The sequence below is a fragment of the Ictalurus furcatus genome, chromosome 10, assembly GCF_023375685.1.
Source record: "Ictalurus furcatus strain D&B chromosome 10, Billie_1.0, whole genome shotgun sequence".
Classification (NCBI taxonomy): Eukaryota; Metazoa; Chordata; class Actinopteri; order Siluriformes; family Ictaluridae; genus Ictalurus; species Ictalurus furcatus.
The window spans coordinates 223,065-284,745 of record NC_071264.1 but is presented as its reverse complement, the minus strand read 5'-3'; the positions used below and the strand labels follow the sequence as shown (position 1 = coordinate 284,745).

General features: G+C 39.5%; 5 protein-coding genes and 1 long non-coding RNA gene across 6 annotated transcripts; 2 read left to right on the top strand and 4 right to left on the bottom strand.

The window, feature by feature from the left end:
- Positions 1 to 24,806: 24,806 nt before the first annotated feature.
- LOC128614074 (histone H2B-like) lies at positions 24,807 to 27,550 on the top strand. The gene has a single exon (XM_053635366.1). The coding sequence runs from the start codon at positions 24,934 to 24,936 to the stop codon at positions 25,306 to 25,308; it is 375 nt and encodes a 124-aa protein (XP_053491341.1). The 5' UTR covers positions 24,807 to 24,933; the 3' UTR covers positions 25,309 to 27,550.
- Positions 27,551 to 31,659: 4,109 nt separating this feature from the next.
- Positions 31,660 to 37,243, top strand: LOC128614090 (uncharacterized). Its single transcript, XR_008386989.1, has 2 exons — positions 31,660 to 32,201; positions 35,903 to 37,243. It is a non-coding gene; the product is annotated as an uncharacterized LOC128614090 (long non-coding RNA).
- LOC128614071 (histone H3) lies at positions 32,164 to 33,374 on the bottom strand. The gene has a single exon (XM_053635364.1). It carries the CDS (start codon positions 32,959 to 32,961, stop codon positions 32,551 to 32,553), a length of 411 nt encoding a protein of 136 aa, XP_053491339.1. The 5' UTR covers positions 32,962 to 33,374; the 3' UTR covers positions 32,164 to 32,550.
- Positions 33,545 to 34,095, bottom strand: LOC128614072 (histone H2A). Its single transcript, XM_053635365.1, has one exon. It carries the CDS (start codon positions 33,944 to 33,946, stop codon positions 33,560 to 33,562), a length of 387 nt encoding a protein of 128 aa, XP_053491340.1. The 5' UTR covers positions 33,947 to 34,095; the 3' UTR covers positions 33,545 to 33,559.
- LOC128614068 (histone H1-like) lies at positions 34,155 to 35,995 on the bottom strand. The gene has a single exon (XM_053635361.1). The coding sequence runs from the start codon at positions 35,113 to 35,115 to the stop codon at positions 34,513 to 34,515; it is 603 nt and encodes a 200-aa protein (XP_053491336.1). The 5' UTR covers positions 35,116 to 35,995; the 3' UTR covers positions 34,155 to 34,512.
- A 137-nt stretch (positions 37,244 to 37,380) lies between the features above and the next one.
- Positions 37,381 to 39,217, bottom strand: LOC128614077 (histone H2B-like). The gene has a single exon (XM_053635369.1). The coding sequence runs from the start codon at positions 38,955 to 38,957 to the stop codon at positions 38,583 to 38,585; it is 375 nt and encodes a 124-aa protein (XP_053491344.1). The 5' UTR covers positions 38,958 to 39,217; the 3' UTR covers positions 37,381 to 38,582.
- Between the last annotated feature and the right edge of the window lie 22,464 nt (positions 39,218 to 61,681).

The following is a 61,681-nucleotide window of genomic DNA, read 5'->3' as shown; positions in this document are numbered from 1 at the left end:
GCCCAATTGGCCGAATTAAAAGCTATCACTACAGAGTGCGAACTGGTTACGGGTAGAATTGCTAATATATATACTGACTCTGATTATGCCCATGGATTGTGTCATCTGTTTGGAGCTGTTTGCATGCAGTGAGGTTTTAGTAAAAGTGCTGGAACGCCACTTTAACATACCGAGCAAATAGTTTAATTGAATTCTGATTGTACCTACTGCACTTCTCACTGTATGAATTTCAGATGCACATGGTTTTAACCAGTGCTCGAGGGGGAAGTTATGGGAAAAGATAAAACAGCAAGAGGACTGGTCTCTGGACTTACAGGCAATTATGGATAATTATTATTATTTTTTTAAACTTGCAGGCAATGGTGAATAATAATCTGAGTGTGAAATTTATGCTCAAAACAATGTCAGAAAGGGAAAATCAGTATCGATAGGGCTCATATCAATGCCAGCCGTTTAAGCACTTGGTGATAGACAGGTTTAGCAGATGGAGGGAGGCAATGCCATCAGCAGACTAAACTGCTGGAACAATGATTCAATTTTTAACCAGAGAGGTAATTCCTAGAGACGGCATACCATCTCAGATTAGCTCTGACAACGGCTCAGCGTTCGTTTAAAAAACAGTGTTACAGTAACTGTGATTAAATTAAAATTTTGATGTGTTTATCACCCTCAGTCACAGGGAATAGTGGAAAAGGTAAGTGGTACCTTTAAGGCTAAGCTTAACGCAATTTGTGCTAACACTAAACTCGTTTCGGTAGATGCTCTACATCTTGCACTAATGACCTATCGCATGCAGACTAACAGAAATATGCATCTAACACCGCATGAAATGCCTACGGGTCGATCCATGTCTGTGTCATACCTGAGAGGTCCTTATGAAGAACTGCCGCTGAAGTAATTACAGATGGGACTAAGAGCATATATGTGATAACTAACTGCTATGTATGAAGCTATCTATTCACAGGACCAGAGCTGGGGACCGAGAGAGGAGACAGAAGTTCCATGTCCTGTGACTCCTGGAGAACAGGTGTACCTAGGGGTGTTCCAGCCCAGAAGGGAAGGGCCATACAAAGTGAGCACCTAGATTAAGACCTAGGAGAAAGGAGGATCAGCTGATCGAAGGGGACGATCCAGTGGTTGACATTGCAGAAGAAAGAACAAGACAAGACATGAGAGAGGGTCTAAATGAAGATAAGGGAGAATGGCAGTCTCAGGCGATGGCAAAGAAGAAGGTCTGTCAGGGGTCGTACCAACAGAGCAGGAGGAAAGAAGGGCTCCTGCTGCTGAGAGCGGTTCTGACGAGCCTGATACACCTGCTGAAGGAGAAAGAGGCCCAAGCAGACGTTCCTTACAGGACGACTTTTCCATAATTGACTTTTCAGCCCTTGACTAGTCTCCAAAACAGTACTGAACTAAAACTGAATGAGACAATCAGTGAGCCAGATTGGAACTCTGATCGGCTGCAACAGGAGGGAACAGATTCCAGCTATATGTGCTTAATCAACTGTGTACTCTACATCACGATGACAACCACAGGCAAGTGCTGAACCAAACGCATACTCACGCTTACAAACAATGTCTTGATTTTTGTGGGTAGGGAAAGAGACAGAATCTTTTACTCCTTTCTAGCCAATGGGAGAGGAGATGTTTGTTTCTGGTCTCCAGAGAGAGTGGTTTCAGGATTTGGTCATTGGTAGAAGGCTGACGTGGTCATACATTGATCACTAGTTGGAAGGGACTGGATTGTGAGATTACTCTCTCTAGCTAGATGGGGCTTAGTAAACCCCAGAGGGGGAGAATATATGGAAAATATCTGAAGTGCAAACAATATGTTTAACTGACATTTGGATATGTTAATGAAGTGAATTCAATATGTAACCAACATTTAGAATTATTACTTGCGCATTATCGTATAATCAATATTGGTTAAAAAACATCATCTATATGTATAATCAACAGTTAGAAGCATAATCTAAATCCATAGAACAATGTTTGATCAAGTTCTATTCTGAGTGGATTTGAGTTGAATGAACTCTGTGTTTCAGTGTACAACAATTGTTCTTCTGTATTAGCTGGCTCCTGTCTCCACAGCAATAAAAATTGGCAGTAGATATTCGCATGCGTGAGTAAATAACTTTGAGGCAGATACAAATTAGGGAGTTAGGAGAGGGCCTCGGGAAAGGAGGCAGATATCAGCGGGGACAACCGATAGAGACAGACAGATGCTCATTGAGGCCTAAGAAGGGAGTCAAGGTCAAGACACACAAGCCTGTGTGAAACCTTTTTTTGTAAAAGAAACCTTGTCCTCATGAAACCTTTTCAAGAAAAACAACTAACTGCGCATGTTCCACAAATTTAACATAACACATAGACATGAATATTTAATTGTGGCAAAAGAAGATTGGTCTATTTTCAACGAGGAAAAGCAAAACCTAACCTACAGAGACTATGCTGTGGAGATAGGTATATAAAGACATGTTTGTGTATGCATAATTCAGACACTCTGCAGACTGTCACACTTTATTGATTTTCAATAAAGTTTATTTACTTTTTGACATCTACTAAACTCTCTGTCTCTGAAGTTTTTGACCTAGGCTAAAAGGCTGATTTTATTCATGACACTCGCAGGCCACGATGGGTTCTAAAATTTGACAGAGGGGCCGGGCCAGGAACAGACGGATGGAGTGTTTGTGTGAACTAATATAAATGACATGTAAAAGCCATTACATGAAAGGATTTGGCCTTTAACAGGTACCAAAGCATGAATATGCAAGGCTCGTTGTACCAATTGTTTCCCAAATGCATTAATTTGAGAACACAGTAGAGAAACTCGCGTCCAGTTTCAGTGGGAACAGTGTTGTTGATCTCCCTTTTTTGCCAGTGCATCAAACTCTGGAGTTAGTTTTGTTGTGGCAATTCTCAGGATAGATCCGAGGTGTTGGTCAGTTAACCTGGATCTGTGAGGGGCTTTGTTGATCTTCATGACGCTGAATGTCTGCTCACATACGTAGGTCGAGCCAAACCATGTCAGCATCTTCTGTGCCGTCCTCCGGAGGTTTGGAAACGTCTCTTCATTAAGTGAAGCATAAAAGTCATTCAGTTTAAGAGAGTTGAACTTCTCCTTTAAGACGGAGTCAGACTGAAGATCGATCAGTTCCAATTGCAGCTCCTGTGGTGCTGTTTCAGGGTCTTGTGATGGCGGACAGGACACCAGCTGAACCGACGGCAGAATTCTCCGTGCAGGTCGCCCAGTGATTTGCTGTATTTCTTCACGTTTCGGGACGCCTCTTTCTGCATGGCTAGTGTGGGGGAATGAGAGAGAGATTTGTTTGAAATTTGACTGGAGAATAAAGTCAGCTTGGATTTGAAGGCTCTAACATTTGTGTACATGTCGTGCACAAACTGATCTTTCCCCTGTAGCTTGACGTTCAGCTAATTCATGTGTGAAAATATGTCCACAGCAAACGCAAAGTCACAAAGCCAGTTGTTGTCGCTTAGCTCAGGAAATTCGTTGGATTTCCCCATTAACTCCAAAAATGCAATAATTTCCTCTTTGAGCTCCCACACTCGTTGAAACACTTTGCCCAAACTTAACCAGCGGACCCGAGAGCGGTAGAGGAGTCCTGGTGATCCGCATCAGTTTCCTCCAGGAACGTAAGAAACTGACGATGCTGAAGTCCCCTTGCTCGTATAAAGTTAACAAGTTTTACGACTGGATTCACGACATGATGAAGCTGCAATATAGACTTACACAGAGATTCCTGATGAATGATGCAGTGAAGGAAAATGACATCCTGCTCAGGGTTTTCCTCCTTCACTTTGTCCTGGATTCTTTTCAACAGTGTTTTTTCCAGTTTCTTGGCATATCAGGCATACAACCGTTGATCGGACTTCAGTGAAAAAATATTTTGTTGTCCACTCCTTATTAAACACTCGGCACTCACTGTCCACTTTTCTTTTCTTTGGTCCACTCATTTTTACAGGAGGGCTCAAAGGGCAAAGCGAAAAAGTGAAGTAGAGAGTAATACACCACACTGAGGTTTAATAATATAATTTGGACAAGTTCGGATTAAAGCCGGATTAAAAAGCCCAACGGGCCGTATATGACCCTCAGGCCGTAGTTTGCCCATGCCTGTCTAAACATACATGCATCGACAGCCCTGTGTCAATAACACGATTTCCTACCACAAAAACGTGAGCGACTGCAAGCAAATAAGCAACCTACTTATACTGCAAGCAAATATGACTCATTTGATCTACAGCTACTGTGCAGCTAGAAAGTTTAACGTTTACAGTTTTCTGTATTTCTCCATACATTTGACCTGAAACCTGATCAGATCTTCATCCAAGTCCTTAAACTAGGTAAAAGAGAACCCGGTTAACAACAGATGAAAAAAAAAAACAGTAGTTTTTACAGTTATTTATTAAGCAAAAATGATCCAGCGTTAAATATCTTTGTAGGAAAAGGTATGTGAAGTCTAGGAGTACGAGTTCATTTAAATGAGGCTGATTGAAATCAGGCGTTTCAATCAAGGGAATGGCAATTAGGCCCGCCCATGTTTCAAGAACATTAACTTGGATCTTCACCATCAAAGTCTGGTCTTCACCACACAGGTTTATGGAAGTGTGCCCTGCCTCGATCAAAGGACATTCCTGAGGACCTCAGAAAAAGAGAGTTGTCAATGCTCACCGGCTTGGAAAGGGTTACAGAGCCATTTCTAAAGAGTTTGGCTTCCACCAATCCACTGTGAGGTAAATGACATACAGATGGAGGAAATTCAGCACCACTGTTACTCTCCCAAGGAGTGGGCTTCCAGCAAAAAAGATCACTCCAAGGGTGTGGTGAATAATATCACAGTAAGTCATAAAGAACCCCAGGGTAACATCTGAGAACCTACAGGCCACTACTTTCCATAAAAGAACACTGCTGCCTGTCTGAAGTTTGCTCAAATCCATGTGGATATGCCAGGAGCCTATTGGAAGAATGCTCTGTGGACAGATGAGTCCAGAACAGAACTTCTTGCTTTAATTGAAAATCATTGTTTGATGCAAACTGAAAATAGCATCCCAACATAAGAACTTCATCCCAACCGTGAAGCATGGGGGTGGCAGCATTATGGTTTGGGGCTGCTTTGGGTCCGAACCAGCTTGCCATTATTGACGGACCTATGAATCCTAGATTGTACCAGGAGAATGTCAGGGTATCTGTCTGTGAACTCAAGCTTAACTGTAAGTGGGCCTTGCAGCAGAGACAACGACCTTAAGCACACAAGTATGTCTACAGAGAAATGGTTAAAGCAGAAGAAATTGAACATTTTGGAATGGCCAAGTCAGACCTTAACCCAATAGAAATGTTGTGGAAGGACCTAAAAAGAGCAGTTCATGCAAAGAAGCCTGCTAGCATCACTGAGTTGAAGCAGGAGGAGTGAGCCAAAATTCCTCAAACCCATTATGCAGGATTGATTGAGTCATCGGAAATGTTTGCTTCACGTTATTGCTGCTCGAAGGTCTCACACCGGTTACTGAAATCAAAAGTTGACATACTTTTTTCAGCAAAGGTGTTTAATGTTGGGTAATTGTGCTCAGTGAATAAATGTGAAAACTATAATGCATTTGTTTAATTGGGTTCTCTTTATCTAGTTTTAGGGCTTGGATGGAAGTTCTGTTCACATTTCAGGTCAAATGAATTTAATTTTATACTTGTTTGTATTCTTTTTTGATTTTGGCTATCAAATCTTTATATTTTTATCTTTCATAAATTTTCTTGATTGTTCTGGTAAAGTCTTTAAATTGCTGCTCCTGAAATCAAAACTGGTGTTTCGAGATGTTTTTGTACCTTTATGGCCTCCAATACCATAGTTTAAAAAAAACAAAAACTTTTAAAGTCACTTCTGGGGAAAAATGATACAATTTTAATGCTTCAACATGCACTAGACTTGTGTTCGTCCAATTAAATGGTCTCTAGAATGTGTAGGAATGTGTGGGTCTTGAGGCGGGTCTTGCTCAACAGTAACAGCTCATTAGCATCAATGTTCTTCAGAGCTGGGCGTATCCCAAACACTGTTAGCTGTTGTGTAACACTTCAACATGCCACCACTCTTATTTCCTGTTTCAAAAAGAAATACGTCGTCATACAGAATCAAATCACAGCTCTCAAAGTTGTTTTGTGGGGACTGTAAAGTAAAAAAATGAGCGCATTGTTCATCTTCCTTTAAAGGTGCAATACTTTTATTTATTTATTTATTTTTCACTTGTACAAATAACCTGGGAGATATGTAGAACATGATAAAAATAACGGATTAAGTTGTGGCCTTAGCAAAAGTGCATCAAGTCACTTAGAAAACCTGTTTAATAAAAACAGACTTCTGGTTTGGAAAGCTTGTTTGTGTTTGGATGTGCCTCCTGTCAATCATTTTAGAGACACTCTATGGGCAACCATAGATCCTGGGCTGGAGCTTTGTGAACATGAGCGGGAAACATTCAAATGTCAAAGTTACTGTTCCATCAGCTCTGCATGACGTGACATCAATTAAATGTGCTAGAGCTCTGCTTCTCTGCACTTCTCCTTACAGTTTAGTCATTATGATGTAGTTCAACGCTACAAAAGGTTTGAGCAAACAGTAATGCCCTTCCTCAAACTGGGTTGCCTTGCAGAATGTTGTCAAGTTGCCTGGTAACTTGTAGATTAGATATCCGTGCAGTTAAAAGGACGTTAAACGGTTTTGTCCCTGTGAGCCTTTACTCTTTCAATTTTGACTCCAGCATGAGCCGGTCTAGTGTTTCTGACAACAGCTGAGTACCAGTAACAAGTAACAATAGTCTTCACAACACTGACACTGCAAATCTGCAGTTTGACCAAGCATGTGGCCTGAACGGCTGCGAGTTCAAATCCTGTTTGGTTCCCGAAGATCCATAATCACTAATATCCCTCCAGCTATGTGCTAAATGTTCATCACCTGTCAGTTACTTTGAAACAAAAAGGTTCTGCTGAATATATGGTTTGTACAGTATGTAAGATGTACCTTTTTATAAGTCTTGATTCTTTTTTTATTTTAAAGTGCACCTATTATGTTTAAAAGTTTCAAAAATCAAAGCGTACGACAAACGGAGTTATTAACCCACAAAAGAAGGAACCGATTCTCAAGAGCTGAAACTCGTTATGGTAGTGGGCGTTTCCTTTTCGACACGCTGACAGCAGTAGACCAATCACAACAGACTGGGACACCTGACCAATCAGAACAGCGTATGCTCTCTGAAAGGAGGAGTTTAGAGTGAATCTTTTAGAATGGATCATTTAACGAGTCGTTTTTGACGCTGGGTGGAAAAAAGGTAATGTTGCAATTTAAATTATGAGCACATTAAACCCTTTTTTTACCTTGGATGCATATAAATCTATTGTACGAGACCTTTAAAACAAAATTAGGCACGTTTCAAAGCCATAATGGGTGCGCTTTAATTTTCTATAAGATCAACTCATACAGTAATGATGACTTGAAGGGAATTGGAGGTTTATATTCACAGGCTCATAAAAAGTATGATGTATTGTTCTTTAATTATTGTAGGGCTGCAACTAACGATTATTTTGATAATTGATTAATCTGACGATAATTTTTTTCTGATTAATCTGATTTTTTTTTAAAAAACTAAACTTTTTTTTCCAATTAGATTTTGTTTATTATTTATATAATTTTTACATTTAAACCTTTCAAACGTTGGTCATTTGTCTACAGTTTGTCCAGTTTTAAGCAGCAAAACTTTAAATAATACCCAAAATATAAATAATCAAAAACAAAGCTAAAAATTTAGTTTTAGTGCATGGGGGATTTCTCCTCCGAACAAATTCACTCCTGGAGAGCTGTTTCTTTCTTAAATAAATAAATAAATAAATAAATAAATAAATAAATAAACAGCAATTGAGTATGCAAGAAGCAATTTATATGTAAATTAATATTTTCATTGTTTATAATGATAATTGCTGATGACAACCATGATTAATATAAGAAATCTAAATAATATATAATTAATACATGTTTTAACCATTTTTGTTAAATTTCTTTTACACAGACATGCTGTACTTCAGATGTGACAATATAAACCAAAAATATCTCAAATATATAATTCATTCTGTTAATGTATATAACATAGTAGAGCCGCAGTAGATGGCATTTGAAAAACAGATCAAAGTTAACTGTAGCAGACACACAGAGAAACGCAGCAAGCTAACAGGCTTGTTTAAAAGGACAGGAACAATTATACATTAACGCATAAGCATTCGATGAAAACCACTACAGTGACTAAAAAATCTTTTACTGCTGCTGTTATCAGCTGCCTTTAGATTTACTGCTTGACTTTGTTCACACCGTGTTTAATTTAACCTGTTTCTGTGGTAGCGCAATTTTAATCCATCAATATGCTGCGCAACCTGATGCTCGAGACAAAATACATCTAGTGTGACTGTCCCGAAGTTAGTAAACAAAGCTTTTTACACAATAGCATGGAATTAAACTAGACTATACCATGTCACATCTTCATATAATGTGGATATACTCAGGTTTTTGCTTACCGTGCTGATGTTCCACCTTCGTCCGTGACACCAACGTGTTTTCGTTTCATGTGCTCGTACATCACTGTGGTAGTCCCGTGTCACACAAACTCCACTTTGAAGAACATGCACGTTACCATCTTCTTTGCTGCATTCAATGTAAAATGCTCCCATGCCTTAGATGACTTGGGACGCACACTTTTTTTTGCCGCCGGGTTATCTGTTTTGCACCTGTGTTTTCATGAAAGCGACGTCATACGTAAACGCCACCCGTGACGTCAGCAGACCAACTAATCGATAATGACATTCATTGCCGACGCTTTTCATAATTGATTATTATCGATTAGTTGTTGCAGCCGTAAATTATTGTAATCGTAATCACTCAGTACATCGTCTATTTGCATGTATAGCATGACAAATAATTAACCTTGAAGCGTTCGTCCATCCATCCATCTTCTATACTTCTTATCCTTTTAAGGGTCACGGGGAACCTGGAGCCTATCCCAGGGAGCATCGGGCACAAGGCAGGGTACACCCTGGACAGGGTGCCAATCCATTACAGGGCACGATCACACACACACTCACACACCCATTCATACACTACGGACACTTTAGACACGCCAATCAGCCTACCATGCATGTGTTTGGACTGGGGGAGGAAACCGGAGTACCCAGAGGAAACCCCCGCAGCACGGGGAGAACATGCAAACTCTGCACACACAGGGCCACGGTGGGAATCGAACCCCTGACCCTGGAGGTGTGAGGCGAACGTGCTAACCACTAAGCCACCGTGCAATCAAAAAAATTTTTTGAAGCGTTCGAAAATTTTTAAAATAAAAACACCCAAAACTGTATACGGTACCATAATGAAGACGAACTGTATGTCGATACGTGAAATTCTGGAGGGACGTCGGACGGCGTGGCGCGGGGAATGTAATGACGTGTGCTGTTAATCGAACTATGTTCTATAGCAGGGGTGCACAATACGCCGATCGCGATCTACCGGTCGATCGCAAAGGTAGTGTGGGTAGATCGCATGACGTTAAAAAAAAAAAGAGGTCAGCCTATCATCCGTCCTCGCTATAAAATGTGTCACTTGATTGACATACAGGGCAGCCAGTCATCGCCGCACACGCACATACAACGGCGCTAAGTGCTGCAAAACTCTAGCAAGCTTGCGAGTTGCCCAGTTAGCCTCCAATTTATTTCTTTTGAACTTGAGAAAGGGTTTAAAAATGAGTAAAGAAGCTGGACCAAGTAAGAAGCCTAAAACTTACCATTTCCATATGGAGTGGGAGGAGGACTTTTTTCCACTATGTCATTTTGGAAGTGCGTTTGCCTCATCTGCCAGTCTACCAGCGCTATACCTAAGAAAGGGAATGTGGAGCGCCATTTTCGGACCCTTCATAAAAACTACCACACCGACTCTCCTCCAAAAAGCGAGCTGAGAAGGAGAAAGGTGAAAGAACTAAAATCCCAGTGGTCCGGACAGCAGTCATTTTTCTCACAGCTAACTACAAAAGCGAAGGCAGCCACCGAAGCGTCATCCCGGGTGAGTCACCTCATCGTTAAGAACAAGAAGTCCTTCCGAGATGGAGAGATGGTGAAAGAGGCGTTTGTTGAAGCAGCTGACTCGCTGTTCCGAGACTTTAAAAACAAATCAGAAATACAGATTGCGAGTGTTTCTCACTGCAGTTGGACGAGTCTACAGACGTGAGTGACACAGCCCAGATGTGCATTTTTATTCGGATGGTGTTTACCGATATGACTGCGAAAGAGGAGCTGTTAACTGTACTGCCCATGAGAGAACATACACGAGGAGAAGACATATTTCAGTCTTGCAAAAACTTTATCGAGAAAACCCAGCTCCCATTGTGCAAATTGGTGTCCATCACCACAGACGGAGCTCCCGCCATGGTTGGTCGCTGGAATGGATTTATTGCCAAGTGCAGGGAGGACGATGATTTTCCGGACTTCCTCAGTTACCACTGCATAATACACCAACAAGCGTTATGCTCAGAAATGCTAAACATGAAGAGATAATGGATGTGGCAACGAAGATCGCCTGTTGTATTCGCGCCAGATCTCTTCAAAGACGGCTATTCCGCGCGCATCTGGAGAAGGCTGACTGCGACCACTCTGACTTGTGATTACACACTGACGTGAGGTGGCTTAGTCGAGGTAAATTCCTGCAACGATTTCGAGAGCTCTGTCCGGAGATAAAGGAGTTTTTCCGTGTAGCTAAACATGCAGAGTGCAACCAACTAAATGACGATCAGTGGCTGCTAGATTTGGCATTTTTAACCGATCTGACCAACATGTTGAATGACCTTAATCTAGAGCTGCAAGGAAAAGAAAATACCGTGATCAATATGATCAGCTCAATTAATGCATCCAAACGAAAAATGCAACATCTCTCCTCAAAGCTGCAGGGCCATAATTTGGCAAACTTGCAGAACCTCGTGTCAGAGCTGGAGACGCAAGGGAAGTCATGTGTGCAGCTTGACAGTGCACGCTACATAGAGCAGATTGACATTTGTCTGTCAGAGTTTGACAAACGCTTTCAAGACTTTGCTTTAATCGAGCCAATCGCTACATTCATGTGCGATCCATTTCGGGAAGATGCTGAAGTTGTTTCACTCGCATCAAAAATTGCAGCACTGTTTCACCTGAACTCTTCTGGAGTGGAGGATGAGATTTTGACACCACAAGCCGACATTGAGCTGAAGTCCAGAGCTCATGGACAGTTCTGGAACTTACTCACAGAGGAAAAGTACCCCAACATGAGGAAATGTGCCACCTCCTTGACTGCATTATTCGGCTCCACTTATTTATGTGAGTCAGCTTTTTCACACGTGAAGATCATTAAGTCCGAATACCGTTCCACCATGACTGATGATCATTTGGAAGTTTGCTTGAGGCTGGCTATCAGCAACTACTGTCTGGACCATGCATCCCTGACTGATTCCATTCAGTGCAAGTCGTCAGAGTAAGGTAGGCTAATGACAAAAATGTACACAGTTGTATTGTGCAATATGGGTTCATGCAGTTATTCAAGGTACACCAGCATACATTGTACACATAAAGAATTGTCAATGTATTTATAAATAAATATATGTCTTGCATTTTTATAGTAGGTAGATCAAATTGACTTTAGATAAGTAGCTCGCCTGCTGAAAAAGTGTGTGCACCCCTGTTCTAGTGTGTGGATTTTAGAAAGGTAATATCATCTCAAATGGAACACTAGCGGTTTTTACTAACCGGAAAGTATAAGCCGCTTCTTAGTCGACGGCGCATGATGTCATACGGACATAATACGACGCCGCTAGCTTTAGCCTAATACCCAGAGTCACCGACACTGACTTTCTTCAGCTTACTGTTTATCAACGTTACCTTTTATTCCCAACATGACCTCAGTCTCCATCAGACAGAGCCGAAATCGTCACGAGACTGAGGAAGAAAGTCCTCTAAGGCAGGGGGGCATTTTATATTAAACACCGCGGAGATCAAACAGTGCTGCATGAGCACAAACATGTTTATATCCAGAATACTCCACTGTGTGTAAGGGGCAGGGGAAACTGGTGCGAGCTGCTTAAAAGGTTTAGATTAAATTAAGTTTATTGTCATTATATGTTGTATCAGCGCGCTTACAGTGTAACTTCTGTCATTTATTATAATGGAAGTGACGTGTTAGTAACGAGGCCGCGTTGCTCCATACAGTAAGATCTGTAATGTTTAATTAAAACATTATGAATAAAAGTAAACACAAGTAAAATAATGTCTAAAGGCAGTGAGGAACAGAAACCACAAGGTGCAGTGAAAGTGAGTTTTTATTATTCATTTAGGACTGTGGTTTAATTCAGTGCTTTTTGTGCATCCATAAAAAATAATTCATAAATACTTATATTATTTGTTTATTATGTTTTATTTATTTTATTAAATATTTAAATGTATGAATGTGTAATTATTTATATATATTATATATTATATAATTATTTATTTACTTTAATTTATATTATATATGTTGTTTATTTTATTAAATATTTAAATGTATTATATATTTTATTTATTTATTTATTTTAGTTTATATTATGTATGTTTTATTTATAATACATATTTATAATGAAATTCTTTTCAGTCTTATATAACTGGACTAACAGTTTAGTTTTAGTCTGAAGTTTAAATTTGTAACTGTCATGATTCCCCCTTGAAGCAGCGTGCTCTAAGCGCGAATGTGCGAGCACCTGCTTTTCCGTTGTTGACCGTAATGACATCTGGACACGTGTGTTTTGTTTATGTTTCTGTTATGTCTCCTCCCTGTTCTGTCATTGGCTGGGATTTCACGTGGGTCTGTATTGCTCTCAGCTGCTAGCGGTTTAGACGCTGATCATGTCCACATATATACCGCGCGCCTCCCAGCACACAACGCGGAAGATTATCATAGAGTTAGTTTAGTTCGTATCGTAGTCATAGTCACGGTCCATGTTTAGAGTTAGTTCGTGCTGGATCATCCGCTTCCAGTTCCTCATCATAGTTCGTTTCTCGTTTTGTTTATCGTCCCTGTTTTCCGTGACCACGACCTAGATTCCAGCCTTGCCCAGTGTATGCCTGTTTGCCAATCGCCTGACCTCTTGCATGTTTGTGGATTACGTTTTGGATCACGTTTTGGATTTGTCTGCCTGTCTCTCTTTCATATAAACAACTGTTCATCCTGCACTTGCATCCGTCCTATCTCCGCTCCGTCACTATACGTGACAGTAACACTCAGTTTGTGGATATTATTTTAAATAAACAACAAAAGGGGTACTGAAAGTTTGGCCCCGCATCCGATTAATCCGAAAAAATAATCGGCCAACTAATCGATTATAAAAAATAATCGTTAGTTGCAGCCCTACTTTATATGTTTATCTGAATTGTATACTAGCCATACAAAGATGACCTTGCTCTGGGGGCCAATGTTTATCTGTTAGTAAGTCCTGTCATAGAAATAAACTCATCACTGGGACCGTTCCCAACAACACTGCGGGTCCGGGGGTAGACCCTTAAGCTGGAAAGATTATTGTGTGGAAGACCTAATGATGAATTACGCCAATCACATCGTTGCAGCAGAAAGAGTGCATGACGCACACACTTTCACCCAAATTTGGTATTTAGCTGATCGTGGTGACGGGACTAAGTGCCTAAGGCGACGTGATTTCTTTAGATCCCACATGAGCCCATGAAGTTCTCTAGTAGACTATTGCTGCAGATTGGACGACAATTAGTAGTTAAAAGCCTGTCTGCCAGGATATTGGCCGCCTCTGTAAACCGTTCTGTATCGCCTTTCGTCAGAAGAATCATTACCAACAGTGCTACCCACACAACGTCACACGTCCCCTCGTCACACAGACACATAATGATTATTCTATCATTGAACACATGCGGTCTGTGATATGCAACCCTCCACATTCTAGCGAGACGGGGTTTGATTGGCTGAACTCAGACAGACAGTTAATATCCATGAGCCCATCCCCCGAGTACTATCAATAGGTGCAATGATTCTTCTTGTCTTGCTCATTTTGCTTTGTATTGTTTCTCTCATTCGGAGCGGTCTCTCACGCTCGTTGAAATCACTAATGACTAGGGATGCACCGAATGTTCGGCAACCGAAATCATTCGGCCGAAAATAGCAAAAAAAAAAAATTTTGGTGTTCGGCCGAATAAGTGAAAATGCCGAATAAATTTGACCAAATAATGACATGTTTGATGACGCGACCAAATAGCCTAGCAACCAGAGTGAGACGCGCGAATGTCACGACCTCGATAAGGGGGCGCGTACATGCACGAACTACGTGCTCTTCAGATGTTTACTTTTTTGTTTCTTTTCCATAGTATTCTGTCACGTCGCGAGACAGAAGGGAGTAGAGTACGGAAGCAGGTAAAGACGTATTTATTTAAGGGCAGGCAGACAAATCCAAATCGTAATCCAAAAAACGTAGTCAAGACAGGCAAAGGGAGTCAAAGTCACGGTCACAGAAAACAGGGTCAAAACAAGAAACATGAACTAGTACTATGGACTGGGAGTGGAAAAACCAGCAGGGACTAAATGAACTAATCTATAGTTTAAACTAACTAAATCTATCAAGGAACATAACATTAACAACATATCCAACTATACTATATCTACTGTAATACTCGGCGAGGTGTACAGGGACGCGAGCGGTATATATCCCCAATATCATCAACCCTAGAGAACCCAATAGAACTTTTTTGTTGTAGGCTACAGAGTGTTCCATTCTTTCAGCAGTCAGTTATAGGACTAACATAGGCTATTTTTATTTTACTCATTTATTTATTTAAAGTTATATTGTGCCTTGTTGGTAGCCTATGCCTGCTGGAATGAAAAAAATGTTCAGTGTTAAATAAATATTTTGAAATTGTAGTTTTTGTAATTGATTTTTTTTCTTTGAAAAGCAAGACAAATAGTAAAAAGCACATTTTGACTATTTAATTTATGCAATGGTGAAAAAAATGGCAAAATAAATGGAAAAAACGTGTTCGGTTTGGCCTTCGGCCAAGTTTTTCATCATATTCGGTTTTGGCTTCGGCCAAGAATTTTCATTTCGGTGCATCCCTACTAATGACCAAACGCTGATGTTGACAAAGACTGATTACGATCCCTATGATGACCAACCTGACTTGTATCTTAAACCTGACTGGGAATCAGATTCTGCCAGTGACACTAACTATGACGACCCATTGACCTCCACTTCACACCTATTGTAAATTTTCCTTTGACCAGGACGATTCTCATTTCACCCTGAAATGAGCTTGCTTGACGACAGGATACTTTATATCAGCAAAAACAGCCTTAGCGCCTTCATTATGTCTGTTTCATGATGAATTCAGTTGAGCCGTGAAAGGATTCTGAAGTTCTGATGTATTCACAGCATTGTAATTTCTCTGTTAATTTTAGTTATCATATTTTATAATGATAAAAGGGGGAATGTGAGGGAAATTATTCATTTCTACTTTGTAATAAGTTTGTTCTTGTTCTGTTTCATTCTCATGTGAGGATAACGACTCAGAAGGCCATGTGATGTCACTGAGATCAGTACAGAATGTTTCTGCTTACAGAGACACAAACATGTTCTTCTGTTCAAGGTTCGTCTAAACATCTTCTAAGATCCTGAAACAAAGCCTGTTTGAACTGCCTCAAACTGCTTCTTATCGGTACACAGAATGATGTCATGCTCTGAGTTTCATATATATAGTAGTGGTTTAGTACAAGCACTTCAGAGCACTCTCATTAAGAGCGCTCTATTCTATTCTGCTTTATTCTATCCTGTATTAACCATCTTTCTGTAATAAACCTTTTTACCTTCAGAGGACGAGTCTGCGAATGTTGTCTAATTTCCACGACAGGTCAGAGGTCACATCAAGTACTCGGCGCAAACCTGTTAAATCTGTTAAGCGTTTATTTTAGAAACAAGCTTTTATACACATAATCAGAAGCTGTGTAACTATGAAACAGTGTGACTTCCTGTTACACAACCATCACAGATGTGTGTGTGTGTGTGTGCGTGTGTGTGTATGTGTGTGTGTGTAAAATCTCAGTGTGTCTCATCGGTGAGGAGGTCGGACTTCTTTCTCCTGGCTCCTCCCTCTGATCCGTCCTCCTCTGGGCTTCTGGGTCCGGGACTCGAACACACACACATTCCGAGTTTTAAATGAAAGTTTTTAAGTTTAAATGAAATCACAACGCATTCGTATTGTCTGCATTTTACACTCACTCAGGAACGTCAGCACAATTCCACATCATTTCACAAAATACACTGACAAATCTAAAGAAATTACTTTTATTTTATTTATTTTTTTAAATACACTCCGACTTCTTCCCCCTTACATCTTGTCCAAAATCGAATGCCTCTCAGTTGACATTTTATGCAATATATGCACTTGTCACAGGTGTAATCAGTGTTTTTACTATAAATAATTCAGTGCAACAATGCTGTGATCAGTTTTTGGGTCAAAAAAAAAACAAAAAGCACCGAATTAAACTATAGTCCTAAGTTAATAATATATATTCTGGTGTGTGTGTGTGTGTGTGTGTGTGTGTGTGTGTGTTGGGTTCTTTTCTGTTTTGTACAAACAGTTGTGTAATGTTTTACTGTGAAGTTTATATTTGTTACACTCAGTCTGTGGACTTTATTTTAAATAAACAAAAGCAAATGGTACTGAAAGTTCGCTCCACCCCATCCGATTAATCAAAAAATTATTGGCCAACTAATCGATTATGAAAATTATCGTTAGTTGCAGCCCTAATAATAATAATAATAATAATAATAATAATAATAATAATAATGCTGTTAAACAGTTCGGAAGCTCCGTGTATTGTCTTTGATACGTGAAAACTAGACAATGCACAGTAATAACACTGATGAGCTTATTATTATTATTATTATTATTATTCTACGAGAAATAAGCTCATAGCAACACTGATGAAATACACATACAGTACAAAAAAACCACACACACAAATAGAGAATGTGTTTAGCATTTTTTACATCTGCACATAATTTAGTCTGCACATAGTTTAGCAGCTGTTTTAGAATTAAAAATGTCATGTATAAGTCTATATAATGAGTCTTTATTGGTCACATATGCAGTAGAGCACAGTGAAATTGTTTTCTTCACATACCCCAACATGTCAGGAAGCTGGGGTCAGAGCACAGGGTCATGATATGGTGACCTGACCTTCTGATCAGTAAACCAGAGCCTTAACCACTAAGCCACCTCTGCCCCAGTGGTGAGAGAAACATGAATTTTCATAGCATCTAATACTTCTTACCCCACTATTTGCTAAGTACTACAAAGATAGACTTCTAAACACCGCCCTTAAAAGCTTAATAACAGAATACTGCAATTTTTGGGAAATTGCCGTTCCCGAGTTTGGCCACACGAGGGCAGTCGTGTTCCATCCAGCACAACACACGACGCCGCCTAAAACAGAAGGTAGGTTGTAGGTATTGTACTACTACTACTGATTCTAGTAATGACGTCAATCGAAGTAATTAAATACGTAATGAAAGGTGTTGTCTATATAGCTGACCTCATTTTCCTACACAGTGAGTTAAAGGCGCACAACTATCAGAATCCCAGTTCATAATTGTGTTTGATTGGCCAAGTAGAATAAAGTGTCCGACTCTTTTTCAGCTTATTGGACATTACACATTGCTGTAACTATCTCATTGGCACTACTTAATTGCTCATAGTTTATTTGACGAATGCAACTGCTGCGACATATTTTGCCAATCTTAAACTCAGCTGTCATTCTGGAGGTGCAGTTTTGGTTGATGCATGACATTTAGGTTCAAACACAGTGCGTATGGGAAAAGAGAAGGCCAGTGATTAGACAGTGTGAAGGCTGACTTTGTATTCCTACTTGTGTGTGATATTTGTTATGTTAGTTTCTCTTGCACAACTGTCGAAGTGCATATGCTTTCCTTGTGAGTGACACTTTTTAAGAATGAGATGAGGGTTTGAGACAATGTAGCTAATTTTGACCTTCGAGAGTCCATTATATCGTGCATTTGCGAGAGCTGATAAAGCAAGGCCTGAGAGTTGTGTTTGCATTCCTTTCTGTGGTGCTTGTAAGTTAATGAAGTACTTGTGTGGTAGAATGTGGACTGGCTTCAAAGTGAACACAGACATTGGTGCTGATCCGCTGAATGCTGGGCCTACTAATAAAGGCTTGTGCTGCTATGTGTGACCTGTAGTTGCAGTGGACGTAGGACTGTAGTATATACGGGCCTCGAGTCCAAGGACGTGCTCAAAAGGAACGTCTTGTGTTTGAAACAGTAATGTCAATGTTGTACAAACACAGACAGCTTTTTCTAACCTCCTTACGCTGATGAGTGTTTTGGCTGTATGCTTTACTATGTATGTTTTACCCAAAGTTCCTGACTATTGTGTTGTACTACTACTACTACTACTACTACTACTGCTACTAATGGAACCAAAACATTAGTACTGATAATACTAATAATGTTTTGTATCTGTGTGTGTTTTTAGATAGAGAGAGAGAGAGAATGGGGAAGAAGAAGACGTTAGCAGGTGAAAAGCAGTGCCTAGTGATTGTTTTCGAAAAAGAGAGCTATTGTGTGACTGTTGGTGTAAGGCCCGCCTCCTCGCCTGTTCTCAACTAGGTCCTGTCGAGTGTGGATAAATAGGTGGGCGCTGCGCGAGAACTTTCATTGAGTGGCTTGACTTCGAGAGCAGCATCATGTCTGGCAGAGGCAAGGGTGGTAATTAATACTCTCTTTTTGCAAGTGGTACCCTCGTTAGTAATTTGAAACTAAAGACTTTAACGACAACAACATCAACAACAAAAACACCTTTAACGAGGTGATAATTATCGCCACCCGGGGTTCGGTATGTCACCCCGTGTGGCCTCCTCGCCGTCGGCGGGGAGGCACTGGGTCAGACTACGTTACAGTGGAGAAGGAGAAGCGCCAGACAGGTCTGAAGTCGGAGTAAACCTTTTAAGTAGTCAATGGATATCGACTACAGATGTATACTCTTTTATTGCAATGCCTAACAGAAAAGAGTATGAAATATGTTGTACCAAAGAACAGGCACTTCAAACATTTTCTCAAATTTTTAATAATAATACAGTAAGTGAATTCTGGAAAAACTGGGAGATGACTACATCAGCTCCCCAAGACATAAAGAGCATTGTAGTAAAGTTTTGGACTGGGAGAATCGCTGACTCGGAAGTAGAACAATACCTCTTAAGGTTTGGTGAGATACTGAACCCTGTTGACAAGCCGCTGGACCAGTTCGGGATATGGTATGGAGTCAGGAGATATAAAATAAAACTTAAGAAAAACCCCGACGGAAGTATATTCCAGATACCAAATTCCATTTCCATGGGACCATACAATGGAACGATTACATATCCCGGCCAAACAAAACGATGTTTTATATGTAACGATTCCGACCATCAGGCAAAGGACTGTGAGAAAACAAAGTGCTGGAAATGCGGAAGCTTTGGCCACAAAGGAAAGAGTTGTAGAAATACACAAGTATGTAATTTATGTAATGAAACCGGGCATATATATTTTCAATGCCCAAATTCTTACAGCTATAAACTAAGAATGCCGAAAAATCAAAAAGACATTGACCAGAATGTAACACAAAGCGCACATAACACAGAAACCAAAACAAACGATAAAGCGGATAACAACTGGGAAGAAAATAAACTACACACAAGTGAGGACGACTCGACATCTGGGAGTGACTCAAGCAGCACCGATACGAGCGACAGCGAAGACGGCGAGGACTCTGAGAGCAGCGCCGAATCTCTGACCCCGGAAGGGAGACGGAAGACACCGGAAGTACCTGCTGGAAGCAGCGGAGCATCTCCGCCCAGTCTTTCGTCTGTGGAGAAACGGCAAGCATCGGAGTTTCCTGCGCTATCAGCTGTAGAAGTCGGCGAGACTCGGATCGGCTCAACCCCTGAAGGAGGTCTACAAGCCCCAGAGGAGCCTACGTGCTCAGAGGGAGAGACCGGAGCGACCCAGATCATTTCTACACCTGCAGGAAGTCTACAGGGCCGAGAGGAGTCATCGCATCCAGCTGGTGAAAGTGGAACAACCCAGACAATCGCCGACAACACAGGTGACACTGCGGACACTCCCACGCTGGCGAAAGGTAAAAACACTTTAGGCTATCCATATAAACGCCAAAGGCGAAAGAGGAATTCTCCTGGAAATGTTGACAATGCAAAAAAGGTTAAGGAATGATGTATATTGCCTACTTTTCTTCCCTTTTTTTTTTTTTTTTTTTGACACAATGTCTTTGATTTTAACTTCAATTCCTATATTACTTAAAAAGAAATGTGATATATGTCTGCAGGAATTGAGGTTAAATGATGTGGATAATGTTGAGAAAATGTGGACTAATGGACATACAATAATATCTATCGGAGAAGATCCTTATCTTAATTTTTATGGTTTTTTCAAATTTAACTGTTGCCACATGTAATGTTAGAGGGATTCAGGCAAAAATTAATCAAGTGAAAAAGTTAAATATATTGAGTCGAGAACATGTTGATATTTTATGTATACAAGAGACCAGATTAAGCAGTTTTGCAGACGTACAGAACGCCCAAAGTTTATGGATCAAAGGTCCTTCAATCTTTTCAATATCCGAAAGTAAAGCTGATGGTATTGCGACCTTATTTTATAACAATAAATTTAAAATAATTAAGAGCCGTGAAATAATTCCTGGTCGATTAATGTTTATAGATGTGTTTTATTGCACAAAAAAATTAGAGTAATAAATGTATACACAGCACAGGATACTGTTGGTAAAATCCGGCTTTTTAAAAAGCTTAAAATGCTCCTGTGTGTCGGTTTCTATACCATTGTATGCGGTGATTTTAATACAATCACAGATGATAATGATAAAATTTCTTCCAAAATATGTAAAATTAGGAGAGAAGGTGGTGTCCTTAGATCTATAATGAATGAACAGCATTTCACCGACATATTTAGGACATTATATCCAGAGAAAGTGGACTTCACAAGGTTTGATAAAACATGTAAAACTAGAATTGACAGGATATATATTAATAATAATTTTGAGGCAAAATTTTATACAACAAAACTCTTGGTTGAGTCGGACCACTTGACAGTTATATGTGGCATCAGATTTAAAAATGAAGAAAGAAGAAACTATTGGAAATTAAACACACAAATTTTGAAAAGTCCTTTATTGATTATAGAATTAAAAGAAGAAATTAATAGGATTAAAACTTTAGATATCCTCACTACCAATTATTGTGATTTGTGGGAAGTTTTTAAGATCCAGATTAAAAAATTTCTTAAATACAAATGTCTATGTTTTAATAAAGAAAAAAATGAGAAGTACAATACAATTATGACACAATATATAAACCTAAAACTAAAAAATACAAGAGATGAAAGTGAGGAAAACAACTTAAAGGATTTGAAAAAAGAGATAGAAACTTTAAATAATGAGTTTTTACTGAACATTCAAGTCCGAGCAGGAATAATTTCCGATGAACTTCTAAATCAAACAAAAGCAATTTCACTATTTAATAAAAGGAAAGAAGCCCAATATATCGAAGCCATTAAAACAGATAATGGAACTATAGCGAAAAATCCTAAAGACGTCAGAGATGCTGTTCGGATCCTTTGTTCAAACATGTATAACTCAATTGAAATAGATGCTAAACTTCTAAAAACCTTTTTGAATGTAAAAAATAGTGTTGACCCGCCTTCCAAGAACTTAGGTGAGGAAATCAGAGAGGCTGAGGTTGTTGATGCCATTAAACAATTAAATTTAAAAAAGTCTCCAGGGAAAGATGGTCTCCCGTCTGATTTTTATCATGCATGCGCCATAGATTTGGCTAAATTATTAACGCAAGCCTTCAATGATGGGATCGCTAGAGGTTACATGCATGACTCGTTCTATGAAGGCGTTTTATCCTTGTTGTATAAAAAGGGTGAAATGTGTGATATCAACAACTGGAGACATCTCACCCTAATGAATGTCGATTATAAGATTTTTGCAAAGATCATTATGAACAGGATGAGTGACTATTTGGACGTAATAATAGCTAAACAACAAACATGTGCAATAAAGGGAAGATTTATGTGGGACAACTTGAACACATTAAGAGAACTAGTTTTTGATAAAAATGGTGACAGTTTTTACATTGTGGCTTTGGACCAAAGAAAAGCATTTGACTATATCTCAAGAGACTATTTGTGGGAGATTTTAAAACTGTATCAATTCCCTGAAAATTTCATAAACATGATTAAATGCCTTTATGTTAAATCGACAGTTGAAGTAAATGTTAACGGTTCTTTGACTGAACCATTTGAAGTTATGCGGGGTGTAAAGCAAGGGTGCCCTCTGAGTGCAGCCCTATATATTTTATCTATAAACCCACTTGTACAAAAAATCCAAGATGATCATAGACTTAAAGGTCTTCAAATAGGAAAGAACAGAGTCGTGATCTCTGCTTATGCTGATGACATAACTGTATTTGTGAAATCTAAACAAGAACTAGACATCATCTTTGAATATTTTAGCGAGTATGAGCAAGTCTCTGGAGCCTCCTTAAATAAAGCTAAAACGGAATGTGTCTGGATTGGAAATGAAAAAAACAAATTTCCCATAGATGTCCCAGAAGTTCAGCAATTAAAGGTTTTAGGTATATATATAGATAATAATGGCTGTGTCGACCATAACTGGTCAAAAAAAGAAGAAATAATACAAGATGAAATTGATAAATGGAAATCATGTAATCTAAGTTATAAAACTAGAATAAATATTATAAAAACTTTTCTATTATCAAAAATACTGTTTTTATCATGCATCTTACCTCCGACAGAAGTTTGGATAAAAAGACTTCATAAAATATGCTGTAATTTCATATGGGATACGACTCGTGAGGTTACAAAACGTGAGCTCCTTTTTAAGAGAAGGGAACTGGGAGGCCTTGGGGCTGTCGATATATCCGTAAAAACTAAAATAGCAGTGTGTAAAATCATCGCGAGTGGTATTGCCAGGCAAACCGAATGGATAGGGAACATCTCCAACTGGAAATCTAAAAAAGGTCCATCGAGGAAAGGAATTCCGTATTATAAGCTGATGTTTTCCGACTTCACTAACAAATTTAAAGATCTAAACATCGATTGGGTGGAAGACTCGAGCAAAGAAATATATCTTTTAATTGTTGTTGGAGTTTATAGTAACCCTGTGGCTTTCAGAAATTTGGAGGAAGACCAAAACAAAGAATGTCTCCAAAATTTACAGAATAAAATCCTATCTGAACACCTGAGAGATACAACTTGGTTAGTCGCTGTAAGAAGGCTCCCTGTAAGAGCGGTTGTGAAATGGAGCTGTTTTGTAAAAACCAGTAAATGCCCAATGCCTAACTGTAACAGGAAATGTTCGAGCGTTTCCTCTTCATTAGAGTGTTATCGCGCTAAAGAAACATGGGCTAAATTAAAAATCATTGGTCTCAATATAGAAATAAATATGAACTCAATTTTCTATGGCATTTTTAAAGAAAATTGTAGCAAGACCAAGCATGACTTCATTTGGTTCATAATATGTTTGACTAAATCTAAACTCTGGAAAACAAGGTGTAGAATGACTATAAATCAAACGTTTATATCCAGTGATGTTGTATTCAAGGACATTCAAAAAGAGCTAAGAAGACTAAAAAGCAGCACATCTTGGTTTAAACACTCTTCAGTGTGGGACAATATTTGCGTGTAATTGTACTTTGACTATGTAAGTTTTTTTTTTTTCTCCCTTTCTTTCTGAATATGACTTGTGTAAGATTGTAAATTTTGCATAAATTCAATAAAACTCATTAAAAAAAAAAAAAAAGGAAGGGTGGTAAGGGACTCGGCAAAGGAGGCGCTAAGCGTCACCGCAAGGTACTTCGCGATAACATCCAGGGGATCACCAAGCCGGCTATTCGCCGTCTGGCTCGCCGTGGTGGTGTAAAGCGTATTTCTGGTCTGATCTATGAAGAGACTCGCGGTGTGCTGAAGGTGTTTCTGGAGAACGTGATCCGCGACGCCGTCACCTACACCGAGCATGCCAAGAGAAAGACCGTGACCGCTATGGATGTGGTGTACGCTCTGAAACGCCAGGGACGCACCCTGTACGGCTTCGGCGGTTAAACGCTCTAATACCGAACGACGCGAATACAACGGCTCTTTTAAGAGCCACCCACATGTCTAGAAAAAGAGCTGTTCCGTGTGTCGGGGCGGGGGGAGAGAGGAAAAAAAAAAGTCAAAAAGTTTTTTTGTTTTGTCAAGCATAAAGTGTCAAATGCTTTACACAAGTAGTAAAAGTCCTAGATAACTTCTATCTGTGTACATAAAGAGAGGCAATTTATTTTTGGTTTATTTTTTTTATATATACATTTATGTGCACAGTATTAAACATAACGTGCTTAAAATGAGTTACAAGATGGTTTTAGTAGAAACTTACTTATACATTTCTTTCTCTCTCTCTCTCTCTCTCGCTCTCTCTCTCTCTCTCTCTCTCTATATATATATATATATATATATATATATATATATATATATATATATATATATTTTTTTTTTTTTTTTCAAGCCAATTGTTTTTTCATAGTGCACGTTGTCCTGAAAGTACAACGGCGGGAAGGGAAACAAAGCGTAGCGGAGGAGGAGGCGGAGAAGTAGGAGGTGCCATGCAGGAGGAGGTATCGAATTTTGGCCAATCAAAAAAAGGTGTCTTGTCTGGAGGTCAGTAGCATGTGGGTCTGTAAATAGAGCGGGCGCGAGGCGGGCGCCAGTCATTTTCTGTTCGTTTACTCGAGAAGCAGCATCATGCCCGATCCAGCCAAGACCGCGCCCAAGAAGGGATCAAAGAAAGCCGTGACCAAGACGGCCGGCAAAGGAGGCAAGAAGCGCAGAAAGTCCCGGAAGGAGAGCTACGCCATCTACGTGTACAAGGTCCTGAAGCAGGTGCACCCTGACACCGGCATCTCATCTAAGGCCATGGGCATCATGAACTCCTTCGTGAATGATATTTTTGAGCGCATCGCCGGTGAGTCTTCTCGTCTGGCTCACTACAACAAGCGCTCCACCATCACCTCCAGGGAGATCCAGACCGCCGTGCGCCTGTTGCTTCCCGGCGAGCTGGCCAAGCACGCCGTGTCCGAGGGTACAAAGGCCGTCACCAAGTATACCAGCTCCAAGTAAAGCGCGTTACCGCCGTCTTCATCAACCCAACGGCTCTTTTAAGAGCCACCCACTTTTCATACAAAGAGTAATTTCCTCTCTTTCGCTTTCTCTCTTGCTGTGTGTGTGTGTGTGTGTGTGTGAGAGAGAGAGAGAGAGAGAGGGGGGGGGCACTTCTGAAGTGCTGCTCTCCCACGAATGTTCAGGCTTTTGGGTAATTATAGCAGTCTGCTAAATGCAGAGATGAGTAAATCTCAACAGGGTTGTAGCACGGTTTCTCGGGCTTGTATAATCTGAGCAATGCAAAATGGGGCTTTAGCAGCACAAAGTTATTCATATTAAGATTGTAGCAACAGGAAGTAACTGAAAATGGTATTCTAGTAGCATGTAGAAATTCGAACTAAGGAAGCACGTAAAAGTTCTAAATACTGTTGTAGTAGCATGTAGTCATTCAAAACAGTGTTCCAGCAGCACAAAGTCATTCAAAAGAATGTTCTAGCAGCATGGAATACAACACACACACAAGGTAATAGCGGAGTTGGTATAAAGGGCATTAGGGTGACTGTGCTCGTTAGGGTCAGGGAGGAATCCGACCGAGCTAAAGAGGAGGAGGAGGCCGGATGGGCTGGCTGGTGCTAACTAGGCGCGCCTGTTTGGCCCGGGACTACAAGAGCGGAGCGCCGCGTACGAGTGGTGAAGCCCGGACACTGGCAAAGACAGAAGGAGTCTTCTGACCTACACCTATAATCACATTTTCTTGTTGGACATGCTTTCTCCCCTACAACTAACAATGTCTTACTCTTGTCTTTGCTGCTCTGTTCAGCTCTTCCTACTTTCCTACTGACTGTTTCCCACCCACCTAGTCAACTTTTATTCAACATTTGTTCTTTTCATCTAGACTTTAAATTTATTTACTCTTCACCATCTATTCATATGCTTTCAGTTTGAATGAAAGTGAGCACATGTGATTTCTAGCATGCTAGCCGTGTTAATGAATGATAGCTACCATGCAAAGTTTGCTCCTGTCGAAGAATAGCTTGTTTCTCTATGAATGTGACTGTTGTGTAAACTTCTCCTTTGAAACTGCTTTATCCTCTTTACTCTGAAGCTAAAATTTTGTCTATATGATTAATGTGTGGGATTTTAGTTTGTTCTTATGAAATGGGGGTTTGACTCCTGCACTTATGTTGCTTTTTTCTAAAGCCTACAAACATTTGCAGTATCTGCCACAAGCTCTCCCATTTTCTCCAAACTACTGAATTTGTGATGCAACAAACTTTTTTTGGACAAACAGTTTTGAGCCTTTGCTTTTATTTCTTTTAACTATATGCTTTGAGAACTAATAATTTCCCCCCAATATCTGATTTTGACTATTGTGCTGGTAGGTCATTAAGGCTTGAACCTTATGAAAACTTCATTAAGATTGATTTGCTAGCCTAAGCTCAATCGGTTTTGTCCGATCTAATCCACAAACTGAGCAGGAGTCACACCCGACTCCACCTGTTTAATCGGTCGATCTTGACTTTCAATAGACTCGGGTGTGGCTTCTGCTTGGTCAGAATGAAAACCTGCACCTGAGTTCTGAGTCCTGAGTTCCTGAATACTAGATGTTCATACTAAATTACTACAGTCTTTCACTTATCCCAGTATTTTTTAGATAGTTTATTAGGGGACAGTGCATTTTCCCAGATGTTTTTTCCCCAGCAAGTTCTTTAGTGTCATGTTTTGCATTCCAGTTCACATCTCTAGCTCAGTTCTCTCCTCCTGATATCTTTTGCAGTCTAACAGAATGTGTTTTACCGTCTCTTGTGTATTGCAGTGTGTGCAGAGTCCAGTGGGGTGTTTTCCTATTCTGTGTAATGTTAGATTTAAGCCAGCATGAACTATTCTAAGACACATAATTAATCTCTTCCTTTGGGTTCCTGCCTTGCCTCATACATATGTCCCGGTATTCCTGCCGTATTTTATGTGTCCCTTTATAATGGTTTTAACATCTGCTCTACTTAATGGTACTTGTATATCAACTGTTTCATGCTTTATCGATCTTTTTGCCAGTACATCTACAGTTTCATTTTCTTCCACCCCTACATGTGCAGGAACCCAAAAGAAGGAAACATTCAGCTCCCTACCATGGAGTATGAGAAGCAGATAATATATTTGTTAACCAATGTCTTGTCTACATGATGTTTTCCCAGACTGTATATTTGATAGTGCAGATAGACTGTCAGAAGCTATAGCGACATCTTAGTTCTGATTATTTTTTTCCGACCGCTGCAGTGACAATAGGACTCCTGATAGTTCTACGGTGTACTGATAAATGATCGGTCGCTCTTTTTTTGACTGCTACTTCACGAGGAATGAACAAAGCCACACCGGTGTGGCCAGTCTTGAGCCATCTGTATATACAAGTCATTTATCCTGATAATGGTCCATATATTTTTGAAGTATTATCCACTGTGGTGCTATTTTAGATTCCTCTTTTAATATTTGTTGTAATCTTGTATCTACAGATGGTTGTATGAATTTCCAGGGTGGTACAGTTCACCTCAATGGGGCTTTCTTGTAGCTGGCTGAGGCCTGCATTTTGTGCCTTTACATTTCTTACCCATCCCAAACTCTTAAAGAAGTTAGTCCTATAAAACTCTGAGCATTGTTGGTGTACACCCTGCTATGCCCTCATAGATTTATCCAATATAAATCACAGCATCTCTCCTGTCTCGACCTGTAACGCAGTCACTGGTGATGATTTAAATGCTCTAGTACAGATCCAGAGTTCTTGCGCCTGTTCCACGTCAAGCTTTTTAAGATTTTTAAGATACATTAGGCGACCGTAATCAAAGACAACTCTTGTAAGAGCCTGATAGATATTTATGAGCGATGCCCTACTTGCTCCCCGGTCTCAGAACATTATTCATCTTTTTACATTTGTTCTTAATTTGATCAATATGCTGACACCAGGTAAACTTCTCATCAAAAAGCTCTCCTAAAAATCTCACAGCCTTGACCTGTTCAAGATCTTGCCTGTACAGTTTCAGTGGTGCTGTTTTATGACGTTTAGAAAAACATATACCTTGTGATTTTGAAATTGATAGTTTAAAACCCTATTCATTTGCCCACTGTTCTACTTTCCCTATTGCGTGTTGCATTTTCTTTCTTACATATTCTATATCCCGACCCCTAACCTCGTCAGCTGCATAAAGCGACTTACCTATATTTTCTCCGACCTGATCAAATGTCTTTAATCATAATATTAAACAGTATTGGGCTACATACACTGCCTTGTGGGGTAAAATTTTCCGCTGCATATCTATTTGAGTACTCTGCACCTACTCTAACTTCTATTGGCCTTCTGTTCAGGAAGTCTAATACCCAATTATATATATATCTTTCCGTTTATTCCTAATTCGTCGAGTTTAATAAGAAGTCCATCCTTCCCAAGGGTATCATACATCTTTTCGACATTGAAAAATACAGAGATGACACTTTCTTTGTTAGTTCGAGCTTTCCTAACTTCTGGCTCTAGGCATAAAATGGATTCTACCATTCTCCCCCTCCCTTTACGAAATCCTGACTGATACGGTGAGAGAAGAAGTTTACTTTCTATATAGTGATCTAATCTATCTGTTATCATCCTCTCTGTAGTTTTCCCTGTGACGTTAACACTGTGGGTCTGTAACTTGACGGATCTGACTGTATTTGCCGGGTTTGAGTATTGGAACCGTTTCCGTGTTAGTGGGATTTTTCCTGTATTCCATACCATATTGAACAGTCTTAATAATACATCAAGCGTGATGTCTCTCATGTGGCCTAACATGCTATAGCATGTACTGTACTTCCCTGATGTCATTTGCCGTGCGTTTGATATAACTCTTTTGAACTGAAATAGAGTAAATGGCAAGTCCTTCTTTCTACTATCACTGGATTTTGGGCAAGTGTCTGATCTCTACACTGCTTGGCTGTTGAGGATAGGTTTTCAGTACTGTGGAGCTTCACAAAAGTTTTTACCAAAAGTTCTGTTTTTTTCTGCATTGCTAATTGCATTTTTATTGTTGCTATTTAACACTGGTATTTACACATTGTTTCTTATTCCACTCATTTTCCTAATTGTTCTCCATATGTCTGATAGCTGGGTTTCTCTTCCAATTTTACTGCAGAATTGTCTCCAATATACACGTTTGGCTGATCTGATTGTTTTCTTACCTACTGCTTGCGCCATTTTATAGTTAATCAAAGTTTCCAGTGTACGGTGAGCTTCGAGTTTCCTAAAAGCTTTATTTCTCTTTTTAATTGCTACAGTACAGCTCTCATCCCACCGTGGCACGCTCTTTCTTCGTTTACTTCCTATCTTTTTTGGCATTGTTTCTTCATCTGGTCGTATAATGGCCGTGGTCACTTTTCCGTTCGTTTCTTCGACATCTGTTATATCCTTATTCGCTAATCCCACACGTTTCATTTCGCTGTACGTTTGGAACATCTGCTGGTCGGCTTTCTCTAACTTCCACCTTGGCGTTCTCGCTACCTACTGTCGAATGGTCTAAACCCTCCCGGGTGTTGATTCCTGCAATTTCAGTTGACGTTATTGTCAGATCGATAGTGCTTTCTGCATTATGTGAACTACAATACCACGTGTCCTTCCCGTCATTAACACATACCAAATTTTTATCGTGTATAAATTCCTCGATCACTGATTCATTTATATCTGTATTCTTACTCCCCTGTATTGTGCTGTGTGTGTGTGTGTGTGTTAAAATCCCCACACCGTACTAATTTCCCTCACGTCAACCCACATACTGCATTTGGAGTATCGGTGCTCTGTCTATTACGGGGATTGTAAAAGTTGAATATCGTTATACTGTCTTTTCCTGTCCGTATTTTGACTACCACAGATTCGTGTTCTTTCCCTTTATTGATTAGATTATATCTCACATCATTTCTTACAAAAGTTGCTACCCCTCCACCATTACCCTTTTCCCAATCATTTCTGATTGTACACAGCAAATTTTAAAGTGTTATTTTTACACTCACACTGTTAAAATTAACACTTATCAAGAGTTTATATAGGTCCACACTAAATAGAGTTCAATTTACACTTTCAGTATTGTTTTTTTTTCTACACTCTCATAGTGTTGAACAAGCACTGTAAGTGTTCACTGTTAGCACAATTGGTATAGTTTTTTTACTCCTCACAGGCTCCATTTACACTAAGAAAGTGTTGAATCTACAGTAAATGTGTCAATAGCTCAACCTAATGGAGTTATTTTCAACACTAGTGTAATTAAATGTGCTCTACACCCTGTCTGCCTAAAAATGCAGACCTTTAAAATGTGTGTACTCGTCAATAAAAGAACAGCTAACACATCAGTTGCTGTATAAAGTTGAACTTTTATTTTCAACACAGTATCTTAGATGTAACAAACCAGCATGAATTGAGGTGCAATATATTCACCTCATAGTGAATATATTCATCTGACCCATTTGGAGCCTGTAGATCAAAAGGCATGTAGAACTTCAAACTCCGGGCTTTTACAAGTTCACCCAAGTCACATACTGTCGGCTACAGCCACGCTGCGCACATAATAACTTAAACTTTAACGAAGGATAGAAACTGTGCGTGACTCTCGTGGCTTTGCATGCAGACTTTGACAACAGAAACACTAACATTTAACCTAGTGCAAAAGCTTTGCACACAATTCCTTTACTCTGGGAGACTCACTGGTAAGACCAACATCAATGTTGTAGATCGTAATCTGCAGGAAGGTAAAGATGTTGACAAGGGCTTCCTCATATGACAGTTTGAACACATAGTGGACTTTGAAGAGTTCATCTATAGCACTCAAGGAGCTGGTTCCTGTGCAAGGGATGAGGTGCTTATCCACTACCACGTAGAATTTGTCAATCCTGCCCTTGATCCTTCCTAATGCCAGTAGAGACGGCTGGAGGCCCTCCCTGGCACTGAGATGGCCTTCAATACTGGTGGATGTAAAACACCAGTACAGTGGAACAATAAAAACTAGATTAAAAATACAAAATACACCAATTACGATGTGCAATGACGAAATCCCTGAAATGTGGTCCTTGACACATTCAGACATTGTGATGAAAAATGTGCTATAATCATAACTAGGAAACACAACAAACCTTAATTCAATATGTGCAAAATAACTCCAGTTCGTATCATTCTTTATGTATTACTGCAACAGGACAACTTCATCAAAGGAATATTTCAACCAAAAAAGAAAGTTCTTATGTGACTTTCTTTCTTCATCCGAACACAAAGAATTTTCAAAGGAAATTCGAGTTCTGTAAGTCAATAGAATGCATGCGAATGGGTGCCATCTTTTTGAGAGTCCAAAATGTACATTTAGACAGTGTCACAGTAATAAAAGAACAGTTATTCAAAGAGCTCACAAGCTGTACACTCACTACTTTACACTGTAGCAAAGTGTCATTTCTTCAGTGTTGTCACATGAAAAGATATAATCAAATATTTCCAAAAATGCAAGGGGTGTACTCACTTTTGTGAGATACTATATATATATAAATATATAATGTGTGTGTATGAGAGAGAGAAATATATAGGTATGTTTCTACTAAAACCGTCTTCTAACTCGTTTTAAACAAACACATTAAATAATATTTAATACAGTGCACATACATATATATATAGACACAGAGAGAGAGAGAGAGAGAATATCCACAAATAGGGAAGAAGATTTCAAAGATAAGGTCATGTCTACAATTATTAAATTACAAAAACAATTATCATGGACGGGACAAAAGGGATGATGGATGAAATGTATGTATGATGTAATAGCTCTTGCCCAGAAATCCGCTTCTAGAAAGTTGCCGTTCCCGAGTTTGGACACACGGGGGCAGTCAAGCTCCATCCAGCACAACGCCGCCCGAAACAGAAGGTAGGTTTGGGCTATTTTACAGACACAGCTCATTACTGTGCATTGTATTGTTCGGACATAACCACAATTAACGGCTCATCTATAAAAACAAACATTATGTAATACTCATAGGACTATATTTATCATGAAAATGCAAAATAAATAACCAACCTTTTTCTAATGTTGATAGATATAGAAAGCCGTGTACTTCATTTACACACACACACACACACACATAATTATTACTGTTCCTTCTCCCTCTGTACCACGTTCTAATACTTAAACTGCCCAAGAAAGAAAGTTTGCTGTTTTCTGAGACGATGAAGTGGCTCTTAAAAGAGCCTTTGTGTCTATTAGACGGATTTGTAGTTTAAGCGCGTTCTCCGCGAATACGGCGGGCCAGCTGAATATCCTTGGGCATGATGGTCACTCTCTTGGCGTGGATAGCGCACAGATTGGTGTCCTCGAACAGACCGACCAGGTATGCCTCGCTCGCCTCCTGCAGGGCCATGACGGCCGAACTCTGGAAACGCAAGTCAGTCTTGAAGTCCTGAGCGATTTCTCGCACCAGGCGCTGGAAGGGCAGCTTGCGGATGAGCAGCTCAGTAGACTTCTGATAACGGCGGATCTCCCTCAGAGCCACGGTGCCGGGCCTGTAACGGTGAGGCTTCTTCACGCCGCCGGTAGCCGGCGCGCTCTTGCGGGCAGCCTTAGTGGCGAGCTGCTTCCTTGGTGCTTTACCACCGGTGGACTTACGGGCGGTCTGCTTGGTTCTTGCCATAGCGTCGAGCTCTGTACTTCATGGATAGAAAAACAGAATAAACAGCGCGCTCGAACGCGGCCTTTTTAAGCCATAACTCCGCCCTGCGCTGATTGGGCGTCTCGAACGCGCTCGTCTGCTATTCGATAGAACGTTTTACGTCACCTGTTGACTATTGGACCGTCTTCTCTGCCACCGTTCGAAACACAAGACGCCCGCCACAATTCTATTCTATTGGCGCTCTCTCTAACACAAATGCTTTGTTCATTAGGAACACACACAACGCCGTCACAAACCATTTTCACTCCTGACTTCATTTAACCAGCACGCTAACTGCTATTGTTCTTATAGTCATTACTTAAATATGGTATCAAATCATGACTAGAAAATTATCAAGTCCTTTTTTATTTATAAATATGCTGTCTTAGAAGTGCACTTTCACCCCTTGGATTTCATTTAAGCAACAGGCTAACTACAACGCTTGTGTTTTCATTTCAAACGTGCTGACTTTCTAGTGCACACTTTCAGTAGAAAAAGGGGTGTAAAATTGCACTTTTGAAGCAAAGATGGTGGCTCTTAAAAGAGCCTTTGGGTACTGATAAAGCAGCAGTGGACGAGTTTACTTTGTCTTAACGGCCTTCTCGGTCTTTTTAGGCAGAAGCACAGCCTGAATGTTCGGTAGCACACCACCCTGAGCGATGGTCACTCCGCCGAGCAGTTTGTTCAGCTCCTCGTCGTTACGCACGGCGAGCTGCAAGTGGCGAGGAATAATACGGGTCTTCTTATTGTCACGGGCGGCGTTACCGGCCAACTCCAGGATCTCAGCGGTCAGATACTCCAACACTGCGGCCAGGTAGACCGGAGCGCCGGCACCGACGCGCTCGGCATAGTTGCCTTTACGCAGAAGCCTGTGCACACGTCCCACGGGGAACTGAAGTCCAGCTCTGGATGAACGAGTCTTGGCCTTAGCTCTAGCTTTTCCGCCGGTTTTTCCTCTGCCACTCATCTTGATGCTCAGATCTGTTCTAACAACAACACCGAAATAAACGTTACACCCCGAGCTCTCCGTGATATAGACAAAACGGCCACTCTCTTATTCGCTAAGAACGCAGTGGCACATTAGCCAATCACAAACAGGCCGTCGAATTCCAGCGTCACCCCTCCCACCCCTGTTTGTGCGTGTGTGAGTGTGAGAGAGAGCGAGCGCGCGAATGAAAACAGACAGAAGGGAATATTCATACAAAAGCACGAAGTAACAACTACATACTGAATTTATTTATTCTTATCATTAACATTGATTTATTATGTATCAATATGTTATCCTACATATTCTGTGATCGTTTTGGAGATCAGGAATGACGTTTAGGAATCACGATCAGGATTCTATTCTACTGTACTAAAATCAGTATCAGCTTGTGGTTATGTATGTTAGAAACATACTATTGTATGTTTCTAACGTGTATTGCCTTGATTCCATAAAGCTTGACTGAAAATGTCGCTCTTTAAAGGAAAATATGGGTGGCTCTTAAAAGAGCCGTTTAAGGAACAAAAGCATGAAAGACACAAACGTCTTTACTTCTTTTTGGGTGCTGCCTTCTTCGCCTTTGCCACTTTAGGCTTTGTGGTCTTGGGCTTGACAGCTTTCGCTTTCTTGGGGCTCTTGGCTGCCTTTTTAGGGGTCGCGGGCTTTTTCGCCTTCTTCGGGCTCTTGGTGGCTTTCTTTGCGGCGGCTGTAGGCTTCTTCGCCTTCTTAGGAGACTTCTTGGCCGCGGCGGCGGGTTTCTTGGCTGCTACCTTCTTGGGCTTCTTAGTGGTGGCGGGCTTTTTCGCTTTGGGCGCGGCTTTCTTCACGGGCTTCTTGGCTTCGATCTGCTTCTTGTTCAGCTTGAAAGAGCCAGACGCGCCGGTCCCTTTGGTCTGCACAAGAGTGCCTTTAGTCACGAGACCCTTAACGGCGATCTTGACGCGGGAGTTGTTCTTCTCCACATCATATCCGCCGGCAGCCAGCGCTTTCTTCAGAGCAGCGAGAGACACGCCGCTCCTCTCCTTAGACGAGGAAACGGCTTTGACGATCAGCTCGCCGACGCTAGGGCCGGCTTTTTTTGCTCTCGAAGCTGCTTTCTTCTTGGGCGCTTTGGCCGGCGCGGCGGCGGGAGCGGGTGCGACTTCTGCCATCTCTCTTGGAACTACGTAGAATACACGAGTCGTACGCTGTACGTTAGTGTGTAACACAGGATCCTCCCTCCCCGCGGCCGGGGGGCTGGTCTTAAAAACAGATATGAGAGCGTTGTAGACTCAACTCGGGCGCCGCTGAATGAATGCACGGACGCGGCGCGCGCTCAGATGTGTTTTCTCATGGCATTTCTCGGTGAAAATCCCACTCGCAAGACGAGATTCAACACGTTGAAGCACACGCTGAGCGAGGACGGGCTTTCTCGTTTCTCCCGTGGCCCGGCCCGGCCGGCTAGAGAGCAACAGTCTCGCGCAGCGCACATGAAAAGGCGCGGCGCGCGTTGTACTCAAGCCGGCGGGCTGCGCATTTGGTGCGATGTGGTGTGTAAAAACGGGCGAAAAGCAGGCACGGCCGTCGTATGCGTTCTGGGCCGAGTTAAAGAGGAGCCTTGTGAACGAGCCTGATGTCTTTGCAGCTGTCGAGTGGTGTGTGTAGTATCGGAAGCAGAGCACGTTGGGGGCCGTGTAAAGCACAGCGCGCGTGACTATAGGCTCCGCTATAGCCTTGTGTGTGTGTGTGTTGTATTCCATGCTGCTAGAACATTCTTTTCAATATCTATGTGCTACTAGAACATTCTTTTGAATGACTTTGGCTAATTAATTGATGCTGATCTTCATTTCTAATTGAACATTTTTTTTTATTTATTTTTGAGCTACAAAAAATGTAAATTGAAATTAAATGTAGAGAATAAGAATTAGAATTTTATTTAATGTACATGCATACTTCAAGGCCAGCATGCATTGCGACAGTCAACAAACAGGTAATAATGGAGAGATCCAGGCACTGGCACACAGACAAGAGGAAATTTAAAAAGATTTGGCAAGTTGACTTTTTATTTACTGAAATCAATTCAAAGGCAGTGTGTCTAGTTTGCACGCAGTCCGTTCTTCAGCTTTCTCAAAGGACAGCGGCGAGGCATGAAAACAGAAGGCTAACGAGCTGCTTGCTAAACTTCGATCTGAGCAGAGTGCGCTGCTACATCCTTAATCAGCTCAAGAAAGTGCCACACGGGCCAGCTATCAGATTTCCTGTATTTTACATCAAGAACAGCTATGTGCCCAATCCATCGGGCTTATGGATGTGATGCGTGACGTCGTCAAAAATGTGAATGATATACGCTCCAAGGCGCTCTCTCACCTGCAGTTCAAGGTACTGTTGGATGAGATGGATGCACAATATGGTGATGTGTTGTACCACCAGGAGGTTAGATGGCTGAGCAGAGGAAAAGTTCTCAGGAGATTTTTTGATCTGCGTGATGAGATCAGAGCTTTTCAGGAAAGCAAGATTGGTAGTATTCAAGTGCCCATGGATAAGAAATGGTTTTCTGACCTGGCTTTCCTGGTGGATGTCACAGAGCTGCTCAATGTTTTAAATGTTCAGCTCCAGGGAAAAGACCAGATTATCACCCAGCTTTTTTATCATGTCGGAGCCTTCAAACAAAAACTACTGCTGCTCCGAAGACATCTCTCAGCAGCTAACATTCACAATTATAATATTCACCATAGTTTTATGTGCAGTTATTGTTATTATTAATACTTATATTTAGTTAACATTTATATCCAGTGGAGTCAGCTTTGGGTTTTTTTGTTAATCAAGCTGATAATAATGACTAGATTCTGTTCTACTACTTCGCAGTCATAATGATCTTTTTTCTCCCTCTCTCCTTTCGCCGAGCCCCACATGAATTTATGGAGATACTAGAGATCCAGATCCTTTCTGCCTCTGGATGGAGCTCAAATCTTCTCTAATTCCAGACTGCTGGGACTATGGCTGCTCCTAAGGCCATACAGACTTCATATAAATCCATAATGAACTTTTTCACACTATCTGTTGTTACCCAGATGAGGATGGGTTCCCTTCTGAGTCGGGTTCCTCTCAAGGTTTCTTCCTCTTAAAACATCTTAGGGAGTTTTTCCTTGCCACCGTCGCCACTCAGTGGCTTGCTCAGTTGGGATAAATTCGCACCTTTAGTATCTGTATACCATGTTGATATTTCTGTAAAGCTGCTTTGAGACAATGTCTATTGTAAAAAGCGCTATACAAATAAAATTGAATTGAATTGAAATTGAATTGATAAATTTTGTGTCAAAGTTCTCTTAAATTATCATGATTTAATTTCCTTGTTTTGTCAGTTATTTATTCTATTTGCCTCCCTCTCTCTTCTTTCACTCCCCATCTCACACTGTTCCTCTCTCTCATCTCCACATCCAGGAAATGTAGCCCATTTTCCCTGTTTTAGAGAGGCAGGCATGATGAAAGAGAAGGTACCTGAGTATGATGCTCTTCTCAGCAACCTTTTCCAGGAGTTTGACAGTCGCTTTGAGGACTTCAGACACAATGCTTCTGACTTTGAGTGGTTTGTTCAACCCTTCACCATCAGTGTGGACACAGTCAGTGATGATCTACAGATGGAACCAATTGAGCTTCAGTGTGATTCAGAACTCAAACATAAGTTCAGGTCCCTTCCCTTGACAGACTTCTACAAATGTGTCCCAGCAAACAGGTACAGATGTGCAAACAGGCACAAGTGATGCTGTCTCTGTTTGGCAGTACCTACCACTGTGAACAGACTTTCAGTCTGATGAACTTAAACAAGTGTAAACTGAGATGCAAACTAACTGACTCTCACCACCATAATATCCTGACTTTGACAGTAAGTCCACTGCATCCCAATTTGGAAAAACGTTTGAAAAATAAGGACCAGCTTCATGTGTCTCATTAGAGGTCACTGATATTGCAGGCATGTGGCTGTATTGCTTATAGCTTGAATAGTTGTATTAGGTATTGAACATATATTATAAATGGGATTGGTTCTATGTTTTAATTATACTATAAGTTTCATTGAACTATAGAACTCTGAAAATAAAACTGCATTAGTGAAGCAGATACAGACTAACATTTTCTATTAATTTATTTGTAAATATTATGAAATGATAAATGAGAACCATGGCAACTTTAATTTTAATATAATACAGTTTGGTATAATGCAACATTTAGTTTTGGCCCACAGCCCTCAATCAAGTTTGATTTTTGGCCCTTCACAGGAAAAAGTTTGGGCACCCCTGATTTAGAATGATTATGTGCTACTAGAAAACCATTTTCAACTACTTCCTGTTGGTACAATCATACGAATAACTTTGTGCTGCTAAAGTCCCATTATGCATTGCTCAGATTATACAACCCCCGAAACCGTGCTACAACCCTGTTTAGATTTACTCATCTCTGCATTTAACAGACTGCTAGAATCACCCAAAAGCCTGAACATCCGCGGGAGTGCAGCGCTTCAGAAATCCCCCTCCCCCTCACACACAGCGAGAGAGAAAGCGAAAGAGAGAAAATTACTCTTTGTATGAAAAGTGGGTGGCTCTTAAAAGAGCCGTTGGGTTGATGAAGACGGCGGTAACGCGCTTTACTTGGAGCTGGTATACTTGGTGACGGCCTTTGTACCCTCGGACACGGCGTGCTTGGCCAGCTCGCCGGGAAGCAACAGGCGCACGGCGGTCTGGATCTCCCTGGAGGTGATAGTGGAGCGCTTGTTGTAGTGAGCCAGACGAGAAGACTCACCGGCAATGCGCTCAAAAATATCATTCACGAAGGAGTTCATGATGCCCATGGCCTTGGATGAGATGCCGGTGTCAGGGTGCACCTGCTTCAGGACCTTGTACACGTAAATGGCGTAGCTTTCCTTCCTGGACTTTCTGCGCTTCTTGCCTCCTTTGCCGGCCGTCTTGGTCACGGCTTTCTTTGATCCCTTCTTGGGCGCGGTCTTGGCTGGATCGGGCATGCTTCTGCTTCTCGAATGAACGAACAGAAAATGACTAGCGCCCGCCTCGCGCCCGCTCTATTTACAGACCCACATGCTAACGACGCCCAGACAAGACACCTTTTTTTGATTGGCCAAAATTCGATACCTCCCCCTGCATGGCACCTCCTACTGCACTCTGCTTCCTCCCTCCTCCTCGTCCTCCGCTACGCTTTGTTTCCCTTCCCGCCCTTGTACTTTCAGGACAACGTGCACTATGAAAAAACAATTGGCTTGAGAAAAAATCGTTTTATATTATATATGCATGGATGCGTGTGTATGAGAGAGAGAAAGAAATATAGAAGTTTCTACTAAAATCATCTTCTAAATCGTTTTAATCAAGCAGTTCATAATATTTAATACTGTGCATATATATAGTTTATTACAAAAAATACAAATAGACCTACCACTTATGCTACTTCGGTACAGCGTTTGATGCCTTATGCTTCATGAAAGAAAAAGCCTTTTTTTTCCACACGGAACAGCTCTTTTTCTAGATACGTGGGTGGCTCTTAAAAGAGCCGTTGTATTCGCGTCGTTCGGTGTTAGAGCGTTTAACCGCCGAAGCCGTACAGAGTGCGTCCCTGGCGTTTCAGGGCGTACACCACATCCATGGCGGTCACGGTCTTTCTCTTGGCATGCTCGGTGTAAGTGACGGCGTCGCGGATCACGTTCTCCAGAAACACTTTTAGCACACCGCGAGTCTCTTCATAAATCAGACCAGAAATACGCTTTACACCACCACGGCGAGCCAGACGGCGAATAGCCGGCTTGGTGATCCCCTGGATGTTATCGCGAAGCACCTTGCGGTGACGCTTAGCGCCTCCTTTGCCGAGTCCTTTACCACCCTTGCTTTTTTTTTTTTTAATGAGTTTTATTGAAATTATGCAAAATTCACAATCTTACACAAGTCATATTCAGAAAGAAAGGGAGAAAAAAAACAAAAAACAAAAAACAAAACAAACTTACATAGTCAAAGTACAATTACACGCAAATATTGTCCCACACTGAAGAGTCTTTAAACCAAGATGTGCTGCTTTTTAGTCTTCTTAGCTCTTTTTGAATGTCCTTGAATACAACATCACTGGATATAAACGTTTGATTTATAGTCATTCTACACCTTGTTTTCCAGAGTTTAGATTTAGTCAAACATATTATGAACCAAATGAAGTCATGCTTGGTCTTGCTACAATTTTCTTTAAAAATGCCATAGAAAATTGAGTTCATATTTATTTCTATATTGAGACCAATGATTTTTAATTTAGCCCATGTTTCTTTAGAGCGATAACACTCTAACAGGAAATGTTCGAGTGTTTCCTCTTCATTACAATTAGGCATCGGGCATTTACCGGTTTTTACAAAACAGCTCCATTTTACAACCGCTCTTACTGGGAGCCTTCTTACAGCGACTAACCAAGTTGTATCTCTCAGGTGTTCCGATAGGATTTTATTCTGTAAATTTTGGAGACATTCTTTGTTTTGGTCTTCCTCCAAATTTCTGAAAGCCACAGGGTTACTATAAACTCGATCAACAATTAAAAGATATATTTCTTTGCTTGAGTCTTTCACCCAATCGATGTTTAGATCTTTAAATTTGTTAGTGAAGTCGGAAAACATCAGTTTATAATACGGAATTCCTTTCCTTGATGGACCTTTTTTAGATTTCCAGTTAGAGATGTTCCCTATCCATTCAGTTTGCCTGGCAATACCACTCGCGATGATTTTACACACTGCTATTTTAGTTTTTACGGATATATCGACAGCCCCAAGGCCTCCCAGTTCCCTTCTCTTAAAAAGGAGCTCACGTTTTGTAACCTCACGAGTCGTATCCCATATGAAATTACAGCATATTTTATGAAGTCTTTTTATCCAAACTTCTGTCGGAGGTAAGATGCATGATAAAAACAGTATTTTTGATAATAGAAAAGTTTTAATAATATTTATTCTAGTTTTATAACTTAGATTACACGATTTCCATTTATCAATTTCATCTTGTATTATTTCTTCTTTTTTTGACCAGTTATGGTCGACACAGCCATTATTATCTATATATATACCTAAAACCTTTAATTGCTGAACTTCTGGGACATCTATGGGAAATTTGTTTTTTTCATTTCCAATCCAGACACATTCCGTTTTAGCTTTATTTAAGGAGGCTCCAGAGACTTGCTCATACTCGCTAAAATATTCAAAGATGATGTCTAGTTCTTGTTTAGATTTCACAAATACAGTTATGTCATCAGCATAAGCAGAGATCACGACTCTGTTCTTTCCTATTTGAAGACCCTTAAGTCTATGATCATCTTGGATTTTTTGTACAAGTGGGTTTATAGATAAAATATATAGGGCTGCACTCAGAGGGCACCCTTGCTTTACACCCCGCATAACTTCAAATGGTTCAGTCAAAGAACCGTTAACATTTACTTCAACCGTCGATTTAACATAAAGGCATTTAATCATGTTTATGAAATTTTCAGGGAATTGATACAGTTTTAAAATCTCCCACAAATAGTCTCTTGAGATATAGTCAAATGCTTTTCTTTGGTCCAAAGCCACAATGTAAAAACTGTCACCATTTTTATCAAAAACTAGTTCTCTTAATGTGTTCAAGTTGTCCCACATAAATCTTCCCTTTATTGCACATGTTTGTTGTTTAGCTATTATTACGTCCAAATAGTCACTCATCCTGTTCATAATGATCTTTGCAAAAATCTTATAATCGACATTCATTAGGGTGAGATGTCTCCAGTTGTTGATATCACACATTTCACCCTTTTTATACAACAAGGATAAAACGCCTTCATAGAACGAGTCATGCATGTAACCTCTAGCGATCCCATCATTGAAGGCTTGCGTTAATAATTTAGCCAAATCTATGGCGCATGCATGATAAAAATCAGACGGGAGACCATCTTTCCCTGGAGACTTTTTTAAATTTAATTGTTTAATGGCATCAACAACCTCAGCCTCTTTTATTTCCTCACCTAAGCTCTTGGAAGGCGGGTCAACACTATTTTTTACATTCAAAAAGGTTTTTAGAAGTTTAGCATCTATTTCAATTGAGTTATACATGTTTGAACAAAGGATCCGAACAGCATCTCTGACATCTTTAGGATTTTTCGCTATAGTTCCATTATCTGTTTTAATGGCTTCGATATATTGGGCTTCTTTCCTTTTATTAAATAGTGAAATTGCTTTTGTTTGATTTAGAAGTTCATCGGAAATTATTCCTGCTCGGACTTGAATGTTCAGTAAAAACTCATTATTTAAAGTTTCTATCTCTTTTTTCAAATCCTTTAAGTTGTTTTCCTCACTTTCATCTCTTGTATTTTTTAGTTTTAGGTTTATATATTGTGTCATAATTGTATTGTACTTCTCATTTTTTTCTTTATTAAAACATAGACATTTGTATTTAAGAAATTTTTTAATCTGGATCTTAAAAACTTCCCACAAATCACAAAAATTGGTAGTGAGGATATCTAAAGTTTTAATCCTATTAATTTCTTCTTTTAATTGTATAATCAATAAAGGACTTTTCAAAATTTGTGTGTTTAATTTCCAATAGTTTCTTCTTTCTTCATTTTTAAATCTAATGCCACATATAACTGTCAAGTGGTCCGACTCAACCAAGAGTTTTGTTGTATAAAATTTTGCCTCAAAATTATTATTAATATATATCCTGTCAATTCTAGTTTTACATGTTTTATCAAACCTTGTGAAGTCCACTTTCTCTGGATATAATGTCCTAAATATGTCGGTGAAATGCTGTTCATTCATTATAGATTTAAGGACACCACCTTCTCTCCTAATTTTACATATTTTGGAAGAAATTTTATCATTATCATCTGTGATTGTATTAAAATCACCGCATACAATGGTATAGAAACCGACACACAGGAGCATTTTAAGTTTTTTAAAAAGCCGGATTTTACCAACAGTATCCTGTGCTGTGTATACATTTATTACTCTAATTTTTTTTGTGCAATAAAACACATCTATAAACATTAATCGACCAGGAATTATTTCACGGCTCTTAATTATTTTAAATTTATTGTTATAAAATAAGGTCGCAATACCATCAGCTTTACTTTCACCTATTGAAAAGATTGAAGGACCTTTGATCCATAAACTTTGGGCGTTCTGTACGTCTGCAAAACTGCTTAATCTGGTCTCTTGTATACATAAAATATCAACATGTTCTCCACTCAATATATTTAACTTTTTCACTTGATTAATTTTTGCCTGAATCCCTCTAACATTACATGTGGCAACAGTTAAATTTGAAAAAACCATAAAAATTAAGATAAGGATCTTCTCCGATAGATATTATTGTATGTCCATTAGTCCACATTTTCTCAACATTATCCACATCATTTAACCTCAATTCCTGCAGACATATATCACATTTCTTTTTAAGTAATATAGGAATTGAAGTTAAAATCAAAGACATTGTGTCAAAAAAAAAAGAAAAAAAAAAGGGAAGAAAAGTAGGCAATATACGTCATTCCTTAACCTTTTTTGCATTGTCAACATTTCCAGGAGAATTCCTCTTTCGCCTTTGGCGTTTATATGGATAGTCTAAAGTGTTTTTACCTTTCGCCAGCGTGGGAGTGTCCGCAGTGTCACCTGTGTTGTCGGCGATTGTCTGGGTTGTTCCACTTTCACCAGCTGGATGCGATGACTCCTCTCGGCCCTGTAGACTTCCTGCAGGTGTAGAAATGATCTGGGTCGCTCCGGTCTCTCCCTCTGAGCACGTAGGCTCCTCTGGGGCTTGTAGACCTCCTTCAGGGGTTGAGCCGATCCGAGTCTCGCCGACTTCTACAGCTGATAGCGCAGGAAACTCCGATGCTTGCCGTTTCTCCACAGACGAAAGACTGGGCGGAGATGCTCCGCTGCTTCCAGCAGGTACTTCCGGTGTCTTCCGTCTCCCTTCCGGGGTCAGAGATTCGGCGCTGCTCTCAGAGTCCTCGCCGTCTTCGCTGTCGCTGGTATCGGTGCTGCTTGAGTCACTCCCAGATGTCGAGTCATCCTCACTTGTGTGTAGTTTATTTTCTTCCCAGTTGTTATCCGCTTTATCGTTTGTTTTGGTTTCTGTGTTATGTGCGCTTTGTGTTACATTCTGGTCAATGTCTTTTTGATTTTTCGGCATTCTTAGTTTATAGCTGTAAGAATTTGGGCATTGAAAATATATATGCCCGGTTTCATTACATAAATTACATACTTGTGTATTTCTACAACTCTTTCCTTTGTGGCCAAAGCTTCCGCATTTCCAGCACTTTGTTTTCTCACAGTCCTTAGCCTGATGGTCGGAATCGTTACATATAAAACATCGTTTTGTTTGGCCGGGATATGTAATCGTTCCATTGTATGGTCCCATGGAAATGGAATTTGGTATCTGGAATATACTTCCGTCGGGGTTTTTCTTAAGTTTTATTTTATATCTCCTGACTCCATACCATATCCCGAACTGGTCCAGCGGCTTGTCAACAGGGTTCAGTATCTCACCAAACCTTAAGAGGTATTGTTCTACATCCGAGTCAGCGATTCTCCCAGTCCAAAACTTTACTACAATGCTCTTTATGTCTTGGGGAGCTGATGTAGTCATCTCCCAGTTTTTCCAGAATTCACTTCCTGTATTATTATTAAAAATTTGAGAAAATGTTTGAAGTGCCTGTTCTTTGGTAAAACATATTTCATACTCTTTTCTGTTAGGCATTGCAATAAAAGAGTATACATCTGTAGTCGATATCCATTGACTACTTAAAAGGTTTACTCCGACTTCAGACCTGTCTGGCGCTTCTCCTTCTCCACTGTAACGTAGTCTGACCCAGTGCCTCCCCGCCGACGGCGAGGAGGCCACACGGGGTGACATACCGAACCCCGGGTGGCGATAATTATCACCTCGTTAAAGGTGTTTTTGTTGTTGATGTTGTTGTCGTTAAAGTCTTTAGTTTCAAATTACTAACGAGGGTACCACTTGCAAAAAGAGAGTATTAATTACCACCCTTGCCTCTGCCAGACATGATGCTGCTCTCGAAGTCAAGCCACTCAATGAAAGTTCTCGCGCAGCGCCCACCTATTTATCCACACTCGACAGGACCTAGTTGAGAACAGGCGAGGAGGCGGGCCTTACACCAACGGTCACACAATAGCTCTCTTTTTCGAAAACAATCACTAGGCACTGCTTTTCACCTGCTAACGTCTTCTTCTTCCCCATTCTCTCTCTCTCTCTAAAAACACACACAGATACAAAACATTATTAGTATTTTCAGTACTAATGTTTTGGTTCAAATTAGTAGTAGTAGTAGTAGTAGTAGTAGTAGTACAACACAATAGTCAGGAACTTTGGGTAAAACATGCATAGTAAAGCATACAGCCAAAACACTCATCAGCGTAAGGAGGTTAGAAAAAGCTGTCTGTGTTTGTACAACATTGACATTACTGTTTCAAACACAAGACGTTCCTTTTGAGCACGTCCTTGGACTCAAGGCCCGTATATACTACAGTCCTACGTCCACTGCAACTACAGGTCGCACATAGCAGCACAAGCCTTTATTAGTAGGCCCAGCATTCAGCGGATCAGCACCAATGTCTGTGTTCACTTTGAAGCCAGTCCACATTCTACCACACAAGTACTTCACTAACTTACAAGCACCACAGAAAGGAATGCAAACACAACTCTCAGGCCTTGCTTTATCAGCTCTCGCAAATGCACGATATAATGGACTCTCGAAGGTCGAAATTAGCTACATTGTCTCAAACCCTCATCTCATTCTTAAAAAGTGTCACTCACAAGGAAAGCATATGCACTTTGACAGTTGTGCAAGAGAAACTAACATAACAAACATCACACACAAGTAGGAATACAAAGTCAGCCTTCACACTGTCTAATCACTGGCCTTCTCTTTTCCAATACGCACTGTGTTTGAACCTAAATGTCATGCATCAACCAAAACTGCACCTCCAGAATGACAGCTGAGTTTAAGATTGGCAAAATATGTCGCAGCAGTTGCATTCGTCAAATAAACTATGAGCAATTAAGTAGTGCCAATGAGATAGTTACAGCAATGTGTAATGTCCAATAAGCTCAAAAAGAGTCGGACACTTTATTCTACTTGGCCAATCAAACACAATTATGAACTGGGATTCTGATAGTTGTGCGCCTTTAACTCACTGTGAAGGAAAATGAGGTCAGCTATATAGACAACACCTTTCATTACGTATTTAATTACTTCGATTGAGGTCATTACTAGAATCAGTAGTAGTAGTACAATACCTACAACCTACCTTCTGTTTTAGGCGGCGTTGTGTGTTGTGCCGGATGGGACATGACTGCCCTCGTGTGGCCAAACTCGGGAACGGCAATTTCCCAAAAATTGCAGTATTCTGTTATTAAGCTTTTATTGGCGGTGTTCAGAAGTCTATATTTGTAGTAGTTAGAAAACAGTGGGGTAAGAAGTAGTAGATGCTATGAAAACACACACACACACACACTCTCACTCACTCACTCTCACTCTCTCTCTCTCTCTCTCTCTATCACATCTCTCACCCCATACCCCTCTCACTCCCATACACTGGGGCAGTGGTGGCTTAGCGGTTAATGCTCTTGCTTACTGATCAGTAGGTTGGGGGTTCAATCCCCAGCACTGTCAAGCTACCCATTGAGCAAGGTCCTTATCCCTCTCTGCTCCTGGGGTGCCATATCATGACCCTGCACTCTGACCCCAGCCTCCTGACATGTGGGAGTATGTGAAGAAAACAATCTCACTGTACTCTACTGTATATGTGACCAATAAAGACTCATTATATAGACTTATACATGACTTTTTTTATTCTAAAAAAGCTGCTAAACTAATAATTGTGTGCAGATGTAAAAAAAAAAAAAATGCTAAACACATTCTCTATTTGTGTGTGTGGTTTTTTTTGTACTGTATGTGTATTTCATCAGTGTTGCTATGAGCGTATTTCTCGTAGTAGTAATCTTCTTATAGCCTAGGCCATCTTTATGTAGAGCAACAATTCTTTTTTCAGATCCTCAGAGAGTTCTTTGCCATGAGGTGCCATGTTGAACTTCCAGTGACCAGTATGAGGGAGTGTGAGAGCGATGACACCAAATTTAACACACCTGCTCCCCATTCACACCTGAGACCTTGTAACACTAACAAGTCACATGATACCGGGGAGGAAAAATGGCTAATTGGGCCCAATTTGGACATTTTCACTTAGGGGTGTAATCACTTTTGTTGCCAGTGGTTTAGACATTAATGGCTGTGTGTTGAGTTATTTTGAGGGGACAGCAAATTTACACTGTTACACAAGCTGTACACTCACTACTTTACATTGTAGCAAAGTGTCATTTCTTTAGTGTTGTCACATGAAAAGATATAATCAAATATTTACAAAAATGTGAGGGGTGTACTCACTTTTGTGAGATACTGTCGAAGCGGAAAATAAGAGAAAGAAAGTGAAAAAAACCTCAGTCTTCCACGCACGCTCTCACCAACACGCTTCACTCGCTCCACTGTACTCACGCATGCACGCACACACACACACACACACACACACACACAGAGAGAGAGAGAGAGAGAGAGAGAGAGAGAGAAATGATGGGAACTGTATTTAGTTTTACATATTAAGTTAAATCCAAAGTTAATAATGTTTAATAAATCTGTCACCACCCTGAAGTTGATTATTTTCATACCAGAGTGTGCAGAAGAATTTCTTATTTTATTAAAGAATGACACATCATACTTTTTCTCAGTTTATAGTCATGTTTAATGTTACAGAACACCTGTGAGACAAGTTAGTTCCTGTTATCCCTTACATTATAGCAGCTATAGACAGTCATTCATGCACCACCCTCTATTTTTTCTCTCCCCCAAAGTTAATAAGAAAAATGCAGCCCTCCATTCTAAAGAATTTCCCATGAAAGGAAAATAAAATGAAATAAAAACCTTCCTAATTAAACCCTTCTGTGCTTCATACTGTGTCACTATTCATCCATCCATCAATCTTCAACCGCTTACTCCTTTTCAGGGTCACGGGGAACCTGGAGCCTATCCCAGGGAGCATCGGGCACAAGGTGGGGTACACCCTGGACAGGGTGCCAGGCCATCGCAGGGCACTGTATCACTATTCCTTCTAAGAAATAGACGGATTCCCCATTGTCTGGAGGGAAGATGAGAAAATTTATTATGTAGTTAAGTTACTATGTAGTTACTGTATAGCACACACACACACACACACAGAGAGAGAGAGAGACATACTGCAGTATTCTAATATCCATCCATGTCCTTGTATAAGTTTTAATTATAGGACTAACGTGTTACAGTGAGAGCATTCATTTAAACCTGCAATTTGGCATGTAGCCAGAACTACTTTCAGTAAGTAGTCATTCATTCCTTGTCAATTTATGTCAGAATTACACAATTTATACAATTAAAAATGTCCTTGCCAATCAGATAAAGATCTGCAGTAATATATTTTACGTAGATTTTCTGTAATAAGTTTGTTTAAATGTTGCTGAGTTATACTTCAGTAAAATAAAGTGTACAATACTAAATGAGCAATACTACAGTAAACTTATGAGTGACTATTTAAGCATTAATTAATGTCATTTAAAATATTTCACAATATATTTATTAAGTCTTAACGTGCTTTATAATTATGTATATTACATAAAGAACAGTTTTACTGGAATGTTGTAATGCCTTATTAGAGTTGTAAATATATACAAATATTTGTTACCAAATTGCAAAGCCTTGTATTCAGCAAGCTTTTTAAAATGTTAATAAAATTCTATAAATAAACTCTTACTCATTTAGGCTGATATTTTTATATACATTATTTTTTTTATATTTCACCTGGGGTTGTTGTTGACCAAGGAGCTGCTAATGTGAATCTCAGCACCATTTATCTGTTCTGAACAGCAGTCGCCTCTGTTAGTGACGATTACACTGCTAATATCATACACCGCCAACAATCCACCCTCCACCATGGGTTATACTGAGGATTTGTAGCAGTACACGAGTTGAAATTCATGTTAGATGCTCTGTTGTCATCAATAGCAAAGTAAGCAGGATAATTGTTAGTGTAAAGAAGATTGTATTGCTATTCCTCCTAAGGCCACATCGACTGGAGGGGAGAAGAGAACATATTTATTCATTCATTTATCTTACACAAAATTTTATTTTCATTAATAGTTTGTTTACATACACACAGACACACACACACATGCACACGCACGCACACACACACACACACACACACACACACACACACACACACAGTCGGGGCCAAAAGTCTGAGAGCATTAGTGGAAAATGTTTCTATTTTACTTTTTTTTTTTTTTTTTAAATTTTAGAATTTTCATTCGAAATTGTATTATTTATTTTTTTTTTAATTTTTTTATTTGTATAGCGCTTTTTACAATAGACATTGTCTCAAAGCAGCTTTACAGAAATATCAACATGGTATACAGATATTAAAGGTGCGAATTTATCCCAACTGAGCAAGCCACTGAGTGGCGACGGTGGCAAGGAAAAACTCCCTAAGATGTTTTAAGAGGAAGAAACCTTGAGAGGAACCCGACTCAGAAGGGAACCCATCCTCATCTGGGTAACAACAGATAGTGTGAAAAAGTTCATTATGGATTTATATGAAGTCTGTATGGCCTTAGGAGCAGCCGTAGTCCCAGCAGTCTGGAATTAGAGAAGATTTGAGCTCCATCCAGAGGCAGAAAGGATCTGGATCTCTAGTATCTCCATAAATTCATGTGGGGCTCGGCGAAAGGAGAGAGGGAGAAAAAAGATTATTATGACTGCGAAGTAGTAGAACAGAATCTAGTCAGGGTAGGCTTGAGTAAACAAATACGTTTTAAGCCTAGACTTAAACACTGAGACTGTGTCTGAGTCCCGAACACTAATAGGAAGACTGTTCCATAACTGTGGGGCTCTATAAGAGAAAGCTCTTCCCCCTGCTGTAGCCTTCACTATTCGAGGTACCGTCAAATAGCCTGCATCTTTTGATCTAAATCATCTTTTGATTTTGTATTATTGACTACAACTTCAGTAAAAAAAAAAAAGTAGAATCTTTAAAATATTTACAAGAGATTCAGAGTTTCTTAATGTTTACAGTTGCAGAATTTTAAAAATTAAATATCCAAAATATTAAACATTTACTTTCTTTGTTTTAAATATTAAAAAATTCTAAAACCTATTTATTTCAAAATGTAAAAGAGAAAAAAAATCCAGATTTTCAGTGTGGTCTCAGACATGTGTGTGTGTGTGTGTGTGTGTATTTCTGTATTCTACTATACTGTATTCTTACCTTGCTGATGGGTCAGAATCGACTGCAATGAGAAAATGCATATCCCTGCGCAAAAAATATATACATTATAGGAACATTTGATAGGTTGTGTTTTTAATCTATAAAAGGTATTGTCTTTTTAAATTATGACAATTTACAAGTGATATTAAATCAATCATAGTGTACTGTAAAACGAGATTTTTTAAAATACTTGAAATCAGAGTTTCAAGTAACAGAAAAAGCATGGGCCTCTGTGAATTCTCCATTTTCTGCTTAACTAGAAAGATACCAACTTTAGACAATTTACAAGAGCACTCAAGGATTAAAAAGAAAATAGCCAATTGAGGAAGCAATGTACCATTCACCACTTAATAATCAGACTTTAACTGTGCACATCAAATTATATGAAGTGCATCATATAACAAATATATCATTCATTGTGCCAAAATAAAGGCACAGTTTAGAGAGATTTCTTACCTTCTTCGACATAGATCAGAAAGCCATCTCTTTGACCCTTTAAACTCTGAGCTGTCCACTTGGTGTATCACTAAATGATTATTTATTTTATTTAAAAGGCAAATGTTCTTCAAATGCAAATAAGTTTGACTCAAACTACAGTCCTCAGCAAAGTTTAAAAAAACATGAAGCAAAAACCTTCCATTTACATTTTATACATACATAAATATATACATATATAATATAGGTATAGGTTTTATCCAGCGAGATAATTGATTTATGAATCAATCAATGTCTGATTCATAAAAACTGTTGTACAAATGTGTGACGCAAAAGCAAAAATGTCAGGCTAAAACTGATGTGATGGATCATCCAGCATTCCCTTTAGTCATCTGATGATGCATTTATTATAGATTCTCCTTCAAACATTGTTTAATTGACTTTCAGAGTTAAGAGGTTTTCATTTTTGGCAGTGAGACACAGAATCATTAATGTGATCAAACATTAATAACTTCTCCATTTGAACTGTTAAAATGTGCAGATTCATTGTATTTTAATATGAAACTGTTCTCAAAAAATAATATTAGACACCAGGATAATATTAATTAATAATAGCACCTAATATTCATTAGCATTGAATTTATTAAAACACTGTGCTATTCTATCACACACCTTTGAATCATGTTAATTTAAATACTATAGTTATAGTACCTGTCAGTGCCAACATCCCCACAAGATTTCATAATGTAATGGGTTTACATTAATACTACATGAATTGATCATGCTCACTTTATATAATTCAATCTTGTAATTAGAAACTTGTGTAAATTAAGTTTAGCATAAGCAGTGAAATCATGTTTTGATGAGAAATTTAATATTTCTTTGTAAACTATAAATCATATTTTTTCTCAAATCTAGTCTACCGCATGTTCCATGTTTTGTTGAAACATTGTAATTGTAAAGCGACATTGGTTATGAGTAAGGAGCTATATAAATTACACATATTATTATTATTATTATTATTAATAATAATAATAATAATAATAATAATGTATTTATTTATTTATTATATATTTTAACTGTTGAAGCATATGTAATTAAATGGTGATTTCAATGGTGGTAACACTGTATACAGTGCCTTGAATCCAGTTTCAGGTGTTTTGGAGATCTTAATGATCTGTTTTAGGAAGAATAGTATTTTGAATACATTTTGCATTAGGCTACTCAAAGCAGCTGGAGTGCTGATCTTATTTGCTTCTGCAGGATGTGTTTGAAAAAGAACTTAACTAATTCATGTGGCAGCTGCGCAATGCATAAAATCATGCAGATACAGGTAAGTATTTCAGTAAGCTTCAGTTAATATTCACACCAAACATCAGAATCTCAGTGATCTCAGTGATGATGGTATGAATGTTGGTGCCAGACGAGCTGGTTTGAGAATTTTAGAGGCTGATCTGGGATTTTCACAGACAGCAATCTCTTGAGTTTACACAGAATGGTGGAGAAAAACAAACACCTTGTTGATGAGAGAGGACAGAGGAGAATGGACAGACTGGTTCGAGCTGACAGAAAGGCTATGGTAATGATAATTCTTTACAAGTGTGGGGAGCAGAAAACCCTCTTGCAACATACAATACGTCTAACCAAATGAGGTGGATAAGCTACAACCATATTAGGTTCCACTCCTGTCTGTGAGCCAAGAACAGGAACCTGAGGCTAGAGTGGGCGTGGACTCACTGGAACTGGACAGGTGAAGCATGGAAAAACATTGCCTGATTTGATGAATCTTGATTTCTGTTGTGACATGTAGATGATAGGGTCAGACATTGGCATCAGCAGCATGAACCTGCCTTGTGTCAACAGTCCAGACTGCTGCTGGTGGTATAACGGTGTGTAGAATGTTTTCTTTCTATTATGTGATCCTATATGAACCTTTGCTTTCAGCATATGGTGTGAACCCCTTGGTCAGAAATAACCGAAACTAAACATTGTCCCTGTTTTTACTGTTGATCAGTCCTGCACATCGGCTTGTACGAATTTTAGCTCGTTTCTCAGTACAGAACAGCTTCAGCTCTGGAATGCTGGTGATTTTCCTGACATGAACTGCTTGTTTGCGGTCCTTCCACAACATTTCTATTGGATTAAGGTCAGGACATTGACTTGGCAAATTCTGAAACATGAAATTTATTCTCTTTTAACCATACTTTGGTGGACCCTTATGTGCTTTTTGTGCTTAGGGTTGTTGGCCTGCTGCATGACCCACTTTCTCTTGAGATTCAGTTCACAGACAGATGTCCTGAAACTTTCCTTTAGAATTCACTGTTATAATTCAGAATTCATTGTTCCATCAATTATTGAAAGGTTCTTATAAGTAAGGTTCTTATGCTGGAATGTAGTGTTTGCTTTCTCCAAACATAACACTTCTTATTTAAACCAAAAGGTTATATTTTTTCACACAAAACATTTTTCCAAAAGACTTTTCCACATAATCATTAGCAAACTGCAGATGGGCTGTAATGTTCTTTTTGGAGAGCAGTGGCTTTCTCCTTGTAACACTGTAATTCACTCCATTGTTGTTCAGTGTTCTCCTGATGGTGAACTCTTGAACATTAACATTAGCCAATGTGAGAGAGGCCTTTGTTTGCTTAGAAGTTACCCTGGGTTCCTCAGGGACTTTTACATGTCTCACTTTTGAAATGATTTTGGTTGGTCAAATGTTTACCCCACCCCCACTCCCATCCATTTAATAGTTATAGTTGAAATGAAGCTATCTGGCAGCCCGACATTCAGGTCTCGCCCTCGGCACTTACTACTTACTTACTTACTGTAGAACAGCGGTGCTATAGAGGCGCAGACCACATGCCAATTCTCTCTCTCTCTCTCTCTCTCTCTCTGTCTCTCTCTCTCAACGTTCCCTAGTTTATAACTTATAACCTTGGTACCCAAAGGTTCCCCCTTTTTAATGTAATTTAGTTCCTTTTAATTTTGTGCCAGATCAACAAAAAATCCTCCAGTATGTTTATCCCTGAAAAGAAAATGAAACAGAACACACACACGATGCTTGTATAATAGAAAACAGTTGACCTGTATTAAATGACTCAATGTTTTTAAGTCTGTTTTTACATCTGTTACGCTTCCGCCGGTGGATGGCGCTGCGGCGTCGAAGCGCAAAGACTGCTGCAGAGCGCGCGTGCACGAGACTCTGACATATGGACACGCGCGGCTCGTTTGTTTTGATTTACTTCCTGTCCAGGTATTGGCTTAGGTTCGAGAGTGTGTCTTTATTTCTCCAGGTGTCTATGCTTTAGTTTAATTATGTTGGTTATTTAAACCCCTCGTGTGGCTGCACACTTCGCGCAGTATTATAGTTTGTAACGTTAGTAGTGGTTAAGGAGTATAGCGTTAGCGCTGTGTTAGAATGCGTGTAGCATGCTAGCGGTCTCAGTTCCATGTTCTGTTTTCGAGTAATGCCTAGACTGTAGTTCCATGGTTGATCCAGCTAGTCCTGTTCAGCATAGACCGCGTTTCTTGTGTTCTGTTAGTTTGTTTATCAATAAAGACGGCGCTCCTGCGCTTACTTCCTGCTAACTGTCCTGTGTCGTTACATCATCACATTCCTGTCCAGTGAAGTGATTATTTGACAATAATAATAATCATCATCATCATCATTACTATTATTATTATTGCAACATAGTACATGCGGTCATACACATTAGGGTTAGTGTGCTACATGGGATACACAGTGTTCATTACAAAAGCCATTAAGGTACTTTTTGAGTTCTAAATGAAAAGTTCAATTCATATCTTGCAGGAACTTTATTTATCTAATTCTAAAGCATCATTGTTATATTTTTTTCTGTCACAGTGTGATGGCAATATTTTGATGGGTGTGGAAGGCCTCACGGACATTTTGTATTAGTAGTGTAAAACATATGCATTGGCTTACATATTGGTAGACATGCAAATTTAAAAAATATACATGTAGGAAACACTTAAGAGACATCTATATGTAACAAGAAAATGAAGGAATGGGATAGGCTGACTTAAACATCTAGTTATCTAGTTGGTGGCTGTGGCTCAGGTGGTAGAGCAGGTTGTCTAATTGTAGGGTTGGTGGTTCGATTCTTGGCCCACATGACTCGAAGTGTCCTTGGGCAAGACACTGAACCCCAAGTTGCTCCTGATGTCAGGTTAGCACCTTGCATGGTAGCTCTGCTACCATTGGTGTGAGAATGGGTGAATAGTTACATCAATATTTGTGTAGGAAAGTTCCTCATATTCAGAGTTGGGCTAGGCAGGTGCTCAAGTTGCTATGATTTAATAAAGCAGCATGTCAGTTACATTTATGTTTTTAAATAAGAAGTCATTCACAGTGCATATACACTATAAAGAAAACACAGTCACCCACTATTTATTTAATAGCGCATTGTGCTATTCTGTGTGTCGCATTTTTATTAAATTAAAGAGACCAGAGTGGGGCGCACGGTGGCTTAGTGCTAAGCACGTTCGCCTCCCACCTCCAGGGTTGGGGGTTTGATTCCCACCACAACCCTGTGTGTGTGTAGTTTGCGTGTTCTCCCTGTGCTGCTCCCTCTGTCCAAGGACATGCATGGTAGGCTGATTGGTATGTCCAAAGTGTCTGTAGTGTGTGAATGGGTGTGTGAATGTGTATGTGAGTGTGCTTTGCGATGGACTGGTACCCTGTCCAGGGTGTACCCTGTCCTGTGTCCTATGATCTCTGGGATAGGCTCAAGGTTCTCTGTGACCCTGTATGATAGGAGATATAGAAAATGGAAGGGTGGGTGGATGGAAACCAGAGCGAAATTTCATTATCCTGAGTATCCAGTTACACAAATGGATATGTTGGAATGGTGAGTTTAGATTTGGCTAAATAAATCATACAATCTAGAAACAAACAAGTGGGATATAATCAGTGGTTGATTTTAGACACAATCATTCCTGATATTATTAATAATACTGCTGTTGGTTTGAGTTGAGCACTGACAATCAAAATAAAAGAAGAAGAATCCAGTATTTAGTGGTTTGTTGTTTTTTTAAAAGTGGAGTGATAAGAAGAAATCCTCAGAGACTGCTACAGTGTCCTCTCAGGAATCCATGGCTAATCATAGGCTGAAGTGTTTCAGAGACATTCTGGACACTCTGTGTAATCAGAATTTCTTTATTGAGTCTTAGTTACAGATTATTGAATATGTTGCATGTTAAATAAGATTCTGATACTAACAATGGGAAATGTTGATTTAAGAGAATGGAATGCTCTGAACCTTGATGAGCCATAATAATAATAAAAAAAGTTCACATATTAAACAAATTAGAAAATCCCATAATTGTCACAAATAAATAAATAAATTTAAAGCCCATTAATATTTGGTAATGTGCTGTACTGAGAATCATCATTCAAATTCTCAAGCAGGTAAGTGTTTAAGGGAAGGAACAAAGTTTAAAGTGAACACATTTATGCCAGTGAGTAAAACCTCATTCTTACATGATCTCAGCACTTTCTGTGTTTTAAACATGCTTCCAACCATACAAAAATTCATCATGACTGATGACTGATTGGCTTGGAGGTGACAAGGATTCTGAGTATTGTTCAATAAAGCTGATGATATATCTGCAGTGAAAACTGTAAAGGTGTACAGATGAATGAGCAGTTGTTACAACCAGGATAATCTGAGTGTTTTGTTTTCTACTATATTAACCTAAATTCTCACTATCCCAGAAAAGCTACTGAATATACTTTATCTACTCAATAATATTTGTGAGAGAAACTTAACTAGCATTATTCTACCAGTAAATCTAGCTATTGTTTTAAACTCAAACCGAGGTATAACTATGTTAAACCCAGAAATCAAGAGGCATGTTTAATACATCAATCACATAGTACATATAACAGGGTCTGTACAGATGCTTCATAATGAAATTCCAGGACTTTCAAGCACTTTTCAAATACTGTGTATGCTTTTGTTTTCATGGACTATACAAGAGATGTCATTCAAACATATTCTTTATTTCTTCTTTTTAAATTCCAAAAAATATTATTATTAATAATAATAATAATAAAAACTGCCAATTTTAATATAGCTCCTTTTCCCAGCCGTGATGGACTAAATTTGTATTTCCCAGGCACTGATTCATCTTCACTATAATGTTAAAATACTCCAATTGAGTGACAGGAGCACTGTGTCCACACGTTTCTAGATGATGTCATGCGCTAATTAGCATATTCATTACATCATTACATCGTACTTTCATTCTGCCTAAAGTCAGCCCTTTACAGCCAAATTCCCAATAAAGCTGTTTTCATTTACGTATTTTTTCTGTTTCTGTTGTCAGACAACAGGATGAATATGAAATAGTGACTGAACCACGGCCCAATAAGAGACTACATGTTCACCAGCAGTCACTTTCAAACCTTTTCCAAGCTGCTGATCTACACTGCTAAAATTCTGATTTTATAACCATGACGTCATCTGACTAAACCACCACACACATAAGTTAAAGACAACGGGTGCACTGTGATTTCGTGCTATATTTCCATGTAAAATAATCTCTCAGAGAGAAAGTTAGAAGTGAATGAATGTGCTGCTCCTCTCTGCCCCTCACTGAACAGAGTAGCTGCAGAGAGAGGCGTGTCTCCGGGGGGAAAGCAGGACCTCACACTCACCGGGCAGTACTGGCCATTCTCTTCTACGGAAAGTAGCTAAGGTTTGTCTAAAAAGTCGCTAGATATGACGCTAGGTGCTTTTTTGAAAACGTTGGAGGAGGGTCTGCAGCGGGGAGTCCTATTTTGAGTGAAAGGATTGTATTCATGTTCTATAGAAAATAAACCCTTTAAAGTTATTTAGTGATTTCGTATTTATTGACTTTTTATCATTCAAGCACGTTTTAAGCCTTCATCTCTGTAATCTTCTTCCCTATTTGTGGATATTGTTGTATATAAAATATACATGAAATAAACACGAGGGAGACCTAGTATGAGTAATATGTAATCTTATTGAGAATTCACCGGTCTGGTGCACTGTATGAACGGATGTTTACCCAAGACACAACACACAGCAAACCATACATGTATTTGATTAGTGCGGCAGGCCTCAGAGCGTAGGTGGACGGCCAACTAAGAGACACACACACACACACAGGCCTATGCCACCACGCACACACATACAGAAGGAAAACAGAACATTATAAGAATAATAAAAGGAGTATTAAGATATTATAAGGATAATATAATGATATTATGACATAGGGAGTACAGTAAACCACTTGCAAGCAGTATAACCATATATATATATATATATATATATATATATATATATATATATATATATATATATATATATATATATATAACAGAAATGTAGAGCAAATATGAAAAGAAATTATAAACCAGAAATACAGAAGAATGTGAAAGAAACTTACTCATAATATACTTGGAGGTGGGGAAGAGTCTTGTCTCACGAGAAAAAGTCAGGAGTAATACAGACGAAGGCCTTAATTTTTAAGAGAGAACCAAGAGGGGCCATTTATAAGGGTAGTTGAGTCACGTTGCACACGCGAGATAACTGTGAGACCAAGGTCTCTCCGAAATGTTGTGTCTCGTACCTCTTTCAAACCTAATGGTGTTTGGAAAAGGCTCTTTTCAAAACATACTGGTAATTTTGATGAGCCCTTTCTAAAACAGAATGGTAATTTTGATAAGCTCTTTCTAAAACACATTCGTGTCTGGGTCATCCTGACCCTAAGAAAACTGTATAAATAGAAGAGCTTCAGCTCTGGTTTTTTAGATAACTTCTGAGAATTCTCATCGGTGTGGATCTCGTGTGGTGGAACGGAACCAATAAATCTGGAACCTTGCTTCTTCTCCCTCACGGCTGTTGTCTTATTTTTCTATCTCCAACTGGGTTTGCAGATGTGAGTATTTGCTTCTGTGGTGAATTTTTAAGTGTCTTCAGGTAATAGGCTAAATTTGAGCCAGCAATATTCTCGAGTGAAATAGATGAGGCCACCTAGGGAACACATGAAGTTACGTAGGAGCAGTGATGAGAATGAAATGACTAATGAGATTAGAAAGACATTAATAATGTTACTATTAGCAGTAAATTTGTGTACTTTATTATGATAACTATACTGCTATGTACATGATATAATGTTAATGTGTTAATATGTTTTAAATGTGTTTGTGTGCTGTCCTTATACCGTGTCCAGGTCAGTCTCCCCGGCGCGCGCACAGACATATATAGTCAAATCGGAGCAGCGAGCCATAAGATCTGTTATGACGTCACGTTCAGAGTTCTATAAGTTTCCTGATGGTATGCTTGACGGTTGTTCCCTTTATGACGCCGCGAATGTCGAGGTTTTTAAACGTTGTGGTATCAGAGCTGGCCTCTGTATTCATTTGAGCAGGGTAGTATTTAATCATTGGTCTATCTAACCTTTTCATGTGGTTAGTTTCTTTGTTTGTTCATCTGTCGTGTTTAAGAATGGACACTGAAATAATATATCCAGATATCTGTACAGCTGCTGTGTGACAATGTAAACTTAAAAAACCCCAACATTTCCATGTCTAGAGAAGAGGGTGCGTTCTTTAAAAATTAAATCATAAAGATGATGCTGTTAAACAGTTCAGAAGCTCCGTGTATTGTCCTTGATACGTGAAAACTAGACAATGCACAGTAATAACGCTGATGAGCTGCGTCAGTGTAAAATAGCCCAAACCTGCCTTCTGTTTCAGGCGGCGTTGTGTTGGATGGAGCTTGACTGCCCTCGTGTGTCCAAACTCGGGAACGGCAGTTTCCCAGAAGGGGTATTCTGTTCCAAGTTTGTGGTAGTTAGCCAAGAAATATTACATGATTACTATTACTCTCTCTCCCCTTTTTTAAACCCGTTCACGATAATTATTGTATACATTACCTTTATTTTTGTAATCTTCTTCCCTATTTGTGGATATTCTCGAGTGAAATAGATGAGGCCACGTAGGGAACACATGAAGTTACCTAGGAGCAGAGTCTAAAATATCTTTTTGAGGGACCTCAAACTATTATCATTTGCTATACTATTGATCATTACGTTAAGTACATCTTATTCGTAAAAAGTACTTAATGAAGATAGTATACTTTATATTTTTTTATGTAACCATTCAAGTATTTGTTGAAATGCTTTTGTTACTGATAAATACATGTACATTTAAATTGATTTTGTTCTGTCTGTGATTTTGTACATCTGGATGTTCAACTGGTCTCAGATCAAGCATCCTCCTCTGTACTGACTCCACTATCCCCAGCTTCATCCCATTCATCAGATTCCACAATTGTCCTGGAGTCCACAAGAAAGAGGAGGAACCCAACAGGGTTAATGGACCAGAATGAAGCAAGACAGGTAAGCTTTGAATAAATGCATTTAAAATCCTCAATTACGTAATTGTTTATTATTGATACTTATCTGTAGAAGTGTTTTGTAAATGTATTCTCGGCATAAAGGAAAGGCATTAAAAATCCTCTTAAATTTCCATGAGCATGTCATAACAATGTAAGATGTTTTGGCAGAAAGTTGATTGTGTTCTGAGGGCCAATCCAAAGGGTGAGGAAATCTTCAAGGAGTATGAAAAGACCAAAACACTAACAGATGGTGAACGTCCTGGTTGCAGACATGTTAGAGCTACATGGGTGAGAATTGGAGGTCACTTCCCTCCCTTTGTCATCACAACAGATTCATGTGGCGCAGCTAAAGAATGCTATTCTGTGTTGCTATAAAAGGGGAATTTATCCTTTAACTTCTTGCAAAACATACACGCTTGCAAAGTAAATTGATTTATTTGAAAGGATGATTCCATCGTCAAGACGAATTATGCACTGGGAATTGTGACACTTTTTCCATACCTCCAAGATCCTTTCTCCAAACATGGATATGTAAGTTCTGTCTGAAAACCCAAACCAGTGTGTTTTTATATTTTCTTCCCTTTTATAGTTTTAAAGTTAAAATGATCTTGTTTTAGATGAGTGTTTATAGGTTGCTCAGCTTTGTATTTTCCACTTGTTTTTGTAGTGTTATATAGTCATTGTGTGAACTTACTGTGTTGAGTAATTCATTCTTGAAGCCAAGCACGAGATGCCTCTCTTTGGGTCTTTTCTTAAACAGGAACACTACTATGATCCTGAGGGTAATAGTGGCTTCATTGCATGGAGGATCAAGACAGTTCAACGTAACACCTGTGCTGGCTCCCGGTGTCATTCCAAGACTGTTCTTCAGGATGGTCCAAAAACCAGACGAGAATCTCTGTTATTCTGTCAACAGCAATTTGGTGAGGAGTGCAGGGAGGCGATATCTACGATACGATATTCCACTGATGAATCTGTGGTCAGAGAGAAGATGAGCGACTTTCCAGTATCGGCAGAAGGTGGTCGGTGAGGATGCACCATCTTCAGTCCTGGATTTGTTCCCTCGTTTCCTTGATGTACCTGGATTGGTAAGAAAATCTTTAGCTTTGGAAATAGTTTTGAAAAGGAAATTTTCTCTGTAGTTATTAAATGAGTTCACTGGTACAGTAGAGAAAGGAGCTGTTCAATGATCACCGTAACACCAACAGGCCGGTCCAAACTGAGAAATTCAACGTTCTAATCTTTTATATCCCAAATGTATGCATAAATAACACAGCAGATCTTAATTTTTAGTATTTGACCTTTTATCCATTTATGTCCGTTATGTTTAAACCTGTATAAACCTTGTTTATAGATCGACCAGGATTTCTCCATGATGTTTGGTGACGAAGTGTCTCAGAAGTTCCTGGCAAAGTGGTCAATATTCTTCAAGCCAAAAATCATTGCAGACTGCAAGACTCTTAAGAATATGGGCGAGCTGCTGTCAGGAACTGAACCTGAATCTGAGGACTACAATGGTCAGTATAAACTGTTTTGTATTTTAAAAATGTT

Excerpts from the sequence above, each read along its gene's own strand:
- LOC128614072 (XM_053635365.1), bottom strand. The coding sequence starts at position 33,946 with ATGAGTGGCAGAGGAAAAACCGGCGGAAAAGCTAGAGCTAAGGCCAAG.
- LOC128614071 (XM_053635364.1), bottom strand. The coding sequence starts at position 32,961 with ATGGCAAGAACCAAGCAGACCGCCCGTAAGTCCACCGGTGGTAAAGCA.
- LOC128614068 (XM_053635361.1), bottom strand. The coding sequence starts at position 35,115 with ATGGCAGAAGTCGCACCCGCTCCCGCCGCCGCGCCGGCCAAAGCGCCC.
- LOC128614074 (XM_053635366.1), top strand. The coding sequence starts at position 24,934 with ATGCCCGATCCAGCCAAGACCGCGCCCAAGAAGGGATCAAAGAAAGCC.
- LOC128614077 (XM_053635369.1), bottom strand. The coding sequence starts at position 38,957 with ATGCCCGATCCAGCCAAGACCGCGCCCAAGAAGGGATCAAAGAAAGCC.